The 72,089-nt window shown below is 45.4% G+C and overlaps 1 protein-coding gene across 1 annotated transcript; it reads left to right on the top strand.

The window, feature by feature from the left end:
• Nucleotides 1–47,744: 47,744 nt before the first annotated feature.
• On the top strand, nt 47,745–71,006 carry LOC122919876 (leucine-rich repeat-containing protein 38-like). Its single transcript, XM_044269060.1, has 4 exons — nt 47,745–47,770; nt 64,760–64,812; nt 68,806–69,399; nt 70,699–71,006. The coding sequence occupies exons 1-4, from the start codon at nt 47,745–47,747 to the stop codon at nt 71,004–71,006; spliced, it is 981 nt and encodes a 326-aa protein (XP_044124995.1).
• The last annotated feature ends 1,083 nt before the right edge of the window (nt 71,007–72,089 follow it).

The following is a 72,089-nucleotide window of genomic DNA, read 5'->3' as shown; positions in this document are numbered from 1 at the left end:
GGGACTATGCAGAGGATGCCCGTGAACTGCCCTATGTGAGGGGGGAAGAAAACATCACTCGAATTCAAAAGTCTGGGCATCTGTTGTGCTTGGTATATATGGGGCATCTATGTTTTGCACTATATGGGGCATCTGTGGGGGAATGTACTGTAGAGCTAAGATAGGGACATCTACGGTAGGCACTTGAGGGACACACATTGGCGTACTCTCAGGAACCTTGGTGCTAGCCAATGGGCAATGCAAAAATTTGTGCACCCCCGACCACAGGGCGCATCTTGCGCAACCACCCAATTCTGAATATTGTAGGGTACGTGGACGTCAGTCGCCCCCGCCTGAAGAGTGCGGATACTTTAGGTGGGACATGGCGGAGAAGAGAGACAACACAAACAAGACCTTTCCCTTGACTTGAGGCGGCGTCTTCTCTCCCTCCGGGACTGTACAGTAGATTATTGATGAGCCGTCGCCTCTGTCACCATAGTTTGGCTGGATCAGCTGCCTCGCCCCTGACAGCAAAGGTTAAAGGTCAGCTACGGGAACAAAAATTTGTCCATATAGTAACAAGTCACCCCCCGCGCCCCCCAGACATTCCAGCTTTCACATCCAAATGTTACGCTAAGAATTTCTGCACAATAAAATCAAAGCAAACATCATTCTTCTTCCAATCTGTTCCTAAGAGAGTTAAAGGGAAACTCCGGGAAAGAAGAGGGTCCTATGGCGCCCTCTATCTGACAAACAGTACAACGGTCTTTGTGGGAAAAGGAGCTGTCATAAGACGCTTTTCATATCAAGTCCCCCTGATCCTGATTTAAGAATATAATGCTAGAATAACAGTAAAGACTGACATATATACAGGAAAGACTAAGCACCACGGCAATTTCACTCCAACCGCTGTTGACCCCTATTTCTCTTTAGATGCAAAATAATGGGGTTTTAACCCTGTACTGACTATACGTCGTACATGGTTCTTTTAAAAATAGTACGATATTTTTGCACCAGTTTCCTTTCTTCTAAACACCCCTCCATTGAAATTCAGAACATCCGTATATTAATAATCCGTTCAATGGCGATGAGTACCGCAGATATTTATACCCTCACACCTCATTACTATCTCTGACCCATGATAGAAATGTTTCGGAAAATACCATCATGTCAACAGTACTTTCCTCCCGGGAAGACACATCTTACATGCTCACGATTCGTACGTATATCTGCAGATGTCGCCTATAGACTCATCTGATGGCGTGGAGATATTTGCAGGGTAGGGAGAAATGTGGCCTTATATTGTCCATAGGCCCTGGAAGAAACATGGGTCCTACCACCTCCAAAAACACACCCCTAAACACATACAGATATCAAACCCCTTAAACAAATTCAGACTCCAGATCAGAAGCCATAAGATAATACAAAACCCAGACCAGACCCCCTAAACTATTACAGATCCAGACTGTTTCAAGAAATACAGACACTAGAATCCCTAAATACAGGTTAAACTAATCAAGATCAAATACCAACCCCCCCCCCCCCCCCCCAAAAAAAAAAAAAAATAAGACTCTCTAAACTAATACAGACCCCGGACCAGTCCCCCTAAACTAATACAGACTCTAGACCAGACCCCCTAAACTAATACAGACTCCCTAAACTAATACATACTCCCAAACCAGACCCCACTAAACTAATACAGACCAGACCCCTTAAACTAATACAGACTCCCAGATCAGACCCCCTAAACTAATACAGACTCCTTAAACTAATACAGACCAGACTCCTTAAACTAATACAGACTCTAGACCAGACCCGCTAAACTAATACAGACTCCCAGATCAGACCCCCTAAACTAATACAGACTCCCTAAACTAATACAGACCAGACCCCTTAAACTAATACAGACTCCCAGATCAGACCCCCTAAACTAATACAGACCAAACCCCTTAAACTAATACAGACTTTAGACCAGACCCCCTAAACTAATACAGACTCCCTAAACTAATGCATACTCCCAAACCAGACCCCCCTAAACTAATCCAGATCAAATACCAACCCCCCCCCCCCCCCCCCCAAAACTAAGACTCTCTAAACTAATACAGACCCCGGACCAGTCCCCCTAAACTAATATAGACTCTAGACCAGACCCCCTAAACTAATACAGACTCCATAAATGAATACATACTCCCAAACCAGACCCCCCTAAACTAATACAGACTCCCAGATCAGACCCCCTAAGCTAATACAAACTCCCAGACCAGACTCCCTAAACTACTACAGACCCCAGACCAGGCCTATTAAACTAATACAGACTCCAGACCAGACCCCCTAAATTAATACAAACCACAAACCAGACCCTCTAAACTAATACCGACCTTAGACCAGGCCCCCTACATAATACAGACTCCGGTGGCTGTAGCCAGGAGTGAAGAGGACTACTAAAGCAGTGAGAGGTGAGAACTTAGTGGAGATATGGGCACCTGGGAGATTTGCCTGTTCTTCTGGATCTGGGAGGTCTTTCCCTTTTCTAGTAGTATTTGTTGGTTCTCTCCCTCCAAAAGTAAAATTATTGGAACCAACTAGAGCTGTAACCCCTTTCTCCAAGGGCCCTCAAAGGAGCCACTCTGTCTGCCTTCATCGTAAGTACACCCTTGAGACAGTACGACTCCAGTGTCAGGACATCAAGATTGATGACATCATCACATCACTTTAGTAATGAGATCCCAAGAAAGTGAATCAGAAGTGAATCATCTGATGGAGTGGAGATATTTTCAGGGTATGGAGAAATGTGGCCTTATATTGTCCATAGACCCTGGAAGAAACATGGGTCCTATCACCTCCAAAAACACCCCCCTAAACACATACAGATATCAAACCCCTAAAACAAATTCAGACTCCAGATCAGAAGCCATAGGATAATACAAAACCCAGACCAGACCCACAAAACTAATACAGACCCCAGACCAGACCTCCTAAACTAATAGACTGCAGACCAGACCTCCTAAACTAATACAGACTGCAGACCAGACCTCCTAAACTAATACAGACTGCAGACCAGACCCCCAAAACTAATACAGACTCCCAGACCGGACCCGCTAAACTAATGCAGACTCCCAGACCAGACCCTCTAAACTAATACAGAATCTAAATCAGACCCCCTAAATAATACAAACCCCAGACTCCCTAAATAATACAAACCCCAGACTCCCTAAACTAATACAGACCCCAGACCAGTCCCCCTAAACCAATACAGACTCTATACCAGACTCCCTAAACTAATACAGACTCCCAGACCAGACCCCCTAAACTAATACAGACTCCCAAACCAGACCCCCTGAACTAATACAGACCCCAGACCAGACCCCTTAAACTAATACAGAATCCCAGATCAGACCCCCTAAACTAATACAAACTCCCAGACCAGACTCCCTAAACTACTACAGACCCCAGACCAGGCCCATTAAACTAATACAGACCCCAGACCAGACCCCCTAAATTAATACAGACCCCAGACCACACCCCCTAAACTAATACCGACCTTAGACCAGGCCCCCTACATAATACAGACTCCGGTGGCTATACCCAGGAGTGAAGATGACTACTGAAACAGTGAGAGGTGAGTATTTAGTGGAGATATGGGGCACCTGGGAGATTTGCCTGTTCTTCTGGATCTGGGAGGTCTTTCCCTTTTCTAGTAGTATTTGTTGGTTCTCTCCCTCCAAAAGTAAAATTATTGGAACCAACTAGAGCTGTAACCCCTTTTTTTTAAAGGGCCCCAAAGGAGCCACTCTGTCTGCCTTCATCGTATGTACGCCCTGGGGACAGTACCACTCCAGTGTCAGGACATCAAGATGATGAGATCCCAAAAAAGTGAATCAGAAGGGGGCGGCACTGCTTCCTCTATAGAGGTATTCCTGGGTGGGGGTATAACATGATACCAGATTCTAAAAATAATGGGAAAACTCCCAAAGATCTTTAATTAGTCATCCACAGACTTCTCGCTCCACGAATTTAATTAGTGTAATATTTCAGAGGTGACTAATAGTCTGACTAATCATCTGTTACTAGCCAAAAAATCGAAGAGGGGTCAAGTTCAGGTAACTGGTAGAACATGTCTGAAATTGAAAATAAATTCTTAATTAAATAAAAATACAATTAATGTTAAATATCATTTTTAATCATTTTATATTTTAATGGTCGTGCACAATAATAGGTTGAATAATTTGATATTAAATGATAACAATAGTTTCAGAAAATTAATTTCATATATTAAATAAATGTAATTAAATTGTTTTACCACAAAAAAAAACACAAAAATATTCACATTACATGATAGGAGAAAGAATAACTTCAGAAATTTTCTGAGCTTTAATATGTTCAAATAATTTAATTCTAAAAGTTAGCAAAAGAAATAAGAAATTGATAAAATAAAACAAAAAAATTCATATAAAAAGAAAAAATAACTTCATATATTTCTGAGCATTAATACATTAAAATAATTTTATTATAAAAATGATCAAAAGAAATAAAAAAAATCAATAAAATGAAATAAAAAAAGTTCATATAAAAGAAAAAATTGCTTCATACATTTTCTGAGCATTAATAGATTTAAATAATTTAATTATAAAAATAATCAAAAGAAATAAAAAAATCGATAAAATGAAATAAAAAAAGTTCATATAATAGAAAAAATAACTTCATACACTTATTGAGCAGTAATATATTCAAATAATTTAATTATAAAAATGATCAAAAGATATAAAAATTTATAAAATGAAAAAAAAGTTCATATAAAAAAATCCAGTAAAAGTTCCAGATTACCAGAAAATGGTCAGAAAACTACTAATAATAAAATTAAAAATAAATTGCATTGTACCTTGAAGGAGGTGAAATTAAAAAAATACACTTTTTTCTTTTTTTTCTACTTTTATTTTAAAAGGGATTGTCACAAAAAGTCACCTCCTTCTCAGAAAATATATTTTTTTTATCTTTTCGTAAACTTTTTGATAAAAAAAAAGATCTAAAAAGTTCAAACCAGAACAAGAGACCAAATGAATGTATGGCATGTCCATCGGCTCAACAGTTCATCTCACCGCACAAAGAAATCTTCTGATAATTCTTGCTCTCGCAGGTTCTCGGACTGACGCCTTAAAAATGATTATACCATGAGGACATGATGTCAGACGACGCGCTGAAAGGTGACGGCTTCGATTACACATTTTTCCATCCATTTTTTTTGTTCTGTCCTGAGTTTTGTACAGTCAGACTTCTCATGTTGAATAAAAACAATCTAGGTAAAAGGCTGAGGTTTCTTGGAAGCTATTTTTGGGGATACCTTAGAACCTCGATTGTGTTCCCGCCATCTCCATGATAGACATATGCGGAGCTTTGAGACTTGGCGTGGAGAAACCAACATCATTTATTATTCTGGGTTAGAAGGATCATGAAAAAAATACATAAAAATCAGTGCACATAAGTAACTGCATTATTTTGGAGAAATAGGTGGCAGTGCACAAACCATGGCCTATCATTTTTTAGATACCTCCTCCATATGTAGGCCACACCCCTAGCCGCTACAACTTGAGTAGTATACTTGAATTATGTTGGAAGACGTGGACAATTATGTCATCATACATGACACAAAGCCTAAACCCCCCCCCCCCCCCACACTCTTCAAAAGGACTGTCACAGTCCCACCTGTGACAGGGACTAGAAGATCGAGGAGACTGGCTGCACGTGATTGACAGCCTCTTTGGATTCACCTTTCTGTGTTGTTGCTGGGGATGAAAGCACACCGCTTGTCTCAGGTGTAGCTTAATTGGTCATTATTGATAGCTACTTGCTTGTGGAAGTCCTGGTGTTGGTTCTTTCTGGTGTTGGTTCTTTCTTTCGAGTTCCTGCTCGTCTGCATACTTCTGGCAGTTAAGTTTATCTTCTTTGTTGTTTGTTGTTTTCCCCTACCTGCTGTTATTAGGCCTGAGGGGGTCTCCTATTCCCTCATCTGGGAAGGAATAGGCTATCCATGTCCTGACACTATCTGTAGGGCCCTGTTAGGGTGAGATTGGGCTTAGGTTCCTGCGTATAAACATTCCTACCATCAAGGTCTGTTCATACTGATAGCAGCCAGGGCTTGGCGCAGGGACTCACTAGGTGTGACCATTTCCCTTTCCTTAGGTTCCAGTCCTAATACCTTTTCCCTTCTCTTCTGTGTTGTCACGGGTAATGGGGGAGGGGAAAACACCAGATGCACACAAAATAAATAGACAACAGTCTAGGCCTCAAAAGCTAAGTAAGAGGAATGGTGACCTCCTAGTAATCCCTAGGCCTTTCCCTAACTCCTGCCAGTATGAGCAGATCCTGATGGTGGAAATGCTCATACGCAGAATACCTATGCCCTGTTAAAACTAACGAGCCCTAGGATAGGTAGCTGGAGACGAGACAGCTGGTTCCTTCCAAGATGAAGAAACCCGCGTCTCCCTAAGGCCTAGAACCAAATCACACCAGAGAACAACAAACAGAACAGGCAACTTGTACTAGCTTTGAGATGAATGGAGAAGCAGGAGATCCAAGACAAATAAGCTCTAGCAACTCCAAGAGGAAATATCAACCGCATGGGCAGCAGTGTGAGGCTGACCTAAATAGAGCCTTATCACTGATAACCAGCAGAACCTGAGGAGAGGTGAGATCCTGCCATACAACAACATACAAAGAGGAAAACAGAGAGACCAGTCAGATAGCCTCACGTGCAGCAAGTCTATCCGATCTTCTCACCTCAGTCACGGGAGGGACATGTGTTCAGTGTGGAGTGTATTTACCACACTGCGCCATGACAATGACCAGCAGATGCCAACACGCTTTAACAGACCTCAGGACCTTTTGATATGACTCGCACTTAGGCCCCTTTCACATGGGCGTCACGGAAGAGGTCCGGATGCCTTGCGGGTGCATTGCGGGAAACCCACGCGAGTGTCCATGCAATTTCAGTCAGTTTTGTCTGCGATTGCGTTGTTCAGTTTTTTCCACGCGAGTGCAAAGTGTTTTAATGCGTTTTGCACGCACATGATAAAAAAAACTGAATGTTGGTACCCAGACCCGAACCCGGACTTCTTCACTGAAGTTTGGATTTGGGTTCGGTGTTCTGTAGATTTTTATTATTTTCTGTTATAATGGCAAATATTCTTTAATACAGAATTCTAAGTAAAATGACCATTGAGGGTTAAAAAATTATAAAAAAAATTACCTCATCCACTTGATCGCGCAGCCGTTATCGTCTTCTTTCTTCTTCTTGCAGGACCTGCAAAAGGACCTGCTCTGACGTCACCGTCACTGGGGGGCTGCTGTGTGGGATTATATACTGGGGGGCTGCTGTATGAGATTATATACTGGGGGGCTGCTGTATGAGATTATATACTGGGGGGGCTGCTGTGTAGGATTATATACTGGGGGGCTGCTGTGTGGGATTATATACTGGGGGGCTGCTGTGTGGGATTATATACTGGGGGGCTGCTGTATGAGATTATATAGTTGGGGGCTGCTGTATGAGAATATATATGGGGGGGGCTGCTGTATGAAATTATATACTGGGTGGCTGCTGTATGAGATTATATACTGGGGGCTGCTATATGAGATTATATACTGGGGGGCTGCTGTGTGGGATTATATACTGGGGGCTGCTGTGTGGGATTATATACTAGGGGGCTGCTGTGTGGGATTATATACTGGGGCTGCTGTGTGGGATTATATACTGGGGGGCTGCTGTATGAGATTATATACTTGGGGGCTGCTTTATGAAAATATATACTGGGGGGGCTGCTGTATGAGATTATATACTGGGGGGCTGCTGTGTGGGATTATATACTGGGGGGCTGCTGTGTGGGATTATATACTGGGGGCTGCTGTGTGGGATTATATACTGGGGGGCTGCTGTATGAGATTATATACTGGGGGCTGCTGTGTGGGATTATATACTGGGGGAGCTGCTGTATGAGATTATATACTGGGGTGCTTCTGTGTGGGATTATATACTGGGGGGCTGCTGTATGAGATTATATACTGGGGGGCTGTTGTGTGGGATTATATACTGGGGGCTGCTGTGTGAGATTATATACTCGGGGCCGCTGTATGAGATTATATATTGGGGGGCTGCTGTATGAGAATATATACTGGGGGGGGCTGCTGTTTGAGATTATATACTTGGGGGGCTGCTGTATGAGATTATATACTGGGGGCTGCTGTGTGGGATTATATACTGGGGGGCTGCTGTGTGAGATTATATACTGGGGGGGCTGCTGTGTGAGATTATATACTGGGGGGCTGCTGTGTGAGATTATATACTGGGGGCTGCTGTATGAGATTATATACTATGGGGGCTGCTGTATGAGAATATATACTGGGGGGCTGCTGTATGAGATTATATACTTGGGGGCTACTGTGTGGGGTTATATACTGGGGGGGCTGTTGTGTAGGATTATATACTGGGGGTGCTGCTATATGAGATTATATACTTGGGGGCTGCTGTATGAGATTATATACTGGGGGGGGCTGCTGTATGAGATTATATACTGGGGGCTGCTGTAGGAGATTATATACTGGGGCTGGGGGGACTGCTGTATGAGATTATATACTGGAGGCTGCTATAGGAGGTTATATACTGAGAATGCTGTATACTGTGTGGTGCTATACTGCCCTACTGTATACTGTGGGGTGCTGTATATTGTGGGTTGCTGTATACTCGGTGCTATACTACTCAACTGTATACTGTGGGGTGCTGTATACTGGGTGCTATACTGCTCTACTGTATACTGTGGGGTGCTGTATATTGTGGAGTGCTATACTGCTCTACTGTATACTGTGGGGTGTCTTACTGTATGCTATAGGATGCTATACTGCATACTGTGGGGTGTTATACTATGTATTGCATACTGTGGGGTGCTGTATACTATAGGGTGCTATACTGTGGGGTACTGTATACTAGGGATCGACCGATATTGATTTTTTAGGGCCGATACCGATAATTTGTGAACTTTCAGGCCGATAGCCGATAATTTATACCGATATTCTGGGAATTTTCATTTTTGAAAAAAAATTAAAATTCCCACAAATCTGCTGAAAATTAATGTTTATTGTTAATGTGTATTTTTATTTTTTTTGTAAATCTTTCTTTTTCATTTATTTTTAATATTTTGGTGTTTTTATTTTTATTACTTTTTTTTTTTTTAACTAACTTTTAGCCCCCTTAGGGACTAGAACCCTTGTCCTATTCACCCTGATAGAGCTCTATCAGGGTGAATAGGAGCTCACGCTGTCCCTGCTGCTCTGTGCTTTGTGCACACAGCAGCATGGAGCTTACCATGACAGCCAGGGCTTCAATAGCGTCCTGGCTGCCATGGTAACCGATCGGAGCCCCAGCATTACACTGCTGGGGCTCCGATCGGAGGAGCAGGGGAGAGGGAATCCTGTGGGGGGCGCACTGCGACTGGGGTGGGGTGGGGGGGGGGGAGGGGGGGCGCACCACTGTTTAATACTGGGGGGGAGGGGGGGGGGCGCACTGCGCCACCAATGCTTAATGCTGGGGGGGTTTGGGGGGGAGGCGCACTGCGCCACCAATGCCTAATATTGGGGGGGGAGGGGGGGCGCACTGCGCCACCAATGTCTGATACTGGGGGGCTTGGGGGGGCGCACTGCGCCACCAATGAAGCTTAATCTCTAATTTATTCATATACAGGAGGCAGGAGCTGGCTGCAGGATCACATAGCCGGCTCCCGACCTCTATGAGCAGTAGCTGCGATCCGCGGCACCTGAGGAGTTAACTACCGCAGATCGCAGCTACTGCTCATAGAGGTCGGGAGCCGGCTATGTGATCCTGCAGCTCCCGCCTCCTGTATATGAATTAATGTAAGATTAAGCTTCATTGGTGGCGCAGTGGCCATAGCTCCTCCCCTCCTCTTGTCCCCTGTCCTCCCATTGGCTGGAGCGGCAGCAGCAGCACAGGGGGAGGAGACACTGCTCCTTCTCCCCTGTGCTGCTGCTGAGGGAACACGGAGAGCGCTGACAGCAGCGCGATCTGTGTTCCCAGGACGTTATCGGAATATCGGCAAAATAAATGCCGATACCGATAACGTTCAAAATCCTGAATATCGGCCGATAATATCGGTAAATCCGATAATCGGTCGATCCCTACTGTATACTATAGGGTGCTATACTGCATACTGTGGGGTGTTATACTATGTATTGCATACTGTGGGGTGCTGTATACTATAGGGTGCTATACTGCATACTGTGGGTTGCTGTATACTATAGGGTAATATACTGCATACTGTGGGGTGCTGGGGTGCACTGTAACGGTAGGGTGAGCCGAGCCCCGGTCTCCTTCCTGCAGAGCGGTGCCCACTTCCGGCCCTGAGCACTGATCTTGAGCCGCTGGAGTCTTCAGAACTGTAAGTATTTACAGTCATTCACTGTAAGCTATATAATATATAGTGGTGGAGGGCGTGATTGCCTGCTGGGGTGTGGGAAGGCGGGATCCAGGGGGCCCAAGTAAATTCTCGCCCAGTGTCCAATCAATATTAAAGACGGCCCTGCCCAAGCCGACCCACTACAAGTGCGCTGCGAGTCCGCACGCCCCCCCCCCCCTCCATCCCGCCGGCGGCAGCGCAATTTATTCACCGATATAATTTATTCACCAGTCCGCCCGCTCACCAGTGCAGGGTCAGGATGACAGGGTCTTTTAAGGCTAACGCAGGGGCTGCCTGGGTAGCGGACGAGCGTGACGCACGTCTGCTACATCACGTGACCTCCCCAGCGGGATTAATGCAGGGGAGCAAGCGCCGGCCTGTGCGACTCCGTCTGCTGCCTGTCTGCCCTCAGTGCCGCCCTGGTATTATACTGTATATAATGTAAAGTCCAGGAACAAAACAAGTATGCAAAGGAACAATAGTTGTAGTGCTTTGTCCCTTTGCATACTTGTGGTTGTAGTGCGTTGTCGCTTTGCATACTGGGGGTTGTAGTGCTTTGTCTCTTTGCATATTAGAGTCTGTAGAGTCTTGTAATGACATCACTCATTTTACCATAATATGTACGGTGAAGCCAAAAAAGTAATATTTGTGGATTCTGTTGTGTTTACAATTACAGTATCAAAAAATTCATGGAGAACAAGGTAGGACTTCTAGAAAAGTAAGCTCCGTGGTACAAACATTTTTTGAAATTATGACAAGTGCCCTTTTTTTTTTTTACTTAAGCCGCTGCCCTTCAAAATGTCCACGTCCCTGCCCCTGCCGAAGGTACACGTGGTCCCTATGCCACAGCGGTAACTCGCCCGGGACAGCCCTTTAATCAGGGGAATATAAAAGACCCTGAATCTTGGGAACCTGCTGAGGATCCAGAGGTTGAAGAAGAAGCCAGAACTCGAGCCCCCTACCACCTCTGTGAGGCCGGGTGCGAGATACTCACCCCGTCTCTTACCAAGCCAGAACCAGTATGCTACTGGGTTTGCTGGCACTTATATCTTATGGCAGCCCGCCATTGCAACGCGAGACCTGGAAGCTCGCCCCATAGCGAGACAGCGACACCCCAAGGCCAAATCTGAGTCAGCATTCACAGAAAGAGCCATGCGGGAGTGTACTCGACTGATGCAACAGGTTACTATGCCATATCCTGCTTACCCTCAGGAAACAGGACCATCTTCATCTCCAGCTCCTGAGGTCATTCCTGTCACTAGAAGCTGGAGGCCACTACAAGAAAATTTAGACTGGCCATTATAAAAAAAATAATGGCTGCACACACACATATAAGCAGTAAAGCTGAGAAATGGGGATCATTAATTCAAGCGATATTATACCTACTATGAATGGATCAATGGAAGCTCTTAGCGCACACTTTGATCAAACTTGTGTCTGGCCCATCTACCAAGCGTCAAAGTGGCTTCCGCAGACGGGTGTCACCCCCTGACCTGTAAGTGATCTGAGAAGGTCTGTCAGACTTGCTGCACGTGAGCCTATCTGACAGATTGCTTTGTTGTGTTGTTGGGCAGGGTCCCACCTCCTCAGAGGTTCTGCTCATTAGTCAGTTAGTGATGCTATTTATCTCCGCCTCTCACTATAGCCCTTTCGGTTTATAGCTTCTTCTGGAGTTCTCTGCTGGTGCTTGGTGGATCTCCTGCTCCCAGTCCGTCTTGAGATAAGTCCTCTTTTCTTCCCTTTTGTTGTATTTCCTGGCTAGGCCTTAGGAAGACATGGGTTCATTCATCTCTTGCAATGAACCGGTTGTCTTATCGCCTGTTCCCTAGCTGACCCCCTGTTTCAGTTACAGCAGGGATTAGGTTCCAGTGCATCAACACTTCAACCATTGGGATTTGTTCATGTTGTTAGCAGTGAGGCAAAGGCTTAGGGTTTGTCAGGTGGTGACCATTCCCTGTTCCTTAGCTGTGGGGCCTAGCCTGGTGTTTTGTTACCTGTTAGTTGTGTTTGGTTTGCTTTTCTTCCCTCACCTTCCGTGACAACGGGCCAACAGCTACAGTCACACCAGCTGCTGCAGAGAAAAAGTAATTGCCTGTTAAGAAACCCGTGGTTGGGCCGGAGCCCAGACTGCAGAAATCAAAGAAAAATCCTTCCATCTTTGATGAGATGAGAAAACATTTACACCTCCCCATTGTACCCACCAAATGCCTGACTGAAGGTGTTGGCGATAGGTCATCCCCTGACTCTTGGGAATCTGGGAGCCCATTACCCATCGATGTACCTAGCTTTCCAGATCCTTATGACTAAGTAGACCGGTTTGCCAATACTAAAATGGAGCAGGAGACACAATTGCCAAAGAGACTCAAATGTTTGTTGTTGTGGTGTCAGTTTCTCCAAGCCACTATGGAGCCCCTTGCCCTTCTAAGGACTCTACTATGGACTCCACAATCCAGAAAAGATCCAAGTTACACTTTATTTTTGTGCCATTTTACCCTTTTTACCCCCTTCTCAGGTTGTCTGAGACTTTAACTTGCAACGTTCAAGAAATGTACCCAGAATGACTTTTCTGTGCCTTATCCTATGCAACGCACAGCCTCTTAAATTAGAGACTTTTGCACTTTAACCCTATTGGATTACAAAATTATTTATACCTCAAATCAGGGATGGACTTTGTCTCCGGACTATGTCATGGACTGCATTGCCCCAAATGTGAGATCACCGGCCATTTTGTCCCCGTCAAGTAACGAAGAAGAACAACGCTCATTATTCCTTTTTGCTATCTTGTGAAATAATATGCCATACCTTATTGTGAAATATGCAAAATGTATATGTGATAAATTGCCTACAATGTGTTGTTGTGCATAACCCTTTATTACAGGAGGCTATCGAAGTGTCATGATAGTACATTGCAATATTTATATTCATGTTTGTATTTTGTGGCGTGTACTTGGTGTATTTCAGGTGACTGTGTAGAGATCCACAGCTTCAGTCACTGCAAACGTCGAGGACGACTTAACTTTTAGCAGGGGGGTATGCAGCGTCCCACATATGTGTGTAAATGGGACACTTCAAACATCTGAATATATATATGTATTGAATTGCAATGTATGGTATTCTCTATTATCTGGCTGGCAAGTTCATTTACGTCCATTCGCCCCTAGGTGGTGCTGGCACTAGGGGTGCACCGAAATGAAAATTCTGGTCCGAAACCGAAACCGAAAATTCAGGATACCCCTTGACCGAAACCGAAACCGAAACTGCCTTTTTGCCCAAATACTTTTAAAAGACCCCCCACCCCATAACAGTGCCATCCACAGACCCCCCCCACCTCATAACAGTGCCATCCACAGACCCCCCCACCTCATAACAGTGCCATCCACAGACCCCCACCCACCCCATAACAGTGCCATCCACAGACCCCCACCCACCCCATAACAGTGCCATCCACAGACCCCCACCCACCCCATAACAGTGCCATCCACAGACCCCCCACCCCATAACAGTGCCATCCACAGACCCCCACCCACCCCATAACAGTGCCATCCACAGACCCCCCACCTCATAACAGTGCCATCCACAGACCCCCCCCACCTCATAAGAGTGCCATCCACAGACCCCCCCCCACCTCATAACAGTGCCATCCACAGACCCCCACCCACCCCATAACAGTGCCATCCACAGACCCCCACCCCATAACAGTGCCATCCACAGCCCCCATTGTACAATTAATAGATTAATAGAAAATATTTCAAAATAGCGGGGAGGGACTGGGAGGAGGAGCTGGGGGCCGGTGCGTTCACTGTGCTCCGGCCCCCAGCTCCAGTAGTTATAAAATGTTGTACAATTAATAAGCATTCTATTCATGAGGCCCCCTCTGCAGTATTACATTCAATACAGCCACATCCTACTCACAGGGCTGTCATCTTAATGCTGGCCGGCCGGGCAGAGGAGCGGCAGCGTCACAACTGACGTCATGTGCCCGGCCTACTTTCTGAATGAAGGAGGCGGCGCAGGCATGTGACGTCAGTCGTGACGCTGCCGCTCGTCTGCCCGGCCGGCCAGCACAGCCCTGTGAGTAGGATGTGGCTGTATTGAATGTAATACTGCAGAGGGGGCCTCATGAATAGAATGCTTATTAATTGTACAACATTTTATAACTACTGGAGCTGGGGGCCGGAGCACAGTGAACGCACCGGCCCCAGCTCCTCCTCCCAGTCCCTCCCCGCTATTTCCGGCCGATATGTAAAAATATCGGCAGAAACAGATTAGGTGCATTCTCGGCCGATATTTTCGGCCGCCGAAATTTCGGTGCACCCCTAGCTGGCACCACATGGTATATATAGTGGGGGGTGTCTAGCTTAGAGCAGAGTAAAGCAGATTAGAATGTAGTCAGAGTAAGAAGAAGCAAGTTCATGGAGGAGAGAAACAGGCTAAGAATCCCTCCATTGACAACTGCCATTGTCTGATAATAGAATTACAAGTGAACTTATTACTTATGCTATGTAAAAAGCTTTCCATTGATGAACTCTACCAACTGTCCAGAGACTATTGATTTAGTAAATGTTCAACTTGGTTTGCAAAAACCGACTCCTTATTCTTACTACTACTCTCAACATTTGCACCTAATGGTGCTGGCGTCTCGAACACAGGGGCCCAGCCGCAAAAGCACCTTACACCAATTACCATCAAGGGCACCTCAACCAACATCTGACTGGTGTTCCCTGCAACCGAAAGTGCCCCAGAGGATTTCATGCCGTCTTTCCATCCACTGTACGCCAGCCCAGGGAGGCATCTGCTAACCGTGAGTACATGAACTATTGCACCCATCAGCCCACCGTGAGCCTTACGTGTTTTCCCATTTGGTTTGGTAGCATTACACATGTGCAAGGTGGAGTTCCACCTTGTCGGTACGTCGCATATGAGGCAGTGAGCGGGAAGGCCGAAGTTACGCTGTAGCGCAGACAGGCGAGCAGCGGCAGGGTGAGAACGCCGAAAGCACGCAGAGATGGCCCGCACTTTATGCAGCAGCTCTGACATATCGGGGTAATTTTTCGGGTACCTCTGCACCACCAAATTCAGCACATGCGCCAGGCAAGGGAGGCTAGGCCCAGAGCTGCTACGAGATTTTGCCCGTTATTGCACACCACCAGGCCGGGCTTGAGGCTCAGTGGCACCAACCACTCATCGGTCTGTTGTTCCATGCCCGTCCACAGCCCCTCCGCGGTGTGGGGGTTTTCCCCCCAAACAGATGAGTTTCAAAACTGCCTGCTGTCGTTTCCCCCTGGCTGTGCTGAAGTTGGTGGTGAAGGTGTTACGCTGACTGGATGAGGAGGCAGTAGAGGAGGAAGCGGAGGAGGAGGCAATGAGAAACGCATGCGCCAAACCGCTATCCGACTCAGGCCCAGCCGCCACTGCATTTACCCAGTGTGCAGTTAGGGAGATATAACGTCCTGCCCGTGCTCGCTGGTCCACGTTTCGGTGGTTATGTGGACCTTGCCACAGATGGCGTTGTGCAATGCACACCTGATTTTGTCTGCCACTTGGTTGTACAGGGCAGGGATGGCTCACCTGGAAAAGTAGTGGCGGCTGGGAACCATGTACTGTGGGACAGCCACCGCCATAAGGTTTTTAAAAGTCTCCGTCTCCACCAGACGGAATGACAGCATTTCAAAGGCCAGGAATTTTGAAATGCTGGCATTTAGGGCCAGGGATCGTGGGTGGGTAGGGGGGCACTTCCTTTTCCTCTCCAGTGTTTGGGGGATGGACAGCTGAACGCTTCCATGGGACAGTGTGGAGATGCTTGGTGACCGAGGTGGTGGAGGTGGTGATGTCACATCCTCTGTTTGCGGGGTGGCAGGTGCCACTGTCACTCCAGAGGGAGAGGAAGAGGCCGAGACTGCAGCAGAAGAGGGAGCAGGAGGATCCTGAGATCTTTCGTGGTTTTTGAGGTGTGTACTGCACTTTGCATTTAGATGCCTGGTCATGCAGGTTGTGCTCAGGCTGAGAAAGTTTATGCCTAGCTTCAGGCTCTGATTGCACAGCGTGCAAACCACTCGTGTCTTGTCATCAGCACATTGTCTGAAGAACTGCCACGCCAGGGAACTCCTTGGAGCTGGCTTTGGTGTGCTCAGTCCCTGGGTGCGGTGGGCAGTAGCAGGCATACTGTCTAGGGGACGGCCGCTCCGCATTTGCACCCTGCTCCCTCTTTTGCTGTGTGGCTGGCTCTGTGTGACCACCGCCTCTTCCTCCGAACTGCACACGTCACTCGCATGACCTTGATTTCATGTGTGGTCTAGGACCTCATCATCCTCCACATCATCTTCCACCCACTCTTCACCCCTGCCCTCCTTGCCGGTCTGCACACTGCAGAAAGATGCCGCAGTTGGCACCTGTGTTTCGTCATCATCATCAGAGACGTGCTGCGGTGGTCCTCCCATGTCCACATCCTGAAACATAAGTGGTTGGGCATCAGTGCACTCAATCTCTTCCACTTCTGGGGCAGGGCTATGTGGACGGCCCACGGAAACCCCGCTAGGAGAGTCATCAAAAAGCATAAGAGACTGCTGCATGACTTGGGGCTCAGACTGCTTGACTGATTTGCAAGGGGGTGAGGTGAAAGACAGATGCCCATGGGCTGAAGGTGCCAACTCAACATTCTTTGAGGTCACCCACCGAACTAACAGGCGGATTAACTATATTAATTTCCCTGTCACGGATGCAGTGCAGTGGTATCTCACACCAAAAATGGCTATATGTCACCCATTGACCTAACAGAAGGATTAACTATATTAATTTCTCTGTCACGTGTGCAATGCAGGTGTACCTACTACCTCACACCAAAAATGGGTATATGTCACCCACCGATCTAACAGACGGATTAACTATGCTAATTTCCCTAATTTCACGGATGCAGTGCAGGTGTACCTACTACCTCACACCAAAAATGGGTATATGTCACCCACCGAATTAACAGACGGATTAATTATAATCCTGTCACGGATGCAGTGCAGGAAAATCGCTATAGGTCACCCACAGAATAAATAGCCAGATGAGATTCCGAACACTCTCCCTCACTTCAGCTGCTTCCTGTCCCTGCACTACTCAGAGCTGATGGGCGGGGCTACACGTGATCCAACGTGTATAGAGGCTGGGTCACATGATGCACCAGCCAATCACAGCCATGCCATTACTAGGGTTAGATGGCTTCTAACTGCCCACAGCTTAAAGGCTTGTTTATTGGCTGTCCTGCAGCCTTTCAACAAGCTTTATTAAATGCCCAAATTCGAACCCGAACTTTTGCTGCAAAGTTCGGGTTCGGGTCCGGTTACCCGAACTCGCAAATTTTGGTATGGACCCAAACTTTGCAGTTCGGTATGGACCCAAACTTTGCAGTTCGGTATGGACCCAAACTTTGCAGTTCGGTATGGACCCAAACTTTGCAGTTCGGTATGGACCCAAACTTTGCAGTTCGGTATGGACCCAAACTTTGCAGTTCGGTATGGACCCAAACTTTGCAGTTCGGTATGGACCCAAACTTTGCAGTTCGGTATGGACCCAAACTTTGCAGTTCGGGTTCGCTCAACACTACTCCAGAGCTGTACTCACTATTCTGCCGATATAGTCGCTCTGTGCATGCATTACATTACAGGCCTCAAGATCTGTTTCACGCAGAACCCAATTTTCAAAGTTATGCAATTTGAGCAGTTTCACCTACCCTGTGGCTGATACCACACCTATCACATGTGTGTAGGAGGATCTCATCAGAGGAACATTCCCATATTGATAAGTCATCTAATTGTGGATGTGTATTCTCTTTTACAGTCGCTTCAGCAAGTACAAAATTATTTGGGCCCGTCTGCCAAACGTGAAGGCGATCTCTATATAAGATATATAGAGATGTCCACCCCTCTCCTTGCTGTACCCCACCTCTTTTGAAATTGACAAAATACACTGACCACTACAGGGTCCATGCCCCCATTTGGAAAGGAAGGCTGCTCATGTGTGACCACCAGATCTTCAAAAGACTACGGTGATACAGAACTGTCACCCATGACCTGCATTAATGGCTTGGAGCTTCAGCCATTGTTGATGGATCACTGGTAGAAGGCAGCGGTGGAGCAACCTGCTTCTTAATTCGAGGTCTTTACCCAAGTCCTAGTTGGGATGTGGATGGGAGCCTGTACAGACTGACCATAGGATGGCACTGGTAGCCATCTATCCCAGAGTATAACCATAGGGCCTTCATGCCTATGCCAGCTAGCCTGGGCGATGAAAGAAGTCTCATGATGTAACTCGTTATCAATCCCAAATTAGTCAAGTGACAATTCATTTTCCGCTGGGCGACTGCCATTCTAATGGTTGGGCGGCTTCCGCCTACAGACTGCTGTTTATGCTGCTGATAACCCCTGCTCAGCCCTAGCAAGATATAGCCCATTCCTCAGATAATCTTCCTGCGCTGTCATGTCAGCCCCTCAGGAATGCATGACAACTGTGACTGTAAGGGGGGCCGTTGCATGGTGCGCTCTTTGTTTTGTACACACTCCAGGCAGGTGCTGTTGACAATTCTCATCATAACCTTGCGGTGTATGAGGGCGATGGGGGGTGTTGTAAGGAACAAGACCCTTAACGTCTCTGCTTTCAGAAATTGCCTTGGGGCAGAAATGGTGGTCCGTCACTCAATCATCATGGAGTTTGTATGTTCTCTTTCTTCCATGCTCCAAAAATATACAAATAGGCAAACTGTCTTTCTACAAAATTGAAAGATGTTTGTCATTGGACTTGCTACCAATTCTTCTGAACCACTCTTCACCCATGTTTTCATTGTAGACCATGAAGCCTCATTGAACATGCAAAACCTAAAAATTAAAAGGGGTTATCCAACTATTTGTAAGTGATGACCTCTGGATAGGTCCTCAGCATCTAAACAGTGGTGGTCTTCTCGCTGCTTACCTTAGGCCAGTAACCCCTTCAAATAATTCTTCTAGGTAACTTTAGAATCCACAAGATACCTCAGTCAACCACATGGCACAATCCACCATCAGGATGCCATTTCCTATCAGTGTCTTTTGGGTTCCAGGATTTTGTGTCCTGAGATGGTCCAGTGTTTGGTTCCCTGGACAATGTCTGATGGAGGTGGACACACATACAATGGGAATGTGGTATGGAGGAATAGACATTAGGGTAGACAGACAAGCCAAGGATCAGCAAAGGGGATCAGGCTGGATCAGGAATTCAGGATGTGGTACTGTGGGGAATCTGAACAATTGTCAGTGAAGCCTAGTTCAGGAAACATTGCCCTATATCCCTACCCTAACCATCCCACAATTAGACTCATTGAGATGGTGACCAAGAGAGAACATGGGGCACTGGAGCCCTTGAATGAAAATTAGCCTCTCAATCAGTTATGTGAGAACCTCAGACTTGCTTCGAGCACTTGACTTATTTTGGAACCCAATCTGCTCTTGGGTTGCCATTTTGTGGGTTGAAATAAACCATTATTTTAGTTGTTTTAAAGCTTCTGGGCCCCATTGCACAATCTGAAATAAGCCTCCACCAACAAATTGCTATTTATAATCCTGGTGTCTTCTTATGTTGCAGAAGGCTCCTTGGGTCCAGGTGGAACTGGTGCCCTTATAGCTACGCCCTTGTTAATACTTGAATTACCTAACAATATAACGTTCTTATGATCAACATCCTGTGCGGGGTAGATAAGAAACCCAATGCTGTTATATATAGTGCACTCTACCAATGCAGCCTATTAAAATAGCTGACATACTAGCGTCCGTGTTTATCCACCCTCGAGAATATCTGCCGCATGACCATCCCTCATATGCACTTATCACATCAAGGCTTCACAGCGACCATCTGCAAAAAAAAACCAATGAAGATGCCCTTCAATGGAATTGTCATAACATGCTTTAGGGTCACCAAAAATGTACATTAAGAGGATGTATATATTACATGATGTAACGGATTAATATAATGCATGACGGGCATCATTGCTCCAGGCAACACAAAACATACAGAGCAGCATCATTAGAAACCAGTGAGCTACAGATCAGATATGGGATCAGCACTCAAACAACATCTCCATGTTTTGACTGTTCCTGTGTCAAGACAATACTAAGACCATAGACCAAGACCACGAGTGATAGACATGCCCAGTAGATCTGGATTATTGTTTACAACCTGTTGATGGCTATAATCTTTGTAGAATGATCTTGACATTTGCTTTGCCCTCTTGTCACATCGCTCCTGACTTGATTCAGAAGTCCTCCCCTGACCACCCTGTCCCCCTCTCCACTGATCCACTATTGTCCAACTCTCATAACTTTCCCGTGAATTTCTCTAGAGCTGTCCCTATTCTCTGGGAATTGCTTAATCCTCTCCTAACCTTCTCTCGAAGAACTTCTCTAAATCTGTCCCTATTCAATGGAACCATCTTCCATTTCTCCTCTCCTAGCCTTTCCTCGAGAACTTCTTTACAGCTGCTCATATTCTTTGGAATTTTCTTCCTCCTTTCATAACCTTCTCATCAAGAACTTCTTTAGCGCTGCCCCTATTCTCAGAATTTTGCTCCCGCCTGTAACCTTCACATCAAAAACTTCTCTAAAGCTGTCCCTATTCTCTGGAACGTGATTCCTCCTCTCATAACCTTCATCTCAAGAACATCTCTAGAATGGCTCCTATTCTCATGAATGTGCTTTCTGCTCTCATAATCTACTCCTCAAGAACTTCAGTAGAGTTGCCCATATTCTCTGGAATTTTCTTCCTCTATTAATATTCAGATTGAGAACTTTTCCAGAGCTGTCCCTTTTCTCTGGAACTTGCTTCCTCTTCTCAAAACCTTCTCAAGAACTTTTCTAGTGCCACCCCTATTCTCTGCATTTTCATTCTTCCTTTTATTTCAAGAACTTTCGCTATATGGGTTCCTATTCTCTGGAACTTGCTTACTCTTCTCACAACTTTCTCATCAAGAACTTCTCTACAGCTGCCCCTATACGCTGGAGTTTGATTCCTTCTATCATAATCTTTTCCTCAAGAACTTCTCTAGATCGGCCCCTATCCTATAGAATTTGGTTCCTCCTCTCATTGCCTTCTGCTCAAGAACTTCTACATACGGTGTATCTGCCGCTTTTCTCTGGAACTAGATTCCTCTTCTTATAACCTTCTCCTCAAGAACTTCTCTAGCACTGGAACTTGCTTTCACCTTTAAACTAAAATCCTTGTTATCCAGTGAAATTTTAACCCTAATGTCCCAAAATAATTTACCAGGGATGGACTAAAAAACAACTAAAAGTGGATCAATATTGTAGGAGGGTTCTACAGGGAGTGCAGAATTATTAGGCAAGTTGTATTTTTGAGGAGTAATTTTATTATTGAACAACAACCATGTTCTCAATGAACCCAAAAAACTCATTAATATCAAAGCTGAATATTTTTGGAAGTAGTTTTTAGTTTGTTTTTAGTTTTAGCTATTTTAGGGGGATATCTGTGTGTGCAGGTGACTATTACTGTGCATAATTATTAGGCAACTTAACAAAAAACAAATATATACCCATTTCAATTATTTATTTTTACCAGTGAAACCAATATAACATCTCAACATTCACAAATATACATTTCTGACATTCAAAAACAAAACAAAAACAAATCAGTGACCAATATAGCCACCTTTCTTTGCAAGGACACTCAAAAGCCTGCCATCCATGGATTCTGTCAGTGTTTTGATCTGTTCACCATCAACATTGCGTGCAGCAGCAACCACAGCCTCCCAGACACTGTTCAGAGAGGTGGACTGTTTTCCCTCCTTGTAAATCTCACATTTGATGATGGACCACAGGTTCTCAATGGTGAACAAGGTGAACAAGGAGGCCATGTCATTAGATTTTCTTCTTTTATACCCTTTCTTGCCAGCCACGCTGTGGAGTACTTGGACGCGTGTGATGGAGCATTGTCCTGCATGAAAATCATGTTTTTCTTGAAGGATGCAGACTTCTTCCTGTACCACTGCTTGAAGAAGGTGTCTTCCAGAAACTGGCAGTAGGACTGGGAGTTGAGCTTGACTCCATCCTCAACCTGAAAAGGCCCCACAAGCTCATCTTTGATGATACCAGCCCAAACCAGTACTCCACCTCCACCTTGCTGGCGTCTGAGTCGGACTGGAGCTCTCTGCCCTTTACCAATCCAGCCATCTGGCCCATCAAGACTCACTCATTTCATCAGTCCATAAAACCTTAGAAAAATCAGTCTTGAGATATTTCTTGGCCCAGTCTTGACGTTTCAGCTTGTGTGTCTTGTTCAGTGGTGGTCGTCTTTCAGCCTTTCTTACCTTGGCCATGTCTCTGAGTATTGCACACCTTGTGCTTTTTGGCACTCCAGTGATGTTGCAGCTCTGAAATATGGCCAAACTGGTGGCAAGTGGCATCTTGGCAGCTGCACGCTTGACTTTTCTCAGTTCATGGGCAGTTATTTTGCGCCTTGGTTTTTCCACACGCTTCTTGCGACCCTGTTGACTATTTTGAATGAAACGCTTGATTGTTCGATGATCACGCTTCAGAAGCTTTGCAATTTTAAGAGTGCTGCATCCCTCTGCAAGATATCTCACTATTTTTGCCTTTTCTGAGCCTGTCAAGTCCTTCTTTTGACCCATTTTGCCAAAGGAAAGGAAGTTGCCTAATAATTATGCACACCTGATATAGGGTGTTGATGTCATTAGACCACACCCCTTCTCGTTACAGAGATGCACATCACCTAATATGCTTAATTGGTAGTAGGCTTTCGAGCCTATACAGCTTGGAGTAAGACAACATGCATAAAGAGGATGATGTGGTCAAAATACTCATTTGCCTAATAATTCTGCACTCCCTGTATATTGACAGAAGGGAGGCCAACACAAGTAGTCAGGGCCAGCAATTTTATATTGCAGCACAAAATACTGCCCCAGCAGAACCAAGTACCATCTTGTCTACTGTTTACCATGCGTGTCAAGTCTTTACTTTAATTAAATTCAAGAAGAGGTCAGGATGAACACTGCAATAGGTCCTTAAGATAGCGAAGAGCAAAAATAAGGACATCAAGAGTCTATTCTGGTTTTAGTTTAGAAGTTCTCCTAGATTTGTTACTTCTTGTTATATCGTCGTGTGCCGCAGGTTTATCTTCTGTCATCTCAGCGAAGAGAATGTTTACTAAGCAGAAATTTCTTCAAGTCACGAACGTGTCATCAAGACTTTATGTAAATCCTTGTGTTTCTTGGACTTGGGTGGGAATAGATCCTGCCTCTCCAGGTTCCGTGTGTGATCATGGCCTCTCTTCTGCATTGTTTGCTGAGGCTGTGGTTTAAACGTTGCTAAGCACAGGGTGAGATGTTTGCATTACGGATGATTAACATGCTTGTAGTTTCCTATGGCAGATTCCTTTCAAGGATCCTAAGACCAAACTTTTATAGCCGCCTGCTATTTTCGCCTCTTTCTGTGTGGTAAGTCGTGTATTTACAACTTTTTCTTTGTCCTTCATTTCTCATACCATCCTTCATCCTTTCACAATCTGCTTTGAGTCTGAGAACAGAGACTCATGACCACAGTCCATGCCAGCAATGCCGACCAACAGTGTAATGTAAGCAGTAGTAATGACAGGTCCGTCATCGGGGCTCTTGAGAACCCACTTGTAGTAGTCATGTAATAAACGATGTCTGCGATAATGGAGAAGCTTTTGTCTACGACCTGGCCGGGACATGTCTCCAATTAATGGCACATGACTGCCCTAAAGTTTAAATACAACAACTATAATACTATGTACAAGAATATAACTACTATAATACTGCCTCCTATGTACAAGAATATGACTACTATAATACTGCTCCTGTGTACAAGAATATAACTACTATAATACTGCTCCTATGTACAAGAATATAACTACTATAATACTGCTCCTATGTACAAGAATATAACTACTATAATACTGCTCCTATGTACAGGAATATTACTACTATAATACTGCTCCTATGTACAAGAATATATCTACTATAATACTGCCCCTATGTACAGGAATATAACTACTATAATACTGCTCCTATGTACAAGAATATAACTACTATAATACTGCTCCTATGTACAAGAATATAACTACTATGATACTGCTCCTATGTATAAGAATATAACTACTATAATACTGCTCCTATGTACAAGAATATAACTACTATAATACTGCCCCTATGTACAAGAATATAACTACTATAATACTGCCCCTATGTACAAGAATATAACTACTATAATACCGCTCCTATGTACAGGAATATATCTACTATAATACCGCTCCTTTGCACAAGAATATAACTACTATAATACTGCTCCTATGTACAAGAATATAACTACTATAATACCGCTCCTTTGCACAAGAATATAACTACTATAATACCGCTCCTATGTACAAGAATATAACTACTATAATACTGCCTCCTATGTACAAGAATATAACTACTATAATACTGCTCCTATGTACAAGAATATAACTGCTATAATACTGCTCCTATGTACAAGAATATAACTACTATAATACTGCTCCTATGTACAAGAATATAACTACTATAATACTGCTCCTATGTACAAGAAAATAACTACTATAATACTGCTCCTATGTACAGGAATATAACTACTATAATACTGCTCCTGTGTACAAGAATATAACTACTATAATACTGCTCCTATGATCAAGAATATAACTACTATAATACTGCTCCTACGTACAAGAATATAACTACTATAATACTGCTCCTATGTACAAGAATATAACTACTATAATACTGCTCCTATATACAAGAATATAACTACTATAATACTGCCTCCTATATACAAGAATATAACTACTATAATACTGCCTCCTATGTACAAGAATATAACTACTATAATACTGCCTCCTATGTACAAGAATATAACTGCTATAATACTGCTCCTATGTACAAGAATATAACTACTATAATACTGCTCCTATGTACAAGAATATAACTGCTATAATACTGCTCCTATGTACAAGAAAATAACTACTATAATACTGCTCCTATGTACAAGAATATACCTACTATAATACTGCTCCTATGTACAAGAATATAACTACTATAATACTGCTCCTATGTACAAGAATATACCTACTATAATACTGCTCCTATGTACAAGAAAATAACTACTATAATACTGCTCCTATGTACAAGAATATACCTACTATAATACTGCTCCTATGTACAAGAATATAACTACTATAATACTGCTCCTATGTACAAGAATATAACTACTATGGGGGCGGAGCCTAACAGCCGACCGGGACAGACGCATGTGAGAGAGCTCCTCTCCATGTGAGTCAGCAAACTTGTAAATTCTGCTGTCTAGCCGTTCAAAAATGGGCAAAATAGGCAGATATATCCCCAGTGACAAGCCTGAACCCTCCAAGGCAGACAAAATTCCGCAAGAAATGGACAAATTCTTCGCTAAAAAGCCTCCGGCCGCAAGCGCTGCTAAAATGGCGCCACCGGAACAAGATGAGTGGCCACGAGATGCAGAGGGAGCAGAAGGCGGCTCCTCAGATATAGACTCCCGGGCCCGCACCAACTCGTCGGCACCCATTTCACGCCAGTTTATTCAGCAAGCTCTGACATCAGCTCTGGCACCGGTGCTACAGGATCTCATGGAGATTAAAGGTGACCTGAAGCACATAGGACACCGGGTAGAAAGGTTGGAACAAGATCAAGCAGCCATGTTGACCTTTGCTCATACCTTGGGCGGAAACAGCACGGCACTTGCCGCTTCGCTGGATAATGCCTTCGCCTTAATAGAAGACCAAGAAAACCGTAGTCGACGAAAAAACATCCGGCTACGTGGTCTCCCAGAGCTGGTGCCTCATGACGCATTGCCTGAAGCAGCGGCCGCCATTTTTTCTGGCCTACTAGGAAAAGACAGAGCTGCAGAGATTTGTGTGGAAAGAATCCACAGAGCATTACGGCCGAGACCAAAAGACACAGACCCGCCTAGAGATGTAGTGTGCGGTTTGCTGCGATATGTTGACACTGCAGCTGTACTTAAAGCGGCCAGAGAGCAGAAAGAATTGGTCTATGAAGGAGCCAAAATCCTAATGTATCAGGACCTTGCACCCTCGACTCTGAGTAAGCGGAGGATTCTGAGGCCGCTCACTGACCATCTTAGAGCGATCAAAATGCCTTACAAATGGCTTTTTCCGTTTGGACTAACCTTTTCATCTGAGGGAAGGAGATGCACGATACGCACACCAGCGGACTTACCGGCAGCCTGGTCCCTTCTCCAGACGACTCCATTGGACATTCCATCTTGGCTACCATCAGCCGACACAGGTGTCCCCTTGCCTGAACTACCGGAGGAGCAGAGGTGGATCCAAGCAGCAAATAAGAGGAAATTCAGCCGCAGGCCTTGAAGTCGCTAGCCGTGCTAAGTGCGTCACTTGAAGAGAGACTGCGTTTACCAGAAGCAGAATGGTCGGACTAGGCCACACAATGGACGCTATTGATGATCCGTGATGCAAGTATAATGCTAGCCATATTTGTCTGCTGTCTTATGTCTGTTTGTGGGACGCCCAGCCGCCGCCTCGCGGTCGGGTCCCAGTTGGGCCCGGGCTGCGATGCTGCGTATGGGCCGCTCTGTGGCAGGCGGTACCAGTTTACTGTCTTACCGAATGTGGCGGCGGCTCACCCCTCTCGGGGACAGGTCTGGACATCGTATGCTTTCATACCTGTAGGTGTTCTATCTAGCTGAGGCCTGTGTCCAGAGGGGTTGGAAGCCCACCTGTTAACGTTTGGGTGGACTTATCATGGCTGGATTGTGGTAGAGTGTGGACTTAGGGCCGGCCGGGCTAGGTTGTTATGCTATATACAATATCTAAAGCTGTTTGCTATGACCCAGGAGATATGTTGGTTCTCCCCCCCGGATTGACATGACCCCTCAATCCTACATAACACTCACCAGGGACTCAATGGCGCAACCCTGGTGCAAGCGCCTCAATACGGGTGGGCTTGGGCCGTTTGCGCTTTGCCTCTTTGTGATGGGCTGCGCGATGGGCACAAGCTACCTGTCTTTCATGTTGGAGTTATACTCCATTTTACATTGGTTCTTATTGTTTTTCCCGTTATTGTGTTTCCCTGGCAGCACACGTGATTCTATATCATTGCTCGCTCTACTGACACTGATTAATATGTATAATGGCACTGATTAAATGCTCATCACTCAATGTTAGGGGGTTTAACACCCCGCAGAAGAGGTCACAAGTTATATCTACGATGAGGAAGTTGCACACTGATATCTGCTTCCTACAGGAGCTACACTTTAAGTCAGGGCGCGTACCTACCCTCCCCAAAACATATTTTCGGCACTGGTTTTCTAGTGAATTCAACAAAGCAGCCAGAGGGGTGGGCATTGCTATATCGAAGAATGTCCCTTTTCAATTGACGTGTAAGCAAGAAGACCCAGAGGGGCGCTATATATTTATAAAAGGCTTGATTGGTACCCAGGTAGTGACACTTGCCAGTTTATATTGCCCTAACAGGGGACAAGCAAAGTGGCTCATCAATACCCTAAAGAAGTTTGCTTCCTTTGCAGAGGGGATAAGGTTAATAGGAGGGGATCTGAACATGACACTTAACCCATTAGTAGATGCCTCTGATGGCACCTCACAACTAACTCAGGCAGTTTTGGGCAGGGTTAATAGCTATCTGGCAGATGCTAACCTGGTGGATTCGTGGAGACTGCTTCACCCTGTCGATAAAGATTTCTCTTTCTTTTCAGCACCACACAACACCTATAAGAGGCTGGATTATATCCTGATCTCTGGCAGCTGTGCGGACAGGCTGGAGCGGTCCACCATTGAACCCATTACGGTTTCTGATCATGCCCCGGTAACTGCCTCACTCCGATTTCCAACTTTACCAACTCAGGATAAACAATGGCGTTTAAACGAGACACTCCTAGATAAAAATTCAGACCTAGATAATCTTAGTCAGAAACTGACTTTATTTTTTAAAGAAAACTGCACTGAAGGAATGCCACTTGCAACCTGTCTGGGAGACGCATAAACAGGTCATGAGGGGGGAGCTCATTGCGCTGGGCAGCAGAGTTAAAAGGGTAAGGCAGGAACACCTGAACAATCTACTTAAACAAATTGCTGATATTGAGACGCTACACAAAAGATCGAAAGCCATAGAAGCCAGAGATAAGCTAACCGTTTTACGGAAGCAACTGACTGACCACCTAAACATAGGTCATGCGAAAACGTATCAATATTCGCAGTTTCGCTTTTATTCCCATGGAGATAAGGGCACTAAACTTATGGCCTCCCTGCTTAAGCAACGGAAAGACTCCATGTACATTGCGGGAATCGACACTAAGGATAGCAATACCTTACACAAAACGTCAGACATAGCCAACGAGTTCCAAAAATTCTATAAAGGCTTATATGGCCTCCCGGAGGAAGTAGTTGGATCCTCGGAGGGGAGAGACTCCCTCATAGATAAAATTTCTTAGCCATATACATTTGCCCACCCTGACTGAGGAAGAGAGCCGGGCGCTACTGTCACCTGTCACTGAGGAGGAGGTGGCTAAATTGCTAGGTTCCATGCCACATGGGAAGAGCCCGGGTCCAGACGGCTTCCCGGTGGGATATTATAAAAAATTCTCAAACATACTGAATCCCTACTTAGCTGCCTGGTGCAATGAGCTTCTGACAGGTTCCCAGTTGCATAAGCAGTCCCTAGAAGCCACAGTTACTATCCTTCCCAAACCAGGAAAGGACCCCAAGCAGTGTGGCAGTTACCGGCCAATTTCGTTGCTAAACGTCGACATTAAGGTTTGGGCGAAACTCCTAGCGACTAGGATTAGTGTTCTTCTTCCTAAACTCATAAACCCTGAGCAAACGGGTTTTGTCCCAGGTAGAGAGGGCAGTCACAACTCATGTAGAATCCTGTCCATTATGCAGTTGGCTCTTAAAAAGAAAACCCCACTGGTTATGTTGGGTGTGGACGCGGAGAAGGCCTTCGACCGGGTTAATTGGTCCTATATGTTGCGTACGCTGGAGAAAATTTGGTTTTCCCCAGCAGTTCAGAAGCGCTATTATGTCACTTTATGGCGACCCCAGCGCCCGGATCCGAGTTAATGGCACGTTGTCGCCCCCTTTTCCTATAAGAAATGGGACGCGGCAGGGCTGCCCGTTATCACCTGCTTTGTACATTCTCGTAATGGAAACATTGTTACAGGCTATTAGGGAGCATCCTGACATTAAAGGTGTTAAATTGGAAAATAGCTCCATCGAACACCTTAATGCGGCATATGCTGACGACCTTCTGGTCATGGTATCCAACCCGGTCGAGGCCTTCCCGCGTCTGCTGGCTCTGTTCGAGCAATACGGTCAAGTGTCTAACTTTAAAGTAAACCATACAAAGTCAGAGGCTATGAACGTATCCGCTCCAGCCCATCAGATTAGCCTGCTCAAATCCTCTACTCCTTTTATATGGCAAACTTCTCACCTGTCCTACCTGGGTATCAAGCTTCCTTATAGATTGGATAAATTATTCCAACTAAACTATGCGACATTGTTAAGGGACATCCAACAACAGCTACACACCCTGCGGATTCCATATGTATCATGGATGGGCCGGAAGAATATGCTGAAGGCATTCATCATGCCGAGGTTGCTATATGTGATGCAGATGTTGCCTGTCTTTCTCCCCTCTTCCTTCTTTACAGCAAATAAGACGACTTTTTAGCACGTTTCTTTGGAGGGGGAGGGGAGCGAGACTGGCGCATCGCACGCTGATATTGAGGAGGACCCAGGGCGGTATGGCTCTGCCGGATGCTCAATTATATTATAATGCCACTCATCTGAAGAGATGGTTGCAAATTCACGCCCCGTGGTCCAACATTTTGGGTAGAGAATTGGAAATTGCACAACTAGATAAGAAGCAGAGAGCCGGTCTGTGGGGTCTGAACTCCTCTTCACTACACTCCCATGTGTTGCTCAAAGGTACAGCTGCTGTCATTAGACAATTGAACAAAGACAAAAGTTTATTATCTGCACCGTCACCCTTGATGCCAGCTGACCTTGCCCCGTTCCTAACTAGGCCTAAGGCAGTTACTATATCACAGACGTGGAACAAAATGCGCCCTTATACAGTAACAGAATTCCTAGATGGGGCGTCAGGGCCAGGGCTCTTTGTGATCAGCACCCCATAAATAGTGTCCTGTCAACCTGTAACTTTCTGGACGCAATTGAATTTAACTCTGTTAGCAAGTCCCTTCTAAAAGACAGACAAGGCAAGACTGAACCCACTTGGTTCGAGAAGCTGTTACATTTAAAGTCCCCTCCTACGAAATTGGTCTCCAAACTGTATCTAGCACTTAACATACAAAATCCTGTAGGGATTCCTCATTATCTGAAAACCTGGGCTACGGAGCTGGATTTAGAATTCTCCGAAACGGATATCTTGCGCATACACGCGCACTCACACGGGTTCTCACGGTGCGTAAGAGTACAAGAGCACTCATACAAGTTATTGACCCAGTGGTATCACACACCGAAACAATTATTTACTAAGGGACTTAGCAACTCTGACCTGTGCTGGAGGTGTGGGGAGGGGAGTGGATCACAGACGCATATATTCTGGTCATGTCCGAAACTGCGCGAGTACTGGGAGGGAGTATCTGCATCGATAGATAGAATTATGCATAAACATATTCAGCTATCCCCAGAACTGGTGCTTCTCTGGCTGCCCACGCCTAGCTTGTCTCCATCCAAATCAAACTTACCTACACATCTAATTCAAGCTGCAAGGCTTCTAATCCCACAGAAATGGCTTAGTAAGGAACCCCCTACGCTGCCACATTGGGAAGCAAAGGTGGATCAGATATGCAGAATGGAGGAGCTGGCTAGCTGGGAGATCAGACGACACGACAAATATCTCAAATTATGGGCCCCATGGTTGACACATAGGAAACAAGAGATAGACCCCCAGACTCCCGGAATGCGGGGAGAGCAGATTAGTCAGTAGCCTGATTTCTGTTCATACTAAAATTTTAAAAGGCTTAGTAGAGAGTATACAGACGGAGCTGATTGGAAGACGTGTGTATCGCGTGTGTGCAGGAGGGTCTCTCTAGGGAGACCTCATTATCCCAACCCCCCCTGTACCCCAAGTTAATGGACTGTTGTCCGGTTCAGTTAGGAACTTTGTGTTTTCTGACATTAAATGCATGGTAGATATTTGCATTTCACTTACCTATGCAGGACATGGGCGCATGGTACATGAAGGGTATTTTGCACATAGGGAGCAGAGCGTAAAAGCCTCTGCAAACAATCAACACTGGATATCACTTAATGACGTGACCTCATGTATTTCGTATACCTCTGTTTGTTCCCCATTACACTGTATAATTTGACTGTGTACAGCTCTGTCTTGCATGGCAGAATGGATGCTCAACTGATGTGTTGAAACCTTTTGCTTGATTACCAATAAAAAGAAATTTGACAAAGAATATAACTACTATAATACTGCCTCCTATGTACAAGAATATAACTACTATAATACTGCTCCTATGTACAAGAATATAACTACTATAATACTGCTCCTATGTACAAGAATATAACTACTATAATACTGCCTCCTATGTACAAGAATATAACTACTATAATACTGCCTCCTATGTACAAGAATATAACTACTATAATACTGCTCCTATGTACAAGAATATAACTACTATAATACTGCTCCTATGTACAAGAATATAACTACTATAATACTGCTCCTATGTACAAGAATATAACTACTATAATACTGCTCCTATGTACAAGAATATAACTACTATAATACTGCCTCCTATGTACAAGAATATAACTACTATAATACTGCCTCCTATGTACAAGAATATAACTACTATAATACTGCCTCTTATGTACAAGAATATAACTACTATAATACTGCCTCCTATGTACAAGAATATAACTACTATAATACTGCTCCTATGTACAAGAATATAACTACTATAATACTACTATAATACTAACACATTGTATTAGAGCCGGGTCTGTGAGTCAGCTCTGAGCAGATGATCATATCTGTCCTGTGATACGTGCGGTCTTGACGTCATCCGCGCTATGTATGGGTGGCCGATTTAGCAGTTTTAGCTTATTTTTTCTTTCCAGTGGGTGAATGTGACAGCTCGTATCACTCAGCACACTCTAAGACATGCAACTACAGGTACTGACACATGGGACCCTCCAGCTTCAGGACTAACCGAGACCCTAATACGGTTGCCGCTGCAATGCTTATCATTCCCACCAACATGAACCAAGACCCTAAAAGTGTGGGAGACCCCATTTCACTTATTGGGCTGTAGCTTGCAGTCTTATGGGGTCACTGTGGGAGGGGGGGGGTATCCCCCTAAGAGAGTTTTTTTCACAGCTTTCTCACCCCAGTAGTGTTTTTTTCTGACTATCCTCCTAGCATGAACTCCAGCATGGAAGAATCTGAGAATGCTGCGCCCTATCTCAACTTTAGCCAATGGGGCGCTATTACCATAAAGGATGCTGCCCCTTTAAATGTGTACGGTAAACAACGTGACATCTATTAGGTGCAGGCAGTGTTTTTCTGTGGTGTTTGTAACCATGGCCTCATCCCAGCAGTCAGGGAGAGGTGGAATTAATCATCTACCTGGCATAGGACTAGAGGAAAAGACGTCAAAGTCGTAGTAGGGTGGAAGAGGTTCGCAAATTAAACAACTGTCCAGTTCTTCAGAAGAAGAACCTGAAAACCGCCCCCAGGATGAGAAGAAATATGGTCAACCCAAAACCAGTGATGTCTGGCCAAATGGATTTTTCCCCTCGTCAATATTTTAGCCTCTGCTGCTGAGGGACCTCCCCCCCTCCCCCGATTCCTCAGAGCAATAGCGCAGGGAAGGTACAGCACTACAAAGTGCACAATGCAGACTCGGCATCACCTTCATATGCCCTAATAGAGTGTATAAAAGGGGTTTGAAGTGAACCCATTTAAAGGAGTACTCCGGGCAAAACTGATGTACTAAGTGTTGGGTCTGCAGAGGACAGAATCTCTGTATCAGGCTCCTCTCCCTCAGGACCTGTACTAGCCAGGATCTAAAGAGGAGACAATCTCTGTCAGGCTCCTCTCCCTCAGGACCTGTACTAGCCAGAGTCTTAAGAGGAGACAATGTCTGTCAGGCTCCTCCCCCTCAGGACCTGTACTAGCCAGAGTCTTAAGAGGAGACAATGTCTGTCAGGCTCCTCTCCCTCAGGACCTGTACTAGCCAGGGTCTAAAGAGGAGACAATCTCTGTCAGGCTCCTCTCCCTCAGGACCTGTACTAGCCAGAGTCTTAAGAGGAGACAATGTCTGTCAGGCTCCTCTCCCTCAGGACCTGTACTAGCCAGGGTCTTAAGAGGAGAAAACCTCTGTCAGGCTCCTCTCCCTCAGGACCTGTACTAGCCAGGGTCTTAAGAGGAGAACATCTCTGTCAGGCTCCTCTCCCTCAGGACCAGCACTAGCCAGGGTCTTAAGAGGAAACAATCTCTGTCAGGCTCCTGTTCCTCAGGCTCCTCTCCCTCAGGACCTGTACTAGCCAGGGTCTTAAGAGGAGAAAACCTCTGTCAGGCTCCTCTCCCTCAGCACCTGTACTAGCCAGGGTCTAAAGAGGAGAAAACCTCTGTCAGGCTCCTCTCCCTCAGGACCTGTACTAGCCAGGATCTAAAGAGGAGAAAACCTCTGTCAGGCTCCTCTCCCTCAGGACCTGTACTAGCCAGGGTCTTAAGAGGAGAACATCTCTGTCAGGCTCCTCTCCCTCAGCACTAGCCAGGGTCTTAAGAGGAAACAATCTCTGTCAGGCTCCTGTTCCTCAGGCTCCTCTCCCTCAGGACCTGTACTAGCCAGGGTCTTAAGAGGAGACAATCTCTGTCAGGCTCCTCTCCCTCAGGACCTGTACTAGCCAGGGTCTTAAGAGGAGAGAATCACTGTCAGGCTCCTCCCCCTCAGGCCTGCACTAATCAGGGCCTTAAGGTGAGAGAAACTCTGTCAGGCTAAGCAGGGTTAGAAGGGGAGAGTGTGTTTGTGTCAGGCTCCTCCCCCTACACTAATCAGGGTTAGAAGGGGAGAGTGTGTTTGTGTCAGGCTCCTCCCTCTACATTAACAGTGTCTGAAAGAGAGAGACTCTGTTAGGCTCCTCCCCCTTGTACCCTACACTAAGCAGGGTCAGAAGGGGAGAGTATCTTTGTGTCAGGCTCCTCCCCCTACACTAAGCAGGTTCAGAAGGGGAGAGTGTCTTTGTGTCAGGCTCCTCCCCTTCACTAAGCAGGGTTAGAAGGGGAGAGTGTCTTTGTGTCAGGCTCCTCCCCCTACACTAAGCAGGGTAAGAAGTGGAGAGTGTCTTTGTGTCAGGCTCCTCCCCCTACCTTAACAGTGTCTGAAGGAGAGAGACTCTCTGTTAGGCTCCTCCCTCTTGTTCCCTACACTAATCAGGGTCAGAAGGGGAGAGTATCTTTGTGTCAGGCTCCTCCCCCTACACTAAGCAGGGTCAGAAGGGGAGAGTGTCTTTGTGTCAGGCTCCTCCCCCTACACTAAGCAGGGTTAGAAGGGGAATCTTTGTGTCAGGCTCCTTCTCCTGAGGATCTGCACTGAGTAGGGTCTGAAGAGGAAACACTATCTGTGTCAGGCTCCTCCTCCACAAAGTGGAGTGTGGCTATAAAGAGGACTAAGCATGTCCATATCCTACATAGAATGCCCATTGATTTCAATGAGAACCGTGTAATACTTCATTCCACCTGCGGGGGCACTGCAGGAGAATTAGACCGCTGCTGCCACCTTTTCCAACAGATCGCAGCTGATCGCTGGTGATCTCTGCAACAGATCGTCCTGTGATTCCCTAATTTTCAGAGGGCTCTTCCAACATAAAGGAATTATTTTTCGGGGGAATTAGAGAGTGCCCCTTAAAGAAACAGTGCCCCATTTTTGCCCCTACGCCATTTAGTCTAGTATAATAGCTTGTCATCACGTCCCCGTGTGAACCTGGCCTCGCCAGACCGCGCCATTTGCCACTGTGTCTCTTTGAAGGTCAACACCTCAGCCGTGACGTGGGGGGTATTTGCAGAGGCCTCGTGATCTTTCGACGCCAATTAACCGGTGGAAATTTTACACACAGAGCGCTGCCTGGTAACTCTTGGGTATGGCGTTCCATCGCATCGTCGTAACTTTGCCCTGACAATGGGCAGAATGTGAAGGGCACATAGAGAGACGGGGGCGTGTAACTGTGGGTGACCGCAATGTGCGCTTAGTGCCGGCTATCCCAAATCTGTTGACCCTGCTGTGTTTGCTTCTGCCAAAAGCAAAGGTTATCATCTATCTCATCTCCCGAAACCTCCTCTGTCCCTATTATAGTGATATATGACCTCATAGTGACAATCAGGACCCCCCCCCCCCCCCCCATAGCATTACTGAGGGGGGTTATGGCCGTGTACATTTCCCATAATGAAGCCATGTTTCTTTTTAAGGTGACCACAGGAATGCTGCTGAGAAACCTCCAGAAACATGGGACGATGGGAACTTGTGCGCCCCCTAGAGGATATGACCAGACAATACAAGTCGGCCTTTTCTATAAAGGGTTAACATTCCATTGTATCATGGTGATAACCTCTAATGACCGCCATTACATTGTTTGGACATGAGAGACACATTGCCAACCTCTTCCCCCCACCGGGAGTGTAAGTGTTTGACATTCTGTTCGTGAACCAAAAAGATCAGGATGAACAATGCTATAGCATTTCACAGCCCCTTCCATGCATAAATATGACTTGTTAAAAGGGGTTGTCCAGAATTAGAAAAAAAGAAAAATGTCTTCTTCCAAGAACAGCACCACCCCTGTCCACAGGTTGTGTGCGGTATTGCAGCTGTGTTCTATTGACTCTAATGGGGCCAGGCAGCAATAAAAGACACAAGGCATCGACGGGGTTGTTGCTGTTTTTTGGGGGAAGAAAGAAGCCATGTTTCTCTAATCCCGAACAAGCCCTTTAAAGTTATGAAAAGTTTTTCACCGTTTTCATGACCTCTGCTTGCTGCCAGTGAATAGAGAACTTTTCCTGTCCTTGTATTGTTGACATAGCCCCACAGAGATTGTTCAAATTTCTACAGCAGTAGAAGATATCTCTATTCTGTTCTGGACTGCAGACAGATAGCTGTTCCTGGACTGATACATTGTAACAAATCCTGAGCAGTATTTTTGCACAGCTAAACATATATATATATATATATATATATATATATATATATATATCATAGACCCACCCATGAAGACCCTAGGCCCACCTACCTCTCCTTGTCATACCTACAGACGACCTTGTGACGTTGCTGCTGCCAATTTTCCTCCTCATTGTCCAAAGTAAGATGCACATCTTGGTCATGGGTGGGGAAATCCTGGAGACTCCTCCTCTTTGGTTTCTGCCCCCGACTAAGGCCAGTTTTCCTACTCATTGGCTAAAGCAGGATGCTCATCTTGGTCATGGGTGGGGTAATCCAGAAGGCTTCTCCTCTTTGGTTTACACCCATGACTAAGGAAATATATATAAGTTTTTGTTGTTGTTTTTTACTGAAGATGGCTTTCTACATTAGTACAGCTGTTCACTAGACGGAAACATTGTAACAAATCCTGAGCTGTATTTTTGCACAGCCATATAGTCCCGCCCATGAAGACCCTAGCCCCACCTACCTCTTCTCTACATACCTACAAGACAACAGGCAACCTTGTGATATTGCAGCTGCCAGTTTTCCTCCTCATTGCCTAAAGCGGGCTGCTTATCTTGCTCATGGGTGGGACAATCCTGGAGGCTTCTCTTCCCTGCTTTACGCCCCTGACTAAGGCAATATAGAATGTAAGTTTTTGTTGTTGTTGTTTGTTTGTTTTTTACTGAAGATGGCTTTCTACATTGGTACAGCTGTTTCCTAGATGGAAACATTGTAACAATTCCTGAGCTGTATTTTTGCACAGCCATATAGTCCCACCCATGAGGACCCTAGCCCCACCTACTTCTCTTCATACCTACAGGACAACAGGCAACGTGTGACATTATTACTGCTGCCAATTCTCCTCGTCGTTGCCTAAAGCGGGATGCTCATCTTGCTCATGGGTGGGGCAATCCTGGCGGCTCCTCCTCCTTGGTTTACGCCCCTGACTAATGCCATATAGACTGTATATGTGGCTCTGTACTGAAGCTGGCTCTCCACATTAGTATCCGGTGCACGTTTTTATATCATCTGCTTATGTGAAAACTCTACATCATGCACTTCAAGCAAATTCCATCTTCCTGCCGGCGTCTCAGGACATGGTCAAGTGTAATCTCATCTCGCCAGGTGATTGACACCTCGTCTGCGGTCTTGTCACCGGCGGCCTCGCACTCTCATTCCAGGACCCCCAACCCTGGGAAGGTCTGCGGTATGACGTAGGTGGGGGGGTTGTGTTACAGTGTCAGGCTTCTCCATCCATTCGCCTTTCTGAGCAGAGTTGACATTGGCAGTAGACTCAGACAGCCTGACACGACTGACGCCCCAACCGAGGCGATACGGGGGCAGCCCTCACAACAACCTGTGACATCTGACAACAGACTGATGGAGGCGGGAGGGGGGGCATGCGGCTGTGGGAAAAAAAACTATTAACCTGTTAGTTGCATCGTCCACTAAATGGAGGCATCACCCACCTTCTAGAATGTTGTTCCAGAATTTCCAATAAACCCAGAACCCTGACCTTATCGGAATTTTATCCTAAATTCCTGTTCTAAAAATGTGTCATTTTACATGTGTCCATTAGGGGGCAGACTTGTACCATGAATATTCTTTTTAAAAGGGAAACTCCATCTTAATTTGTCATCCCACCTGATTCTATCATCCAAGAGATGGGGCCCCCCAGGGGCGGGACTTTGTGGAAAGGCTTTTTGGCCCAGCTTACAACACAATGTCCGCGAAACATAGGGAAACTGATACTGAGGATATAGTGTTGGGGGTAGTACGCCCCCGTTTAATGGTGCTTTTTGTGGGTCAATACATAGCAGCCATGTTTCAATTGGTTCTGATTTTGCATAATTTTTCCAGATTTTTTGCCAAGACAAAAAAATAAAAAATAAGCTCCCAAGTTATAGACTTCTATTGTAGTACTGCCACCTTGTGGTCATCTAATGGTTAGGCAGCCGCTCTGAACAACTGTTCTTCATACAATCTCTTTTCATTTCAAAATCTTCAAGATTGCAGTTTTAAAGATGGCAGACGGGCAGATACATCATACACAGGGTCAGATTATAGGAGCGTATTAATCGGCCCAGTCCGCCACGCCCTAGGGACGTCATCCACAGGCCTCCAAATTCAGAGAAGCGAAGTTCATTAGGGGTAGATGCCACCTCCTATTAGGCTCTCACCCATGTCTAGCCTGTGGCTGGTGCTCGTAGCCTGTTCTTGATGTGCCACAGGTATTGGTATTTGGCAGTGTATGGCACTATTATTTCAGCAGTGGATAGTAGTATATTTAGGTAATATATGGCGGTATTATTTGAACACTATTGTATTATTATTTACCTACCGTTTTAGGGTATGGTACTCTTGTTTGGGCGCTCTGTTGTACTGTTATTTTGGTGCTGCATAATGTTGTCATTTGGGGATATTATACTGTAAGGTACTGTTAGTTCAGCACTATATGGTCCTATTATTTGGCCATTGTATAGTACTGTTATCGTGGTACTATTATTTCACCGCTGTATGGCACTATATTGTATCTTTATTTGGGTATGGTGCTATTATTTGGCCTTTGCATAGTACTAGCATTGGGCACTGTGCAGTATTATTATTTCCCACTGTATAGTATTATTTTGCACCCTATAGTACTATGATTGCACACTGTATGCTCCTATTATTTAAACACAGTATGCTGTTTTTATGTAGCATTGTATGGTACTATTATTTGGACATTGTATGGTACTATTATTTGGGCACCGTATGGGACTGTTTTTTGGACATTTCATGGTACTATTATTTGGGCATCGTATGGGACTACTATTCGGGCATCGTATGGGACTATTATTTGGGCACCGTATGGGACTATTATTTGGGCACCGTATGGGACTATTATTTGGGCACCGTATGGGACTATTATTTGGGCATCGTATAGGACTATTATTTGGGCACCGTATGGGACTGTTTTTTGGACATTTCATGGTACTATTATTTGGGCATCGTATGGTACTACTATTCGGGCATCGTATGGGACTATTATTTGGGCACCGTATGGGACTATTATTTGGACATTGAATGGGACTATTATTTAGACATCGTATGGGACTATTATTTGGACATTGCATGGTACTACTATTTGGACATCGTATGGGACTATTATTTGGACATTGCATGGTACTACTATTTGGGCATTGTATGGGACTACTATTTTGGCATCGTATGGGACTATTATTTGGGCACCGTATGGGACTATTATTTGGACATTGCATGGGACTATTATTTGGGCATTGTATGGTACTATTATTTGGGCATTGTATGGTACTATTATTTGGACATCGTATGGTACTATTATTTGGCACTGTATGAAACCGTTATTTCAATACTGTATGATCCTGTTATTCAGGCACTGTATGGCACTGTTATTTCAGCACTGCATGATATTATTTGGGTACTATTACTTCAGCTGTAATATAATACTATTATTTGAAAACTGTATATTACCATTATTGGGACACTGTATAGTACTATTATTTCGGCACTGTGCTCGTATTTGGAAATGTTATAGTATTATTATTTGGGCATTATATGAAACTATTATTTGTCAGTTTATGGTACTGATATTTCAGCACTGTATGGTACTATTATTTGGGCATGGTACAGTACTACGATCGGGTGCTGGATAGTATCATTATTTGAGCACTGTATGGTACTATTATCTGGCACACACACTCTCTTCAGTGGCGAGCGCTCGCCAGGCCCCTGCAGCAGTGAAGGGGTTAATGTGGACCATCCGCCTGTCCTCAGCTGCCCCTGCCTGCTGCCCAGTATGATATGTCTGTCCTAAATACCTTCCCCGCTGAACCCCGTCCAGCTCAGCGCGGTGGGGGAATCTGACATGTTCTCCTCCAAACCTTCCATGCATGTGTGAAAATAGCTGCAACGAGATCCGGACGGCGACGTATTCCGCCAGTAACCCATTACTTCCCGCATCACAGACGAGATAGATTCCTAGAAACTGGGGGGGTAGTTATCTGCCATGGCAGTGCCCATAGGGGGTTTATCACCCAGCTTTACACAGAGTTCTGTTCCAGGCTCTTCCTACACTTTTGTAATACAAGTGTCAGTCTTGACTGCCACTGTCATTCTATTCATGCACCAGTAATGGATTTGACCAGCAGAGGGCATTGTAGACTATTATATATATTTTGTTTTGTCTAGCAGGATGTGAACATTGAGCAGACGCCCCCCTATATAATGGAAATGGAAGAGATCATGAATGTGATCATTGTTGATGATGGTCCTTCGCCCATGCTTTACACTGCAGCTTTACTCATGTTTTGGAAATCAGAATATTAGTTATGGGAAATGAAGACCTGATATGAACCTCATGTAATGAGATGGTACCAGAGGGTCACTTGATTAGATATAACATAAGGCGGCACCATCGCCATGGAGATTCAGTAAACCTGTTACATGTGTAGTGCCCTGCGGACATAAAATGCTGTCTGCCTGCAGCCACCACCAGGGGGAGCTCACCACATACAGTTACTACATAACAACTCAGTATGCAGTCAGCTCTTGAGCTCCCTCTAGTGGTGGCTGCAGGTCGACAGAATTTTATAATCTAACTTTTGCCTTTGAGCTCTGTATCAGAAAAACAGGACGTATATTAAATTAATTGGCGCAGATTGTCGGTGCCCTCTGCGAGGGTGGGGCATTCCCGGGTGGTCTCCGTCACCATTAGTACATGCAGGATCCACAGAAAACATATCCTAACGTCCATCTGGTCTGACAACCATTAAAAGAAACATTTGGAGTGGTCAGTTTTGTTTCTCCCAGAGATCGGCGGCGCCAGAGGTGCTGGCAGCTGCTTGTCTCCTATGCATATCTGACCCAGATACTGATCTGATGGGTTTCGGGGCACTGGGCTGACCAGAAATTGAGCAAAAGATGACAATTACCCAAATTTTTGATTATCCTACAGTTTAATGGCATCAAAACATGAGACACATCCCCTCCCCCATTCTGCCGTGACTACATTAATGACTTAAAGGGACACTCCACTTTTCCACGACACTTTTACAGATTAACTCTGCTTAGATTGCTGAATATCGACGCCAAGACCTTCTTTCCATATCTTGTTCTGCTTCTTACTTACGTGAACTTTTATTCTCTTTTCAGGCCCAAAGCTAAAAGTCTGAATCCTGCAGGCTTCCTGCCACCAGCGGGAGCAGTGCATTGTGGGATGACAGTCACACAGAGAGGAACCGATAGGTCACATGACTGTTTGCAGGCAGGAAGGAACTATTTTTACATTAACTTTGGGGGTGGATGGAGAAGAATACAATACATTGCACCATTTTCTTTCAATATTTTTTTTTTCTTTGCCATTACTTAAAGGGGTTGTCCAGAAATAGAAAAAAAAACAAAGCATGGCTGCTTTCTTCTAAAATGTGTCCATAGGTTGTGACCACTACTGCAGCTCAGTTGCATGGAAGTGAATAGGACGGAGCTGCAATACCACATTCAACCTGCGGACAGGTGGGGCGCTGTTGATGGAAATAAACAGCCATGACACCTCCACGCTCTCTTCAGGGGAACAGACACATCCACGATAAGCAGCATCAATAGTATCCGGCAGCCCCTTATCTCCTTTTCTGATGGCAATATGGTGCACACTTGGCCAAACAAAACATGCTTATGGAGGGGGGCGGATTCAAGGCTGTTGGTCCCACATTTTCAAGGCAGCTCCTCCCCCTTTTTGGAGCCCCTCCCCCTCCAGGGCTGATACAATGTATCACTGGTGTCACCCCGCCCATAATTTATTCATTGTTAAATATTGGGGTCTCGATCTCCTCGATTCCCTGGCAGAGTCGGTCGACCACAATGCACTTGTAGTTCCACAAAAACAACATCACCATGAGCATGATGACCAACATGGCCACCATGACCACCACCACCACCCGGCCCCTCAGGCTGATGCCATGAATAGTTTCTGACACTTTAGAGAGGAGCCGGACTGAGGCCGTGCTGTCCATTTCATCTCGGATGAACAGAACCTTGGACGGTAGTGAAGGCATCGCCTGCGGCCGATCCGGGGTGGTATCTTCCTCCAGCAGAGAGAATTATGGGAGATATGAAGACACCCGGTTTTCCCTGAAACAGAGAAATAAGATATCTAACTAAAGAGAAAAGAAAGGATAAGGATAGAGTGTCTCCCTCTGGAGGACCCATCATTGTATAGTCAGCCCATTGATTTCAATAGACACCATGTAATACTTCATTTCACCACTGGTCATGCTGTAGAGAAACTGAACACTTGCTGACAGGTTAATCCTCTTAGATCACTGCTGATCAATGGAAGTCCCTGCAGCTCCCTGTGATCTGCTTATCTTTGGCGCACCAAAGGGTTCAACAAAAGTGGACAGCCCCTTTAAGAACAGAAAATCCGTATAATATAATATAATATAATATCATTTTTCCATTCAGAAGCACAGAAAAGCTGGGTGAGAGATTTAATAGTGGCCATCTTGGTTGTCACTCGTGACTATACATGTACCTAGTCTGGGTGCCAGGTCTACCTGAGGAGGGTTAAACCAAAAGGAACATACAGTAATGTATCGGACACCCCTAAATATTGGGTGCTGCTCATTGCAATCAATCAGCTTGAAAAATAAGAGCTGTAATCTGATTGGTCGCTTTGATCCACATGACTGTTCTGAAATCTCTGTGACAAGCCCAAAAGGTTCAGCTGCTTTAAACTGCAGCGCTGCTTCCCCGTAGAAGAGTGGGGATGTGAGTACTCAGAGTCCAGAGACAACGTCTACTAACATGTATCTATGATGAGTCAAAAGGTTACTTTTGATTAAACTTCACCTTTAAAAGGGTTGTCACAAATTTGAAAAATATGGTTGATTTCTTCTAAAAACAGCACCACCCCAGTCCACAAGTAGTGTGTGGTATTGCAGCTTTGCCACACACCCACCGGTAGTGCTGTTTTTTTTAAAGAGAGCAGCCTCATTTTTTTTCTTCTAATCCTGGACAACCCCTTTAAGTAACTCTGGTTATAACTTTAGTAAATTTCCCTGGTAACTAATCAGGCTGGTAGAGTTGGTCCTGCTGATTAAAATGATACCTGTCTTGTGATATTCGGTTGTGGTGTTCTCGAGAAAAGTTACTTTTGTTTTTTATGAACTTGAGGGCTGCAGTGCACTGAGGGGCGTGGCCAGCACTGGAAAGCTGAGGGCTAGTCCCCGCCCCTCGGTGCACCGAGGCCCTCATTGGCCTAAGGAATAAAAGTCTTTTTTATCCGGAACCTTGCAACCGATTTTCACAAGACAGGTATCATTTTAATCAGCAGGATCAAAACTACCAAGCAGTATGCCTGCTTTAATAGGGTTGATCCTGCGGGAAGCTGCCCTTTAATCAAGTTGTACTGGGCATATACATATATAATAATACAGAACACATGCTGAGCATTGCATCCATCTATATAAATATAATTGACATTTCGCTCCCATTTCTCTGGATCATCTCTGAGATGTTTCTACACCTTGTTTTTTTAATTTTGTTCTATCAGGGATTTTTTAAATGAAATTTAAACTAGAAGTTGCTCATTTCTTATCCTGGCCTGCCATCTGGTGGACAAAATAAGAATTGCAGCATGAACACTTAAAGCAGTGATGCTTACAGTGTTCAGCGCAACTACCAATGCCCACATTGGCCGACACGGGGCATCGGTAGGAAGCCCGTAAGCACAAGCTTCCGGGTTTTTGCCATTCAGTCTCAACTGGTGGAAAGCAAGCAGCCACCTCCAGAACTCCAGGAAGAACCATACCCTGTGAGCGCCATCCAGAGACCAGGAGAAGCCACATTCCCCCTCAGCTAGTCAGTCCCCAATACAGCAGAAGATAGTAATTCCTGCCACGTATTGCCAATACCTGCTGGGACCCAAGACTATTGCTGTATTTCCCATGGATTACTGCTGCATCAAGTAAAGACCAGTTTGAATTATATTCCAAGTCTGGATCTCAATTATTGCTACCAAATCCCTCAATTACTCCTACTAGCAACACTAATTTTATTGCAAGTGAGCCAGGATCCAGGAGTCCAGCCGTTCCCAGGTAGGAGACACCGTTGACACTATTACCACTATCATTCAGACAGGCTCGGACTGGCCCACAGGGGTCCAGGGGAATCCCCCGGTGGGCCCCTGAGCAAGGTGGGCCCCTAGTCTCCCACCCCCTGCACAAGTGGCACATAACACAGTAGACTTACTGCACTACATACATATATTCAATGTACAGCACCTCAACCGGCCTATGTTCATAAAAAAAGTGTTAAATTATTTATTATATTGGAATGTATCCGTACGGTGGGCCCCAAAATTTTTTTTACTGGTGGGCCCTCGGTACCCCAGTCCGACACTGCATACAGAGACATTACACCACTCTGGCATTCCTAACATGGTACGTGAGTTGCAACACCTTAAAGGGCCCCGAGACAGTACCCTGCGCACGCTGCAATTGGCGTCACAAACAAAAACCATAGATTATTATACACATATCCTGACCGACTGCATAATTGGTGTCCATGTAACTGCACCCACGGTCCGGCTCATTGCACATGGTGGCGGCAGCGTCATGCTGGGGGGGACAGGGAGACTGGTCAGGGTGGAGGGAAAGCTGAATGGAGAAAAGTACAGAGATATTCTTAATGAGAACCTGATCCAGAGCTCTGGACCTCAGACTGGGCCGAAGGTTCACCTTCCAACAAGACAATGACCCTACGGGCTGGACAACACAGGAGAGACTTGGGGACAACTCTGTCAATGTCCTCGAGTGGCCCAGCCAGAGCAATGAACCCTATATAACGTCTCTGGAGAGACCTGACAATGGCTGTCCACCGACGGCGCCATCCAACCTGACAGAGCGTGAGAGGATCTGCAGAGGAGAACGCCAGAAAATCCCCAAATCCAGGTGTGGAAACCTGGTGGCATCATCTCCAAGAAGACCGGAGGCTGGAATCACTGCCAAAGGGGCTTCACCGACGTCCTGAGGAAAGGATGTGAAGACTTATGTCCTGAGCAGAAGGTGTGACTCCATATGTCCCGAGTAAAGGGTGTGAAGACTTATGTCAATACAGGATTTAAGTTTTTCCTTTTCAATAAATTAGCGAAGACTTTGAACGTTCGGTCCCCACTTTCTCCTTACGGGGGGCTGAGCGCACAATGATGGGGGAACTTATCGCGCAAGAAGCAAGATAACAAAATGTGTAAGAAGTAAGAGGGTGTGAGGACTTTCTGAACCTGGCCTACAGAAGGTCATAGAGGACGCGTCCTCGCCAGCGCCGGGTCCTGCAGCTTTTGGCTCTGGGCAGTATGAAGTAGATGGGACCTACCTGATCCTGATGTGCAGCCAGTTACGGGCACAGACCTGAGCTGTATTTATGAAGCTGTGAAGGCCGTCCCCAATAGACAGTCCCCACCTACTGCTTCTCACAGCTGAGGGGTTGGTACAGTATTTGTATCAAGTCCAAACAATCCTGTGTATTCAAAACAGTCTGCGCTGATACATTGTAACCAAGAGGGCAGGAGTGACACGTGCTGCCTCTCTGTTTGCTCATAGACTGGATACTTTGTAACAAACCTTCAGCTGTGAGAAGTTTTAGGCCTGTATAGGTTTTCATCCATTTGAATGCAGGGGCAGGACCTAATGCTTTTTCACAACTGAGGATTTGTTACCATTGCATCCAATCTAGACCATCCACTGTCAGCTTTAGGCCTCATGCACACGACCGTTGTTTTGGTCCGCATCCAAGCCACAGTTTTTGCGGCTCGGGTGCGGACCTATTCATTTCAATGGGGGCGGCAAAAGATGGCGACAGCACTCCGTGTTCTGTCCGCATCCATTGCGCTGTTCCGTGGTCTGCAAAAAAAAAAAAAAATATATAACCTGTCCATTTCTTGTCCGTTTTGCGGACAAGAATAGGCAGTTAGATCAATTACTGTCCGTGCCGTTCCGCAAATTGCGGAACGCACACGGACGCCATCCGTGTTTTGCGGAGGCTACATGCACACGAACGTTGTTTGTTTCCGTTTTTTGTTTTTTTTTGCCGATAGGATGCGGACTTATTCATTTCAATGGATCCGCAAAAAATGTGGACATCACACCGTGTGCTGTCCGCATCAGTATGTCCATTCCGTAATCTATGATGCTGTCTACTCCCGTCCGCACGATCAATGCCGCTCCGGGACATACGGGCCACTCACGGACTGTATGTCTCGGAGGGCATACGGTCACGCGCATGAGGCCTAATACATTTTTCCTGCGCTGATACACTGTAGCAAACTTTGACAAAAGACAGATTGGCTAGGTTGGATGCAACTGTAGCAAACTCTCAGCTGTGGGAAGTATTAGGATTGCCACTGGATGTAAAAAAGATAATGACATTCAATGACAGAAAACAGAACAGACCTAACACTTCTCACAGCTGAGGGTCTGTTCCATTGCCAGACTATAGACACAGCTTACCTGCCTTTTGATACATTGTAGTAAACAAGGGTTATGCTGTGGATGGCTTATGCCCAGGCTGGATGCAATTGTAGCAGATTCTCAGCTGTGAGAAGTATTAGGTCTGGACACAGTCACTGGACATAAACAAGGATTTTTCCGTTCCCTGACAGCAAGCAGACAAAACTGAGCTTAAAGTATATTGGAAAGTTGAAGAACTTTTCATGATATAGTTATGCAAGGCTGCATTCGGTATCTCATCTGGAGTGTAATACCAGACACAACCTGAGAACGGATGTGGCGCTGTGCAACCCCATTGTAATTGTAATCTCTCGTTTTACCTGACGGGGGCTATAGTGGTACGGCAGGACCCCAGTAGGTGAGCCAGGGGCCCAGTTGGTGATGGACCCGCACCTTTTCACGCAACGCCCGTGTGAAACCAGCCTTAAGCTTCCTCTATACGTTTGTCATGTGGTGAGTACCTGGGGTGGGGCTCTACGCCCCTTAGGGTGCAAGGCAGGGTGTCGGCCATGTATCCAGGACGGCCTGTGGCAAGGTGAGTATTTTTTTTGCCGGCACTATGGTGTGTGGGATGGGGGGGCTGTTGGGTCTGGGGGTATTTTATATAGACACTGTGGGTACTACAGAGGGGGGGAGCATTATAGATAACGGGGGCAATATTTATACTGGGGATACTACAGAGGGGCATTATATATACTGAGGACCTGGGGGGGGGGGGGCGTATAATATATTCTGAGGGCGCTGCAGGGGTTTTTGTGCTTATTTCACCCTTTTCGGTTCACACAATTTTGCGGGTTTCAGTGTGGATATGGTGCCAAACACTGGGGCTGAAACCGCCTTCCATTGTTTCCAATGGTAAACCACACCACAGTTCATGCGAAGCCGCAGCGGGAGCGTACTCGCAGTTTAGCTACATTCAATGGAGATGAACCTAGAACGGGTCCTCGTAGGACCGTGGGAGGGTGAGATCCGCGGAAAAAATGCAAGTAAAACACGTGGGGTTTGGTGCGGATTTGGTGATGCCATGTTGCCAGAAATGTCTGTGCCACCCAGCTTTTCCAAATGCAGATATAACAAGTGGGCAGGACATGGCATGTCAGGACGGCTCCAGGTCTATTTTATGGGGATCACAGCGCGGTAAACAGGACGCGGCGCGACGCAGGACGGTTCCGGTGACGCTGGTTAATTTGCGGCATTTCCAGGGATCTCAGGACATAATGACAGCTCTTATCTCCTCCATGTCTTTTAATGAGCCACTTTCCTGCGGAGGCGCAGGCTGCTCCTCGTACGGAGACCTCGTCAGTGGGGAAATGAGGTGCAATTTATGTTTTACAGCACATCTGCTCAGCGGACACGACTCTCATCATTCTGCTATTTGTATAAAGCAGAACTCCGACAGAAAGGGTGTAACTTGCCCCTCACATCCCCCTCCCAGTTAATAGGGGCATATATTATAGTGTTTTGCACCTGTTTTAGCCTCATTTTTCCCTTTTTTTTGGACAAATTTTTATAGGCATATTTACTATTGAACGTGTGCCTGTTTTGGAGACATTTGAGCCTCATTCGACAATTTTCAGTTTTAGACTAGTTCTGGTGGCGCTGTCTTTTTTTATTCATTTTTGCACCTTTCTCGGCCTATTTATGTAGGTGCGCCTTTTTTTTCACATGAATTGGGTATAGAAACATTCTCATTTTTACCCCACTCCATGGGTGGAGTAGATCTGTCCGTCTGCTCTGTGTTGGGCAGTGCGGCAATTTGGTTAAAATAGTCGCCTCAGCGGGTAGACGTGCTCCTCTTCACAAACGTGTATATGGCTGCGACTTTATAATCTAATATTCGACTTTTTCGCTGCACTTTTGCACCTAATTCCTGAGCCGACCTACGAATAGTCTAATTTCACACGATCTGCCTGCGCCCTGACGAGCGCAAAGACGCATCCACTAATCGCACTCAACAGACGAGCATCATAAATGACGCCCAGTGCATCCATAGTGCAATCATCAGCAACAGTGCACCCCCCAAATAGTACAAATAACAGTGCACCCCCTAAATGGTACGAGTAACAGCCCCCCCCTCAAATAGTACAAATAACAGTGCACCCCCTAAATGGTACGAGTAACAGCGCACCCCCCAAATAGTACAAATAACAGTGCACCCCCTAAACAGTACGAGTAACAGCACACCCCCCAAATAGTACAAGTAACAGTGCACCCCCTAAACAGTACGAGCAACAGTACACCCCCCAAATAGTACAAATAACAGTGCACCCCCCAAATAGTACAAATAACAGTGCACCCCCCAAACAGTACGAGTAACAGCACCCCCCCAAATAGTACAAGTAACAGTGCACCCCCTAAACAGTACGAGTAACAGTACACCCCCCAAATAGTACAAATAACAGTGCACCCCCTAAACAGTACGAGTAACAGTACACCCCCCAAATAGTACAAATAACAGTGCACCCCCTAAATGGTACGAGTAACAGCGCACCCCCCAAATAGTACAAATAAGGCCGAGTTCACACGAACGTGTGTGACCCGTGCTCGTGCTGCGGCCCGCAAACAGCGGGCCGCAATGCACGATCGCCGGCCGTAGGTCAGCCGCATCGGATCGCGGACCCATTCACTTTAATGGGTCCGCGATCCGCCCGTTCCGCTAAAAGATAGGACATGTTCTATCTTTTTGCGGAACGGAGGTACGGGACGTAACCCCACGGAAGCACTCCGTAGTGCTTCCGAGGGGTCCCGTACCGTGCGGCCGTTCCGCTATTCCGGATTTGCGGACCCATTGAAGTGAATGGGTCCGCATCCGTGAATCGGAATGCACACGGAACTGTGGCTGTGTATTGCGACCCGCGATTTGCGGGCCGCAATACGGCCACAGATCACACACGTTCGTGTGAACTAAGCCTAACAGTGCACCCCCCAAATAGTACAAGTAACAGTGCACCCCCTAAACAGTACGAGTAACAGTACACCCCCCAAATAGTACAAATAACAGTGCACCCCCTAAATGGTACGAGTAACAGCGCACCCCCCAAATAGTACAAATAACAGTGCACCCCCTAAACAGTACGAGTAACAGTACACCCCCCAAATAGTACAAATAACAGTGCACCCCCTAAACAGTACGAGTAACAGTGCACCCCCCAAATAGTACAAATAACAGTGCACCCCCTAAACAGTACGAGTAACAGTACACCCCCCAAATAGTACAAATAACAGTGCACCCCCTAAACAGTACGAGCAACAGTGTTATCCTCCATAACAGGAGAGGACAGCGGCCATACGTACGTTTATACACCCCGGGTGACCAGAAGACATAGTCAGTAGTCAGTAGTGAACCCGTTCTCCATGTCATCTTGTTTTTCTGACAAATTTGCCGTAATTCCTGCAAATAAGAATCCCTTAGAGGGCGTCGGCGAGAGAACCGGTTCTGCTGCATCGTCGCCCCGTCCATCACAGAGCAGAACCCGGGGCTGATACAGAAACCAGCTCGTATTTGTTCCTGGAAAAGCTGGGTGACAACACAACCAGTGTACCCCCTAAATAGTACGAGCAACACAACCGGTGTACCCCCTAAATAGTACGAGCAACAGTGTACCCCCTGCCTAAATAGTACGAGCAACAGTGCACCCCCTAAATAGTATGAGCAATAGTGTACCCCCTAAATAGTACGAGCAACAGTGCACCCCCTAAATAGTACGAGCAACAGTGCACCCCCTAAATAGTATGAGCAACAGTGCACCCCCTAAATAGTACGAGCAACAGTGCACCCCCTAAATAGTATGAGCAACAGTGCACCCCCTAAATAGTATGAGCAACAGTGCACCCCCTAAATAGTATGAGCAACAGTGCACCCCCTAAATAGTACGAGCAACAGTGCACCCCTAAATAGTACGAGCAACAGTGCACCCCCTAAATAGTACGAGCAACAGTGCACCCCTAAATAGTACGAGCAACAGTGCACCCCCTAAATAGTACGAGCAACAGTGCACCCCCTAAATAGTATGAGCAACAGTGCACCCCCTAAATAGTACGAGCAACAGTGCACCCCCTAAATAGTACGAGCAACAGTGCACCCCTAAATAGTACGAGCAACAGTGCACCCCCTAAATAGTACGAGCAACAGTGCACCCCTAAATAGTACGAGCAACAGTGCACCCCCTAAGGCGCCTTTCACACGGGCGTTGCGGATTGGGGCCAGATGCGTTCAGAGTGCGTTCAGTGAAACTTGCGCCACTTTGCAAGAAAGTTAAGTCAGTTTTGTCTGCGATTGCGTTCCGTTTTTTCCGCGCGGGTGCAATGCGTTTTGATGTGTTTTTCACGCGTGTGATAAAAAACGGAAGGTTTACAAACAACATCTCTTAGCAACCATCAGTGAAAAACGCATCGCACCCGCACTTGCTTGCGGATGCAATGCGTTTTTCACGCAGCCCCATTCACTTCTATGGGGCCAGCCTGCGTGAAAAACGCAGAATATAGAACCTGCTGCGATTTTCACGCAACGCAGAACTGATGCGTGAAAAACAACGCTCATGTGCACAGCCCCATTGAAATGAATGGGTCAGGATTCAGTGCGGGTGCAATGCGTTCATGTCACGCGTTGCACCCGTGCAGAAAACTCGCTCGTGTGAAAGGGACCTAAATAGTGCGAGCAACAGTGTATCGCCCATAACAGGAGAGGACAGCGGCCATACGTACGTTTATACACCCCGGGTGACCAGAAGACATAGTCAGTAGTGAACCTGTTCTCCATGTCATCTTGTTTTTCTGACAAATTTACCGTAATTCGTGCAAATAAGAATCCCTGTGTATACGAGGGCATCGGCGAGAGAACCGGTTCTGCTGCATCGTCGACCCATCCATCACAGAGCAGACCCCGGGGCTGATACAGAAACCAGCTCGTATCTGTTCCTGGGAAAGCTGGGTGACAACACAACCAGTGTACCCCCTAAATAGTATGAGCAACGCAACCAATATGGCTGCCATTATAGCTCAATGAGAGGTTGTCACCTAGTAACCCAGCAACCAATCAGTTTGCTGCTTTCATTTTACAACCAGGTCCAGAAAAATGACACCTGGATTCTGATTGGTTGTTAAAGGTGATTATAAAAAGGACAGTGCTAGTGCCCCTAGTGGTGAGTGGGAGGTATAGGCCTTAGCTGTTACTAAGGTGTCTGAAAGTGGGCGGGTCTGGGTGTCACTCCTGCAGCCAATGGAGAGGAGGCATCTTGGCTGATTGACAGGAGAAGCAGCTGAGGTGAGGGAAGGTTCTGGAAGTCTCGGTGTGAGCTGAGGAAAGAGGAAGGCAGAGGTTATAAGAGAGGGAAGAACAGCAACTCCATGATGGCTGCTGACAGGATTCCCTGTATCAGTTTACTGCCATGAGGGGAATATTTACCTGCTTCATTTTTTGACACATTTTTGGTGTGATTTTTTAAATTGTTGAAAGGCGTTTGTACAAAAATGGTGAAAATTTTAAAGATTGAGGTAAAAATGACTCATAATTACACCATAACCATGTGTAACATAGTCTGTCCATGTCAGAGAGGCCCCCCCTAACAACTGAACCCCCACACTGCATAGTAATGTCCTGACAACCGGGCCCCCGCACTGCATAGTAATGTCCTGACAACCGGACCCCTGCACCGCATAGTAATGTCCTGACAACCGGACCCCTGCACCGCATAGTAATGTCCTGACAACCGGACCCCTGCACCGCATAGTAATGTCCTGACAACCGGACCCCCGCACTGCATAGTAATGTCCTGACAACCGGACCCCCGCACTGCATAGTAATGTCCTGACAACCGGACCCCCGCACTGCATAGTAATGTCCTGACAACCGGGCCCCCGCACTGCATAGTAATGTCCTGACAACCGGACCCCTGCACCGCATAGTAATGTTCTGACAACCGGACCCCTGCACCGCATAGTAATGTCCTGACAACCGGACCCCTGCACTGCATAGTAATGTCCTGACAACCGGACCCCTGCACTGCATAGTAATGTCCTGACAACCGGACCCCCGCACTGCATAGTAATGTCCTGACAACCGGACCCCCGCACTGCATAGTAATGTCCTGACAACCGGACCCCTGCACTGCATAGTAATGTCCTGACAACCGGACCCATGCACTGCATAGTAATGTCCTGACAACAGGACCCGCACTGCATAGTAATGTCCTGACAACCGGGCCCCTGCACTGCATAGTAATGTCCTGACAACCGGACCCCCGCACTGCATAGTAATGTCCTGACAACCGGGCCCCTGCACCGCATAGTAATGTCCTGACAACCGGACCCCTGCACTGCATAGTAATGTCCTGACAACCGGACCCCTGCACCGCATAGTAATGTCCTGACAACCGGACCCCTGCACTGCATAGTAATGTCCTGACAACCGGACCCCTGCACTGCATAGTAATGTCCTGACAACCGGACCCCTGCACTGCATAGTAATGTCCTGACAACCGGGCCCCTGCACTGCATAGTAATGTCCTGACAACCGGACCCGCACTGCGCTCTTCATACCCCAACACTGTATAGTAATGTTCTGACAACCAGATGCCCATACTGCTGAGATGGTGTATCTAATCCTATCATGTGTGATACTGTCTGCTTAGCTGTGTATCTAATCCTATCCTGTGTGATACTGTCTGCTTAGCTGTGTATCTAATCCTATCCTGTGTGATACTGTCTGCTGAGCTGTGTATCTAATCCTATCCTGTGTGATACCGTCTGCTGAGCTGTGTATCTAATCCTATCCTGTGTGATACTGTCTGCTGAGCCGGTGTATCTAATCCTATCATGTGTGATACTGTCTGCTGAGCTGTGTATCTAATCCCATCCCGTGTGATACTGTCTGCTGAGCTGTGTATCTAATCCTATCCTGTGTGATACTGCCTGCTTAGCTGTGTATCTAATCCTGTCCTGTGTGATACTGTCTGCTTAGCTGATGTATCTAATCCTGTCCTGTGTGATACTGCCTGCTTAGCTGTGTATCTAATCCTATCCTGTGTGATACCGTCTGCTTAGCTGATGTATCTAATCCTGTCCTGTGTGATACAGTCTGCTGAGCTGTGTATCTAATCCTAAATTGTGTCATACTATCTGCTGAGCTGTGTATCTAATCCTAAATTGTGTGATACTGTCTGCTGAGCTGTGTATCTAATCCTATCATGTCTGATACTGTCTGCTGAGCTTTGTATCTAATCCCATCATGTGTGATACTGACTGCTGAGCTGTGTATCTAATCCTATCCTGTGTGATACCGTCTGCTGAGCTGTGTAGCTAAGCCCATCATGTGTGATACTGCCTGCTGAGCTGTGTAGCTAAGCCCATCATGTGTGATACAAGCTGCTGCCCCTCTGGGGTGTTCTGTAATCTGTACGTCTTGTCTCTTATTTATTCCCTCAATGCTGTGATTCGCCGGAGTCCAGGACTTAGGGCTCTTTTACACAAGTGGATGCCGTGCGAGTAATCTGCTGCGTGAAAGAGAACCAAGCCCCGCACTGGACAGCAGAGACACGGAGTATTAACATGACTGATATTGCTCCGTGCCCCTCTGTGACCTTTTTACTACAAATTTACAGTGAGATGAAGTTGTCACCGTGATTTTGTAGTAAAAAGATCACAGAGAGTGACGGAGCAATATCAATCATGTTACTGCTCCGTGTCTCTGCTGTCCGGAGCGGGGCTTGGCTCTCTTTCACGCAGCGGATTCCACGCATGCCATCCACTCGTGTGAAAGAGCCCTTCTACATTGTAACAAACCAGGCAAAAGCCACAAAATAATCGCTGAAACGTGGCGCGCCTTTAAATGCGTTTGCTGTAAACTGCTGCAGCCGCCCCTTTACTTAGGCCGGTGCTAGATCTCGATACTCACAGGGTGCTGCTTCCCCGGCTAGGAGATGGTTCAGTGCCCGCTTTCTGGAGGGGAACGCCCCGGCCTCACTGTTCAGGAATGGGGGGTGTCTTCCGTACTGGTGGTTTTAATGTTATGGGCGTATACCCTAGCGGATCCTATAACAGCTGCATCCTGGAGTGTGATATTTGCGTAGTATATACCCAGTGGTGTAATATATTTGTACTGGTTGCAGGCACTCCGATTCCCGAAAACCAGTGTTGTCTGCAAAATTAGATGATAAGTTTTATCATTTAAACCCTTTCTGATGGAGCGATTTTCCATTTTTGCGTTTTCATTTTTCGCTCCCTGTCTTACCGGGGCTATAATATTTGTATTTTTATTTCCCCATAGTCGTAAGGGCATTTTTTTTGGTGAAAAAAGTTGCACTCTCTAATGCCACCATTTAATATTGCATAAGAGGAGCGAATAAAGTGCGAATAAAGCACTGGACATTATAGAGATGTCCTGAGCAGCACAGATGCAAATAAAGCACTGGACATTATAGAGATGTCCCGAGCAGCACAGATGCGAATAAAGCACTGGACATTATAGAGATGTCCCGAGCAGCACAGATGCAAATAAAGCACTGGACATTATAGAGATGTCCCGAGCAGCACAGATGCGAATAAAGCACTGGACATTATAGAGATGTCCCGAGCAGCACAGATGCGAATAAAGCACTGGACATTATAGAGATGTCCCGAGCAGCACGGATGCGAATAAAGCACTGGATATTATAGAGATGTCCCGAACAGCACAGATGCGACTAAAGCACTGGACATTATAGAGATGTCCCGAGCAGCACAGATGCGACTAAAGCACTGGACATTATAGAGATGTCCCGAGCAGCACAGATGCAAATAAAGCACTGGACATTATAGAGATGTCCCGAGCAGCACGGATGCGAATAAAGCACTGGATATTATAGAGATGTCCCGAGCAGCACAGATGCGACTAAAGCACTGGACATTATAGAGATGTCCCGAGCAGCACAGATGCGACTAAAGCACTGGACATTATAGAGATGTCCCGAGCAGCACAGATGCTAATAAAGCACTGGACATTATAGAGATGTCCCGAGCAGCACAGATGCAAATAAAGCACTGGACATTATAGAGATGTCCCGAGCAGCACAGATGCAAATAAAGCACTGGACATTATAGAGATGTCCCGAGCAGCACAGATGCAAATAAAGCACTGGACATTATAGAGATGTCCCGAGCAGCACAGATGCAAATAAAGCACTGGACATTATAGAGATGTCCCGAGCAGCACAGATGCAAATAAAGCACTGGACATTATAGAGATGTCCCGAGCAGCACAGATGCGAATAAAGCACTGGACATTATAGAGATGTCCCGAGCAGCACAGATGCAAATAAAGCACTGGACATTATAGAGATGTCCCGAGCAGCACAGATGCAAATAAAGCACTGGACATTATAGAGATGTCCCGAGCAGCACAGATGCGAATAAAGCACTGGACATTATAGAGATGTCCTGAGCAGCACAGATGCGACTAAAGCACTGGACATTATAGAGATGTCCTGAGCAGCACTTATGGTAAGATATATCACTTACTTTCTCTGCTCACTGTGCAGCTCTCCACTCCTTGCCCTCCTCTCTCTGTAGACTTCTAAGGGATAATCCTTCTCTTTCAAGTTGGATTTATCACAGAGTTTAGACAAAAATTTTATTTTGGATAAGTGGGAGGAATAGGGAGAAAAGAGCTGATAACTGGAGAACAAGGCATTATTTTCTGATAAGACATATTACAAAGCTTCTTATATTCACCTTTATTATTGATTTATGCAAATAATAATGACCATTTAATTCCATTAATTATAGGACGAGTGTCTATCAGTCATGGGATGCTCCACTGGTAGACATCATTAGGAGTTGTTGGAAAATATTATTCACACTCAGCGCCATCTGCAGGTGACCAGTGTGCACTGCGATGATTAAAGGGGTTTTCCAAGATTGTTTTATCTGATGACCTATCCAGTATCTGATGGGTGGGGGTCCGACACCCTGGACCCCTGCCGATCAGCTGTTTGAGAAGGCATTGGCACTCAAACAACCGGGTAGGAACACAAACCATCATGGGACAAGTTCTTAAAAGGGTATTGCCAACATATGCCCATATTGTCTGATAGGTGTGGGTCCCACCTCTAGGACCCGCAACTATAAGGAGAACTGAGCGGGGAAAGCTGTGGCTGGAGGACCCGGGGTTTCCCAGGGTCCGTCCACCACCAAGCGCTGCTCCCATACAAATAAATAGGAGCACGGCCCCTGCTCCCATTAATTTCTATGGGGGCAGACGGAAATAGCCGAGCCAGCGATCAGCTATTTTCGGCGGCCCCATTGAAATGAATGGAGGGCGGCTGCGCATGCGCAGTGCACCCTCCATTAATTTCCCTGCTCCGTTCTCGTTGTAGGTGCGTGTCCCAGAGGTGGGATCTGCACCTTTTAGACAATGGGGGCATATCCTAGCAATATGCCCCCATTATATGTGATGCTAAAACCCTTTTAAGGGGAACTCTGATTGCTGATATGTCTCCTGTCAGACATCTTTTTTTTCGACCACTTAGATGTTTCCTTATAATTTCTAATTCTGAGTTTTGGGAATATAGGGTGGACTTGATGCGGGGTACATAGCGGAGTCAACATTAGAGGCATCCTTTGAAGATCTTGGGCACCAATGTAAAAACTGCCACCAGGTCTAGTGGGGTATTTTGGTCCCTCAGGCAACAGGGGCTGAATGCTACCTCTGCAACCCCTATATCAAATCTTCCCCCCCCCCCTTTACCCAAAATAAAAACACTTAAAAGGGTATTCCCATCACAGACAATGAGGGCATATCGCTATGGCATCTCTGGGACCTGCACCTACACCGGGAAAGGTGGTGGAGGGTGCACCGCACATGCGCAGCCGCCCTCCATTCATTTCTATGGGGCCTCTGAAAATAGCCGAGTGCTGGCTCAGCTATTTCCGTCAACCCCCATAGAATTGAATAGGAACGGTGGCTGCGCAAGCGTGGTGCACTCCCGTTCACTTTAAACAATAATAAAAATAAACATCATGGGCATCCCTGCATGTAGCTGTGCATTGCGCCCCCAGAATGAATTTTACTGGTCGGCTCTAGGCACCCCAGTCCGACACTATGTGTTTGGTATTGCAGCTTGGTCCCATTTACATGAGCTACACCAGTGTCTTCACTGGCCTAAGAAGAGCCACAGCGCTCATGGAGTACTGTAGTCTCTGCAAACAGCTGATTGCACCCCCACCCATTAGATACTGATGACCTGTCCTAAGGATACATCATCAGTATTAAACAGTCAGAAAACTCCTTTAAAGAGGAACAGAAATATTCACTATATTTGATTTGTTTCTATAATAATCTGTAGAACCTTGAGTTTCTCATTTACAGTAGAATTTCAGATGGATCCACTAGGGGGCAATATAGGCCTGATAATAGTCTACTTAGTGCCCTGCTCCTCATTCACATCCGTATCATCCAGCCTTGACAATTATTTTCTCTCTCCAGGACCTGAGCCTCTCCGTCCAGTCGTACATTTCTGATGGTAACACTTCACCCACCTAGATAATCATCAGCTGAATGTGACTGAGAGGTCTCATGGGCAGATTATCGCACACAACAAACCTATTACCAGATAATTATCTGGACGTCTTTTACATTTAGATTTGGTTTTCTGGCACAAAACAATCTTAACTCTTAAACAAAGCAATTTTCTTCTTTCTTAATCAGCGTTGTTTCACGCGGAGAAGATACTGATGGCGTCTTGCAAACTGTTCTGTGTCCAGACGGTAATCAAGCAAGCTCTCTCTTCCCCTCTCCCAGCAGGAAGGCCCAGCACGGTCGTGTAAGTATTTCTGGATCTGTTTTGTAGAATTTACCCTGCTATCCTGTTACTTCTGAATGTCCAAATTCTATCAACATTCAGTCTTGTTGGGAAAAGAAACCCTCAAGGACATATTCCTGCTGTCCTGAAGAGAATGGGGCTGAGGGCAATACCAAGCACAACCACTATACAATATACGGCACTGTGCTTGATGAGCTGCAAGACGGCCGCAGAGCTCACAGCAATGGGGGTGCCTTCTCAAACTGGGTGTCAGACCCCCGCTGATCAGATACTGATGACCTATCCTAAGGATATGTCATCAGTATCAAAATCCCAGAAAAACCCTTTTGAGATAGAAGTCAATAAATTGTATGTAACTCCATGAGTATGAGGTCGTCTGAAATCAATCTTCTGTTTTACCAGAGGCTCAGCTGTGTCCGTTCTCCTTGCTTTACACTGCAGCTCTGCTTGTCCACATTGGATGCTGGCTCTTTGGCACCCAATATACTCAGTGCAGTCCAATCTGTATGAAATGCTGTGGTTGTGTGTGGGTGCACCTTGGACAATACTCTTAATGTACACGTCTGAGGCAGTCATGATATGAACAGAGTCTTATGCTGGCCATAGTACTGATCATGGCCTCCAATTTCCAGAACCTTATGGGGTTTCGCCACTCTCCTCAACAGCAGATGTCAGAGAAAGAAGGATCAAGCTGTTGGATTTCAACATGTTCTCAGAGGAGCGGTGTCTGGAAGCGGGTTACTCCCCCTCACCATTCAGAAGACATCTACACTTGGCCAAGCCCAGCATGCATGTGCAGATTGGGAAGGATAGTTGTCAGATAAACAGTCTAATGTATGACCGGCCTTTGACATGCTTTTATTTCACCTCCTGTTCCACCACCCTAATAGTTTACTGTCACCACCCAGATCATATATCCGAAGGAAAAGAAGAGCTTATCAACCAGACAATGGAATTAATTCTGTAAATAGCACCCAGAAGGGAGAGACGCCTCTGTAAAGTTAGGGACTCGGCTCTTTTGTTTGCACTTAAAAGGGGTTATCCCATGATTAGTGTAAAAAAATAATAATCAGACATCATATAGTACATGATAACCCCTTTCTAACAAATCTAGAACCAGCCCTGTACCTCACATGGATCCAGAGATATCCACATTCATTGCTCTGCTAAATTTATATCAAACTGAAAACTCAAGGGGAGTGTCCTTTCTGCTGCAGCTAAGGGGCGTGTCTCAGCTCTCCCTATCACAGCTCAGGGGGCGTGTCTCAGCCCTCCCTATCACAGCTCAGGAGTCAGTTGAAGGATCGAACTGAGCATGTTCCTCAGGAGGCAGTTGAAGGATGGAACTGAGCATGTGCGGCCTTTTCAGTGAGCAGGTCAATAAAATAAGAAAAAAACAGCAGGTGGCGCTGTACAGACATTTTATTGAATAACAGCGACTATGCAAAAATTTTTATTACATACAATTACAAAAGTATTCAGATACAGGTGCTGGTTTGAAAACTGTAGAATATTTTTGTGGGACAACACCTTTAATATAATTCTTAAAGGGGGCCTCCACCAATTCCTGCTCAACAGGACGAGTATGCTCTGTATTGCTCCGTGCAGCAGTATTGGAGATGATTGGCTATCTTTCATACAGTTAACCCCTTCCCGACACATAACGTACTATTACGTCATGGAAGCCACTGCGTTCCTGCAATTTGACGTAATAGTACATCATGGTGATCGGGCGGGCATCGGAGCAGTGCGCACGCGAACACTGCAGGGGCCCGGCAGTCCCTGGTAGCCGGGCCCCTGCTGTATCCGCTGGCATCACTGTAAAAGCCGATGCCTGTGGATTAACCCGTCCTATGCCGCGGTCCTCGCTGACCGCGACATAGCAGGGGTTTGTGTTGGGTGAGGGAGCACATCGACTCATTGTGTCAGAAGGCAGCCAGATGCCATGCAGAGGCTGCCCAATGCCTTGCACTGCATCGGGACCTGCCTTCCACGAGTGCCGAGGAGATCCAGCCTCAGGCCCGCCTCCTAGGCAACCTGTTAGTGTACTACTCACTGTGCATGCATTGCAGAGGGGATCAGACCCCCAAAAGTGAACATCAGAAATAAAGAAAAAAAAGTTTAAAAAAAAGTGTTTTTATTAAAATTAATAGTTTTTAAGTAAAAAAAGAAAAAGAACGCCCCTTTCCCCTTATTTTATGATAAAAAAGAAAAAACAGAAAAATATACATGTTGGGTATCGCCACGTCTGTAACAACCAGCTCTATAAAAATATCACATGACCTGACCCCTCAGGTGAATACCGTAAAAAAAAAAAAAAAAGTGTAAAAAAAAAAGCAATTTTTGTCACCTTACATCACAAAAATTACAACACCAAGCGATCAAAAAGGCATATACCCCAAGCGATAAAAAAGGCATATCCCGCAAAAAATTAGAACTTAACTAAGACGATCTGCTCTATAAAAAAGTCACATGACCAAATCTCTCCGGTAAACTCTGTAAAAATAAATAAATAAAAACTGCGCCAAAACAACCAATTTTTTGGTCACCTTGCCCCATAAAGTGTAATAATGAATGATCAAAAAATCATATGTACCCAAAAATGGTACCAATAAAAATGTCAACTCTTCTTGCAAAGAATTGGCACAAGACAATTGGCAGAAAAAATAAAATAAAAATAGGGCGTTTAGAAAATGGAGATACAAAAACCTAATTTTTGTTTTCAAAAATGCTTTATGTAAAACTGAAACAAACATTATAGAAAGTAGACATAGTTAATATCATTGCGTCTGTAACAAGCTGCTCTATAAAAATAGCGCATGATATAACCTGTACGATGAATGTTGTTAAAAATAAAAAATAAAAACGGTGCCAAAAAATCAATTTTTTGGTTACCTTGCCTCACAAAAAACGTAATCTAGAGCAATTAAAAATCATATGTACCCCCAAAATAGTACCAATAAAACTGGCACCTTATCCTGTAGTTTCCAAAATGTGGTCACTTTTTGGAGTTTTAAACTGTAAGGGTGCATCAGGGGGGCTTCAAATGGAACATGGCATCCGAAAACCATATGGTGTTCCTTTCCTACTGCGCCCTGCCGTTTGGTCATACAGCAGTTTACGACCACATATGGGGTGTTTCTGTAAACCGCAGTATTAGGGTAATAAATATTGAGTTTTATTTAGCTGTTAACCCTTGCTTTGCTACTGGAAAAAATTGATTAAAATGTAAAATCTGCCAAAAAAGTTAAATTCAGAAATGTAATCTCCATTTTCCAATAATTCTTGTGGAACACCTAAAGGGTTAACAAAGTTTGTAAAATTAGTTTTGAATACCTTGAGGAGTGTAGTTTCTAAAATAGGGTCATCTTTGGGTGGTTTCTATTATGTAAGCCCCACAAAGTGACTTCAGACCTGAACTGGCCCTTAAAAAGTGGGTTTTGGAAATTTTCTGAAAGATTTCAAGATTTGCTTCTAAACTTCTAAGCCTTCTAACGTCCCCAAAAAATAAAATGTCATTATCAAAATGATCCAAACATGAAGTAGACATATGGGGAATGTAAAGTATTAACTATTTTATGAGGTATCCCTATCTATTATAAAAGTTGAGAAATAGAAATTTGAAAATTTGGGAATTTTTCAAAATTTTGGGTAAATTTGGGATTTTCTCACAAATAAAGGTGAAATATATTGACTCAAATTTATGACTATCATGAAGTACAATATGTTACGAGAAAACAATCTCAGAATGGCCTGGATAAGTAAAAGTGTTCCAAAGCTATTGCCACATAAAGTGACACATGTCAGATTTGCAAAAAATGGCCTGGGCAGAAGAGCGAAAACTGGCACGGGGTAGAAGGGGTTAAACATAGCAAAAGAGTCTCTGCCACTGCTCCCTACTACAGAGAAGCTAACAGTCCAACTATGTGTCGGCCTCTGATTTTTCACTTAGGCCTCTTGCACACGAATGCACGAACACTCACCGTGGGGCATCCGCAGTGGATCACGGACCCATTCACTTTATTGGGTCAGCGATTCGGCCGTTCCACAAAAAGATAGGACATGTTCTTTGTAAATTTTGTTTTTATTAGTTTTTAAACAAGAAAAATAAAACTTTTATTAACAGTGCACATGGTTCCATTCACCATTACAATCAAAGTATTATAATATAACAATATTTAATAAAAAATCGAGCATTATTAATATGAAACTAATAAATATTACAAATAAAGAAAAAAATGCACTGGGGGAATAATTCTAATGAATATACTGTGAATGAGCACATATAATCTTTTTGCGGAACGGAAGTACGGGACGAAACCCCACGGAAGCACTCCGTACTGCTTCCGTAGGGTTCCGTACTTCCGTTCCGCATCTCCGGATTTGCGGACCCATTGAAGTGAATGGGTCCGCATCCGTGATGCGGAATGCACATAGAATGGTGCCCGTGTATTGCGGATCCGCAAATGCAGTCTGCAATACGGCCACGGAGCGCACACGTTTGTGTGCGCTAAGCCTTAAGGTTTTCTGAATTTCTCATGTTCTTGTCTCTAGATTACAGACCATGCGCCCAGTGACATATGTTAAGTCTGGATTGGACTTTATTACATAGAGCTGCCAAGTCAAGGAAGAAATCTGTGCATACTGTGAGAGATTCCGGGAAGCGAATCGACACCACGGATGAAGAGGTTGGTATGGCATAGATATGGCGGGAAAGATCTGTTACTAGAAGAGACCCCTTTAAATTAAGGTCCTAACAGAAAGTGCTGATCTTCTTAGGATGAACTTAAAGGGATTGGGTCATCTCACATTTATTAGTGCCTCGCCTATAGTGAACTTTTGAAAACTTTTTTTTTTTAGTTGTTAATCCTTCTCACCCAATCCTGTTGAAAATGAAATCCTGCAAACCGCAACCTGTATTTACTTGTTATTAAATGCTATATTCCCCAGGGAACCTATACATGGAATGCCAGGGCTTCTGTGTACACCAATTACTCAGCGACTGCCATCTGGGCACGGTTCCAGCAGGTTCATTTCTTATTGCGCTCTCACATCCATCGCTATTGAAATGCTGATGGTTTCTGCGACGATTAAAAAGTTATTTCATTTTCTACTCTTTTAAATTCTCCCAAATCAAAGGGATAGCCTTATCTGATTAAGCGTTGGGATATGCTATCACTTTGTAATTGATGGGGTTCTGGCTGTAGGAACCCCAGTGGTCCTGAGAATGAAGGGGCCACAGAGCATTCTTTCTCTGGATCAGTGGGGGTCCCAGTGGTCAGACCCTTACTAGTCATAAAGCAATGGCATGTCCTTTATCCAATGTGAATAACACTTTCCGAACATATATTTTTTTTTTAAACAGGCAGAAAAGGTGACGCTGAAAACTGATAACCATTAGGCAAGGACTCCACGTACTGAACTGGTAGTATTACTGTGGCTCATGCACAACTGCAAGGGAGGAAAAGGCATACAATCAAGGCTGACAACTCTGTGCCACTGTGGAGCCCTAGCCTTAATGTAAGACTAAAATGTGCTCAGAACAGTTGTCACCCCTCGTCCACCAGTGCAGGTAGGTAAAACATATACTGTATTCAGCGCATTGCTCAGCAGGGGGCATCAGTGAGCACAAGAGTGGCATAGAACCGTTCCTCTATAAATGCCATAAAAGAAGGGAGCGTCTCCTGCTTAGGAGCCCCCCAAAATTAGCCATCCCTTGGCATTTATAGAAGCAGGCCACCCATTGTGGTGTCGGGTTTTGCCAAAAATACAATGCTTTATAGCATTAAAATAGTATTAAACAGCAGTCAAATGAATTGGTTAATCTTAGTATCCGTGAGGGTCTAGGGCAATAAAGGAAGTGATATCAGAAGGCTAATGTCTGTATACCTGGTAGTCTAGGGCAATAAGAGGCTTACTTACATTACCCCTGGTGGTCTGGGGTAGTGAATGGGTTAGTATACAAATCCATGGTGGTCTAGGGTAGTGAATGGGTTAATATACAAATCCCTGGTGGTCTAGGGTAGTGAAAGGGTTAGTATACAAATCCCTCGTGATCTAGGGTAGTGAATGGGTTAGTATACAAATCTCTGGTGGTCTAGGGTAGTGAATGGGTTAGTATACAAATCTCTGGTGGTCTAGGGTAGTGAATGGGTTGGTATACAAATCCCTGGTGGTCTAGGGTAGCGAATGGGTTATTATAAAAATCCCTGGTGGTCTAGGCCAGTGAAATGGTTACATTAAAAATTTTTGGTGATAGGTAGAAGAAGAGTTAATGTTGCATACCGGCGGTCCGGTGGGTTACTGGATACTCTAGGCCAGTGATGTTGAACCTTTTAGAGACCGAGTGCCCAAACTGTAACCCAAAACCCACTTATTTATTGCCAAGTGCCAACACTGTAATTTACCACAGTCCAGTATAGTATATCTTCCATGTACTTTATCATTTAGCTATATATGCTCCCTACATTCAGTGCGCTGCCTGTGCTGTTCATAGTGCGCCCTGCGCTGATGAATGGCAGGAGAAGTCTAAGGCATATTGGTATACCATGGACTTTTTCCAGGGTGCTCATGCCCACAGAGAGGGCTCTGAGTGCCACCTCTGGCACCCGTGATATAGGTTCGCCACCACTGCTTTAGGCTATAGTATTGTCCTCTCTGTAACAAGGGGCTGAATACTGATCATTAAAGAGTTTTTTGGGGGTAGGATATTGATGAACTATCCCCAGAATATGTCATCATTATTAGACTGGCGGAGTCGATCAGCTGTTTGAAGAGACTGTGTCGCTCCCTCAGCGCAAGGAACCAACCAGATGCGGATGATGGATCTTCAGAAATATTTATTGCAACCACACTACGCATTTTGGGGAAAGAATCCCCTTCATCAGGTGAAGAATATTGCATAACAAATCAACAAACAGACTGGATATACACACACATATGGTCACATGCAAGTAAGGTCAGAGGGGAGGTGGGCATCACCCCAAAATCTCCCCAAACTGGAATCATAAAAACAAATATACAAACTAATAAATTAAAGGGAACCTGTCAGCTGGATTTTGTGTATAGAGCTGAGGACATGGGTTGCTAGATGGCCGCTAGCACATCCGCAATACCCAGTCCCCATAGCTCTGTGTGCTTTTATTGTGTATAAAAACCGATACATATGCAAATTATCCTGAGATGAGTCAGAGCTTGAAAATATGACTTTTCTCTGGTCACACAAGTAAGATATGACTCTTTTTTATGTTAATTTGCATACATATCAAATCGTTTTTCTAACACAATAAAAGCACACAGAGCTATGGGGACTGGGTATTGCGGATGTGCTAGCGGCCATCTAGCAAACCATGTCCTCAGCTCTATACCCAAAATCCAGGTGTCAGGTTCCCTTTAAGACATATACATATATTCACTGCCCCTTTGGGCTTACAGGCTATCCACACAAATGTATTTTGTTCATTAATATACATTATGATCGCTTTAAGACACTTTAGGGATCAGCCCATCGCTAGGGAGGAGGAACTGCGTCACCCAAGGTCACATGATCGCTGTTCCGATCATGTGACCTATGATGCAGACTTGTTGCTAGACAACGTGACGCTTCCCTTAATGTGCATTTTTTGCAATCAATTATATGTATATTTATAATTATATACATTATATATTCTAGTTATTGTGTATTTTATCATATCATTCATTTTTTTATTATTAATATATTTTGTAGTCTGTCTGATATATTTGGGAATATGTCTCTCTCCCCCTTCTTTCTTCGAAATAATATAATACATTGCCCCGTGGACCGATCGCTCCCAGTGATGAATGGCACCTCAAGCACCTCTTCACAGCACTGCAGACTGCCCCATGGAGGCGGCGTGACGCCTGACCCTTCCGAGTGCCGAGCCTCTCTTCACGCCGGCCTGGAAGTGTAACGTCACCTAGCAACAAGTCTGCATCATAGGTCACATGATCGGAACAGCGATCATGTGACCCTGGGTGATGCAGTTCCTCCTCCCTAGCGATGGGCTGATCCCTAAAGTGTCTTACAGCGATCATAATGTATATTAATGAACAAAATACATGTATGTGGATAGCCTGTAAGCCCAAAGGGGCAGTGAATATATGTATATGTCTTAATTTATTAGTTTTGTATATTTGTTTTTATGATTCCAATTTGGGGAGATTTTGGGGTGACGCCCACCTCCCCTCTGACCTTACTTGCATGTGACCATATGTGTGTGTACATATATATATCCAGTCTGTTTGTTCATTTTTTATGCAATATTCTTCACCTGATGAAGGGGATTCTTTCCCCAAAAACGCGTAGTGTGGTTGCAATAAATATTTTTGAAGATCCATCATCCGCATCTGGTTGGTTCCTGGCGCCGAGGGATGCTCCTTTCTTTCACTATATACTAATCCTCTGTGTGGGCATTGGCACGCTCATCTGGGGACACCTGCATCCGTGGCTGCATACCTACCTTTACATTGGGGATTGAATTTATCTCCGACACGTCTTCAGTAGCGTTGTGCCTATATTTGCACAACCCTATAAGGTGAGCCTCCTAAATTGGAGTTTATTTCAAATTCCCAAACGTTTTTACCCTATGGTGCGCCCTGTTTTTCTGTCTATACAGTAAACAACCTGCTTTTACATGTCGCTCCTATGTATCAAGCACGGCGCCGTCCATTGGATAGCGGCTGTACTTGGTATTGCATTCTAGGACCATTCACTTGAATGGCACTGAGCCGCGCCTAGAAACATAGAAACATAGAATGTGTCGGCAGATAAGAACCATTTGGCCCATCTAGTCTGCCCAATATATCTGAATCCTATGAATAGTCCCTGGCCCTATCTTATATGAAGGATAGCCTTATGCCTATCCCATGCATGCTTAAACTCCTTCACTGACCAATTAATGGGACATCACAGGCCTAGGAAGGGGCTGCGGGCCTCACTGGAGCATCTCTGTCTCTTCAAACGACTGATTGGCAGGGTTGCCAAGAGTCATACCCCCACCGATCTGACACTGACGACCTATCCTGAGGAGAGGCCATCAATATCAAAATCCCAGAAAACCCCTTTAAGTTTCCTGCTCTTTCCATGCACTGATCATAGAGATGAGAGCAAGGTGGACTCTTCAGCTCTAAAGAAACACAGTTCTCTCTATGATCAGGTAGAGCAAATCATTCTACCTGATCACTCATAGAAGAGCTCAGGGCTTCTGAGCCGTTGGACCATGCTACCCTACAGCTTAGAGGGGAGAGCTGGCACCCCGTAATACTCTGTGATCACCCAGCTACACTAATGAGAAGAAATAAGGAATAAAACTTTTGATGCTTCTCTCATCAGTGTAAATAACGCACTGCCCACCTTACTAATCTCCAGTATGCCCTTTCTGGGTGAGAATTATTTATCCTGTTGGGTGGAGTTGATTCACATATCCCGGTCAATAGGAGAACAATGAAAGAAAACACAGCCGCCACATAACCTTAGAATAATCTCAGTAAATATTTGCACAGCTCATGTGACCCGTCTTTAGCTTAAGAAATTAGCACAAGTTTGACAAGAAGAAGTTTTTTTTTTTCGGCATTGAACTGGTAAGTCGATTTTTAAGAAATCTGTGCAGAACAAGATGCAGCCATGAAGTGGTGGAAGTCAAGCTTTCCTGAATATTTTTAGCATCTGAAAAGTTTGCAAAAAGTTTTTGGCAGTTGACCTGTGTTGTCTTTATTGACTGAAGATTGATCGTTGACATGAAGGGTTTTCTGGAAGTCGTCTTCTGGATGACTTTTTTAGGTACGAGTAGTCCACAGAACCCCAAGTGTCCAGATGTCTGCAGATGTTCTTCAGGAGTCGTAGACTGCTACGGAAGAGGTCTCTATTTCATCCCAGAAGATCTGGAGGAAGACACCCACACCATGCTCCTCGCCTACAATAAAATTACTGCCCTGAAGACGTTATCATTTTATAAGTACCCATACCTTAGTCATCTGGAGTTGCACAACAATTTAATCTCCAACATTGACCCTCAGGCCTTCAAGAACCTTCAGAATCTGACCTACTTGGATCTCAGCAGAAACCAGTTGACAATCTTAAAACCAAAGGTTTTCAAGCCGTTGACCAGCCTAAAAACATTAAACTTGGGGAACAACTGGATTACCAGCCTGCCCGGGGATATCCTGGAGCCCCTCAGAAATCTGACCACGCTGTATTTACACAACAACGCCCTGACTGGCCTGAGGGTGGACATTTTATATCATTTACCAGCCTTGACGCAGCTGAGATTGGATGGAAACCCCTGGGTTTGCACTTGTCAAATTCAGTATCTGTTGTCTTGGATGGTAGACAATGCTCAGAAAATTTATGGTAAGATTCTAGGATTTTTAGGAGAATTTGGCTAGCATCTGGGTATACCAAGAATGTGTCTAGTCTAGGATGGTTCCTCATAGAAGACTTTAGGTAAGTGCACATTCATCAGATTTGCTGTGGATTGTCTCTGCCAATCCACTGGAAAATGTACAAAGGTAAATTCACACAGAATTGTACAGATTTTGGGGCAGATTCGCTTTGTAATGTGGATTTGCAATTGAGATCTGCTAAAAAAAAAACTGAAATGGTAAAAATCTGCAGCAAAATCTGCATCACTAGACTACATGCAGATACGATGGCCTGTGCAGCTCAGAGAAGTGTGCATGTGTCCTAAAAGCAGAAAGGGGAGTAAAACAGTATTAGGCTACATTCACATGGCCTTATCCGTTTTGCGGTCCACAACCCGTGGATACCTTCCGTGTGCATCCTGCAGGCCCCATTGTCAAAATGCCTATTTTTGACTGAAAAACCAACAAGAATAGGATATGTTCTAGAATTTGCTGCGCAGATGCAACAGCACATGGATACATGTCTGCATCTTCTGTGGCCCTATAGAAATCAATGAGTCTGCGTGAAAATAGTCGTGTGAATGAGGTCTTTGACCATGGCTGTTGACTTCTTTACCCTGTTTCGATTGTTTTAAAGGGGTAGTATCTTCTTTTTTCCAGAAGTGGCTTGTCCATGGGCTAAATCTAGTATTGTAAGCAGGGGCGGATCGGCCATAGACCCTATGGGGAAACTTCCCAGTGGGCCAATGCCATGGGGGCCATCTGCACCCTCCTCATGGCTGCCAGTCAAGTAAGTAATGATTTTATGCTTCCAGAGCTGGGAGCGTCAAATACCTAAAGTATGTACCTAGCTGGCATCTACAGGTGCCCCCCTAACTTCTGAATTCAACTGTGTTGCCATCCTGAGGCAACTGGAATAGGAGGAAAGGAAGTGGTGCTGGCCACCACAGTGGGGCATCTGTGGAGGTGTTTTGTGCTGCTGGAGCAGTATTTTGTGCTGCACTGTGGCATTTGGCACTGCTGGAGTGGTATTTTGTGCCACAAAAATGGTGTTGCTGGCTCTGCCTACTTGTGTCGGCCCCACCTACTCTTGTAGGCTCTGCCTTCTATCAATTTGGACCCGCCTACAACATGGGGCCACTTTAAGTTCTCGGTCAGCCCCTGATTGCAGGTTAGTCTTTGTGAAGTGAATGGGGCCACTCGGGGGGGGGGGGGGCGCGGCGCTATTTCCCTAGCATATGCCTCTACCAACCCAAATTTTTTCCAATTTTTTTTTAATGTCTTGTAGAGAAAGAAAGAACTTTATGTGGAGTCCCAAAATACCTGAACCAATATCCTATCCTAGAAATCGAGAGGGACTCGTTCGACCACTGCCAGGACTTCTTCACCCTGCATGAATACCTTTATTTCCTGCTGATTGGCCTGGTGCTTTTCCTGAGCAGCATCATCCTCTGCCTGGTAACGGGGGGTCTCATTGTTTTCTACGAACGGTTGTTACTAAAAGCCCAACGAAAGCCACGTGTGTATAAGAAAAGGACAGTGAAGAAACAGGAGAGCATAACCAACGGCCACCACATACCAGTGTGCCATATATAAGTCGTGACCGAAACCTGCCTGTGCCTTCACTTGCTGAAAAATTTAAAGGGACACGAGTTATATATAAAAAAAAAAATTAGGAACACTTGCCATGATCTACTCCTCTTTACATAACCCTTCTAATGTCACAATCCAAAGGATGAAAAATGCAAAAAAAAGTTTTTATATTCTTCTCTTTGTGTTTTAGGAGACAGCCATTTTGACTCCTCTTCCTCTTTCTCCTTCCAATGCTAGTGAACGCAGACCATAAAGTTTAGAAAAACTGCTTACAGTCGCGATACACCATGGGGAGCTGCCAGCTATTCCATCCGACTCCCTCTCCCATACACATGCACGCTGGGCTCACAGGAGAATGCATGTGTTCTTACTGTGGATGGGGGGGGAGGAGTAAGAAAATCCAGCACCCCAATCCTCCCTTCCCCTGACATATGCCATCGGAGTCGGGAGGATCCCATACATCTCATTAGATGATTGGTCAGTCCTACAGAAATCGGTGGGTTTGACCAACAGTCTTCTAATGTGTCTTGCCAGCTTTAGACTGCATCATCAAGGGTCAGAACTGCCCACCATCATTTCTTAGGGCTCATGCATTCAAGTGTACTTAATCAGTGGACATTGCGGAAGATTGAATAGGTCTTAGGTCTGCATCCTCCAGATACAATCGAAGATAGGACTTCAACTATCTTTTTGTGGTGCGGAGACACGGATCAGGGCTTCCAATCCATACCTCTGCACCACAATCAGATAGTTGAAGTCCTATCTTCAGTTATATCTGGGAGATGCGAACCCATTCAAGTCAATGGGTCCGCATCCTTGATACGGAGTGCACACGGCCAGTGCCCGTATATATTGTGGACCGGCTGTTCGGTCTGTACGGTACGCAAAATGGGCACTGAGCAATTGATCTTACACCCCTCTCCCCATATGTGCTCGGTGCTTGTGTATGGAATGGTCGGGTGAGATAGTTGTAGACCAGCAGGTATCTTATGTGTATGGCCAGCCTTAGCCAAAGGCAGAGGGGGACCAGGAGGAAGAAAGGAGGTAGATGTTGGTGAAAGAAGCCTGTTTTTTTTAGGAGAGTTC

The sequence above is a fragment of the Bufo gargarizans genome, chromosome 9 (genome assembly GCF_014858855.1).
Source record: "Bufo gargarizans isolate SCDJY-AF-19 chromosome 9, ASM1485885v1, whole genome shotgun sequence".
In the NCBI taxonomy this organism is placed as follows: Eukaryota; Metazoa; Chordata; class Amphibia; order Anura; family Bufonidae; genus Bufo; species Bufo gargarizans.
This window is presented reverse-complemented; position numbering and strand designations above follow the sequence as displayed.

Excerpts from the sequence above, each read along its gene's own strand:
- LOC122919876 (XM_044269060.1), top strand. The coding sequence starts at position 47,745 with ATGTATCCAGGACGGCCTGTGGCAAG. Across the intron at positions 64,813-68,805 it reads CAAAAATACAATGCTTTATA|TCGTCTTCTGGATGACTTTT; the intron begins GCATTAAAATAG and ends GTTTTCTGGAAG. Across the intron at positions 69,400-70,698 it reads CAATGCTCAGAAAATTTATG|AGAAAGAAAGAACTTTATGT; the intron begins GTAAGATTCTAG and ends AATGTCTTGTAG.